The following is a 72,089-nucleotide window of genomic DNA, read 5'->3' on the forward strand; positions in this document are numbered from 1 at the left end:
TGTGGTTCTGCCGATCTAGGTACCCTTGCCCTCCTTTATATACTTCAGGGGATAGGATTACTAGTCAGTTACAAGGTAGGAGTCCTATTAGAATTACAGGGGAAACCTAGTAGGAGTTCGTCTTTTTCCTTCCTTGCGGGTACTGGGAATCTATCCCCGACAAGCCTCGGGGCGCTTCATAGTCGAGTGTAGCAATCCTCAAGTACTTTTAAGATCCTCGCTGAGTAGTTCTAGTGCTCTTCGAGTACTTTGTCTAGCTGAATCTTCAAAGTGCTTCAAAGCTGCCATGAGGCTATGGTGTGCTCAAGCCCTGATAGTCTTCACTTTGTAATCTTCATCTTCGGATTGTGATATGGAGGGCGGCGAAAGTCGCACTCCATATGGAGTAGCCTCCGAGCTTTAGGTTGAATTGAATAATCAGGCTGAGGGTCAATAAAATCTTCAATCTTCTTCTTTCGTCTTGAAAAAATCAATTGTTGGGTGTAACTTATCAGCCCCCGAGCCTTGGAATGATTAAATAATCAATCCGAGGGTCTTTAGTCTTCACGCAAGTCATCATCCGAGTAGTTTTGCGACGTCCAACCCCTGAGCTTTTAAGCCAGGTGAGCTGTAAGAACCATGTCGAGTAGTTATTGGCGCTTAGCCCCGAGCATGGGAGCTAGCAGAGCCACTGGAGGTATTCCGAGTAGTAATTGGTGCTTAGCCCCCGAGTTTGGGAACTGGCTGAGCCATTGGAGGTACGCTGAGTGTCTTGGAGAGTCGTCGCCGAAACTTGACCTGAAAAAAAAGATGCATATATTATGTTGCATATTGTAGAATTTTGGAACTACCAAAATTTATTCAGTGATGAATATAATGTAAATGTTGTGTGTCATATTTTTGTTTCAGCCATATTTTTCCCGTGTAGTTAGCTTATTATGTTTAGGCTCTCAGTCCCTATTTAGCCATTACCACTGTGTGTGAGATCTTTATCTTGTGTTTGCGTACTGGCATTGCTGCTACGGAGTCCTAGCATTTTGGCATGACAAAATATCCAAGGATTTCATGGATTAAGGTGTGTTCTGCTCGAGTAGATTAGTGACTACTAAGAGTAGATATTGAAAATAAGTAGTCGACATTGCGATAAAAACAGAGCGTGGTTGCGCTTAAAGTAGTCGTTGAGACTTGTCTGCCTTTTGGCGAGGAGAGCGCGTGTTGCCACGCATAGGATTTGTGCTTCCTTAGGGTGTAGCCGCTATGAGCCTCCAGCACTCAGTGCACCAAACTTTGTGGCAGAGCCTCCTAGTTTGGTGTACCAAGCCTGTGGCGGAGCTTCCAAAACTCAGTGCACGAAACCTGTGGCGATAGCCTCCGTAATTCAGTGTACCAAGCCCATGGCTATCAGTCAACATGCCCCAAGAATAGTTGGCAAAGTGTAGCTTTTGAGGGTAATTTCCATCAAGAGGCGTACACAAAAAAGTACTCGGCGTGTTGCCCTGCATGCAGAAAATAAGCCAGAAAATTTATATGAAATAATTAAAAAGGTGACTTAGCTTGATTCGTGGATGATTGCTGATGAAGCCGTGGCGGTTGTCGATGAAGCCGCGACGGTTGTTGATGAAGCTGACTAGTTGGAGTTGATTCCGACTAGTTATTGATGGTGCGAGGCCAGCCCTAGACTAGTTTTCTAGTCGAGACGAGTAGTAGTTGAAGTAGTCGTCAGCGAGTCGATGCAGCCGGACGTTGGTGTAGTAGTGCTCACGTACATTTTCTTTGTACGTTAAGCAAAAAATCTTGAAGTTCTTGCGATAGCCCTTGTGTGCGTATAGCAATTGTTAACTATTTGAATTTACGCCGGTTTGGGGCAACAACTTGATGCTCTCTGTTCCATCTCGAAGAGTGTGCTGTTGACTTCCTGCGGATGGCGCAGCAGCTTCTGGAGATGGAGTCATTAATGGTTGGCGCAGGTACTCCTCTCTGCCTCGAACTCGAAGTAGACTCCATCTTGAAATAGATGTCAAGTAGGCCAAAAAAATTGAATCCATCTAGGATTGACAGCATGGATGAGTAGTCTGCTCCATTGTAGATCGACTTTGACTAGATTCGAGCTCTCGCATGTTGTGATTTGAAAAAATTATGTTAGCAACTCTGTCTTCAACTTGATGCTTGAACCGATGAGTTACCAACTCGATAAGTCGGCGTAGTGCACAACGTCGTGCTAATAGATTGATTTTGATGAGGTCCTTCAAGCTCGCCCGATGACCTCGACGATCACCCCTACCTGGCGCACCAGATGTCGGTGTTTTATACCCGGCAACCTACTGAGGGGTATCCCAAGGTAGTAGATTGGTTTGTGGGGGATTGCCGTACCTGGAACTTGATGGTAAAAGTGAGGACACAAGACACGAATTTATACAGGTTCGGGCCGCCAAAGTAGCATAATACCCTACATCCTATTTGGGGTGTTGTATATTGCACCCTGTGCTTGGGTGTTGTTTGGTGTTGAGGATTTGGTCCTCTGTTGTGGTTCTGCCGATATAGGTACCCCTACCCTCCTTTATATACTCTAGGGGTGGTTTACTAGCTGGTTACAAGGTAGGAGTCCTATTAGAATTACAGGGTATGAGTCCTAGTAGGATTACAGGGGAATCCGAGTAGGAGTCCATCTTCTTCCTTCCTTGCAGGACTAGGAATCTATCCCCGACAGATGCTAGAGACTCAAGTTACACGGTTAACTGGGTATTTTACAAGCAATCAAGGGAAGTTGCCAGGACAACCGATGAATCCAGAGTTAGCTAAAAATATTCAAACTTGCTTAGGTAAGGAAACAGAAGATCCAGAACATCCAGCGGGAGCTAGGAAGCCTAGACCAGCTGAAGAAGTAGAGATGACTTCAAAGGAGAAGACACCTACCCTAGCTCCGGAGATTGAAACGGACGAGCTAGAGTTTGAGATGGTTGATCAAGATGACACAAAGATTCTGCTAGAGAACCACACCGTCATCTAGGTAAAACTGACGAACAGTTTGAGAAGTTTGTTGAAGTTGTGCGCAGGTTGAACATCAATATACCACTACTGGACGCTCTACAAGTTCCAATCTACGCTCGCTACTTCAAGGATATCCTGACGAACAAGCGAGACATTCCGCAGTTTACTACCAATCACATCAAGATGACTGAAGAGTGCAGTGCTGCAATCGCTAATGAAGCTCCCGAGAAGAAAAGAGATCCTGGATGTCCAACCATTCCATGTTCAATTGGAGCGCTGATGTTTGAAAGGGCATTATGCGATCTCGGCGCAAGTGTTAACATAATTCCTAAAGCTGGGTTCGAGAAGCTATGCTTGTCGAATCCAGAATTAACTTCTATGTGCCTTGAGTTGGCAGACAACACCGTTCGCTATCCTGAAGGCATTGCTGAAGATGTACCTGTGAAGATTGGGAATCACTTTATCCCTGTTGACTTCATGATACTCGAGATGGGAGGAGCTAAATCCCCACTCATCCTGGGAAGGTCGTTCCTGAAGACCGCATGAGCAAACATAGATGTTGGGAAGGGCAAGATCAAGTTTGACAATAATGGCACTATGAGCGCATTCAAGTTTCGCCCACGCTTTGAGATGTGCAACATGATTTCTAGCAAGTATGTACCACCACATCATCGTGTCAAGCAGGAGGAAAAGAACAAGAAAGCAGAAGAAAAGAAACCAGCAAAAAAAGTTGCTATCGTCTAGAAGAAGGAAGAACGCCAGCCTGTAAAGACCATTGTGCCTGCATCAAAGCCAAAAATAGTGAAGAAGTGGGTGCCAAAGACTGTAGCGCCGACACCGAGCGTTGGTTTGAACTGAAGAATTGAAGAGTCTAGCTATAGACTATAAATGAAGCACTTTGTGGGAGGCGACTCGATCATCGAGTCAAGAATAAGCTACTGGGAGGACAACCCTGGAGCCATTAGAAGAGTCAAATAAGTGAGTCGCAGATTTTGCTATGTCATACCTGGTGAACATTTATTAAGTTGAACCTTCAGTAAGAACAATATTTGGAGTTTTATTCACTCAGTCATTTTCTATTCCTCTCTTTTTCATATCCAATATTTATTTGATTTATCTTGGAAAACTACAACCATATATCCTTATCCTATCATGATAAACACACGAGTAGAGCCCACATTGTTCTTACTTTGTAAATTTTTGACGCATGCCAGGAATCGCGTGATCATTGGATTTTTGTTTGTTTAAACTTGAAAAACTCATCGATTCTCTTAGAATTAGAATTTTTCTGAGCCATATTTATTTATTTCATTCAAAATTGCCCTCTCACTTTTGGCCAAAATTAGAACCTAAATCCATTACCCCACGGTTGAAATCGAAATTGCTTCATATCAATTCATGAGAATGAACGATACCGGTGCAACCAAATTAATGTAGTCAGAAATCCTTTCGACTTACAAATATTTTGGCTGCTTCAAAACTTCTCTAAAATATTTTTGAACTTATTGCTAGCTCTGAGTTAATTTTTAATTTTTGAAATTAGAGGAGGATTAAGCATCTAAATATGATTTGGAGGGTTTATGAGCTTCATTTACACTAATGGTTGATTTTGTGATCACGGGAACAATCATGGAGGCACTCTCACCTACCACACATGCATAAGGAAACAAAGAGTGTGCTACCATACTTGTTTGTTGCAGCTCAAAGGACAAGGCATTGAGTGAAATTGAGAAAACAATGAGGCCATGACACATAGGTGCATGATTTTCAACAAAGTGCCAACACAAAGGAGTGGAGGTGTCGAACATACATCGATGGGTCCACCAGAAGGTTTGGACAATCCTAAATTTGGAGCTGGACACCGAGACACATCTGACATGGAGACTATGACACAGGAGAGCGTAGTCTGCATGGAAAGAAAGGAATTAGTCGAGGACTACAAAAAGTACTCGTAGCAATAAGGGTAGAACTCATCTAGTCAAATCCGACTAGTTTTGTTGTAACCAACCAACCTGTAACCCTACCCTCGGCAATATAAGGTGAGGCAAGGACCCCCTCCAAAGCAATTCAATCCAACCAATACACAGGATGTAGGGTATTATGCTATTCAGCGGCCTGAACCTGTCTAAATCATGTGTCTGCATTTACCTTCAAGTTCCTGATCTCGACGAGCCCCACTAACCAAAACACTACGTCAGGCACCCCCTTCAGTAGGTTGCTGGCTTTAAACAACGACAGTTGGCGTGCCAGGTAGGGGGCCTCACCGAGAATCCATTAGCAAACTTGATGGCACAAGTCATCATCAAGCCAATCGTCACATTCAAAGCAGGCGCGATGTTCGTCTTCGGCCCATGGGTTTGCATCACAGACGGTGCTGGAAATTTCCACCGCCACATTGCATCGACCCCGGAGAAGAAGCAGCAGACCATGAAGCTGCAGAATCGAGCTCTGGAGGATCTCGTTGAGAATTTCGACAAAATTTCAATTTCAAACGTAGTCAGAGGCTGGGAGGACGAGTCCGAGTTCAACTTGACTTTTTCTACCATTCAGATTGACTTTCACGAGCCAGCACAAAAGCCATCGTGCGAGTCAAACTACCACCCAAGTCGATTCCCATTCGGACTCTGCAACACGACCACTAGTTATAAGGTTGCCCGTCCAGATCACAATCCGATACAAATACGATCGAGGACCTCGACAACTACTCGGACCCGGATGAAGAGACTCCTTTATCAGGATCCCAGCAGGACCTGGTAATCACATCAACTCCTCAAGGCAGATTCATCTATTGGCGCAACATGAAGCAACCTGCTCTTGCCAAAGACGATAATCCACGCCTCATTGCCTACCTCGACACTCTTCTGTACCAAGAGGGAGCTCCTCTGTCACCCATCTACGAGGAAGGAGACACCACGGAGGTCATCACTTCAAGTTCGGGAAACTATTCCTTAGAATGAGAACTCTTTGCTCTCATTACTGGACAAAAGGACGAAGAAGAAGAACAACGGGACAGAAACCCACGACATGAGCATCACCCGAATGACGTCTTACCGGATGAACTCACTGCCAACATTGTCGGAGAAGAGACCGAAGCTCAAAGAACTCAATGAGGAGTAAGAAACGCCGCAAGAGCAGAGCACCACCGCCGCCTTGCAGCAGACCTACCAATCCAGAACCTGGATAACGCCTTTGAAGCAGTTCAAACACGTCATCATCGTACTCCCCTAGCTATCATCGCGTCTATTGATCTCATCACCCACGTGATGCCTTAGAACAAGTACACAAGACAATTGGCTCAACTGGCGGAACTCATGTATGAACAACTCGATCAGCGGAATCCGATACAGTTAGTCCAACGCTCCCCATCCCAACATAGTCAACATGGCAATAGCCATAGAGGCCCTCCATCAGAACCAAGCCCACTCAGAGGCACCAGACCAAGCAAAACTGGAGCTGAAGGTAGTCGGGCAGAACCCTCGGGAGTCCGTGGCCACTGTAGGGCTAACCCAGAACCCGAACGCCCAACAGAAGATCTCCGCAACAAGATTAACGCCAGCCTTGACGCCCGTACCATCATCAACGGACGGCGCCACGAGCGTGAGCAAGAAGTCGAACACCTAGGAGATGATACTAACGGGTTTCCCACCTTCTCAAGACGTGTGAGGAGGATAATTCTACCCGAAAAGTACAAACCCCCATGTATCACCAAGTATGATGGCAAGCACGACCCAATCTAATGGCTACGGTGCTACTCGTTGTCAGTACAAGTAGCTGGGGGAAATGACGACACCAAAGTCATCTACTTCCCTATCTACATGGAAGCAACGCTACTCACATGGCTTGAATCATTGGATAAGAACTTCATCAACTCGTGGAAGGACCTCAAGGTAGCGTTCACCAACAATTACACAGGGGCAATGCAGCATCCTGACAACAGGATCGACTTGTCTCAAGTTAAACAACAAGAAAGCGAGACCCTGCGGGGTTACTTACATCGCTTCCTCGACAAGAAGGCCACAATTGTGGATATCACGGAGCACGATGTTATTGACTGTTTCCAAAACGGCCTCCACGACCGCCGAGTGTTCCAGGACTTCGGTAGAAGATGCCCTGCAATGTCAAATCCCTCAAGATCCTGGTATAGACGTGGGCAGATGAAGAAGACTGGGAGATTGAAAGGTTCAAGTCCAATTGCAACAAGGGCCAGCACAACAACAATCATAACAATGGCCAACGCAATGACAAGAACCGCAACGATCACCCAAACAATAACAACTGAAATAACTACTCAGAAGGTTACAACCGCAAACGCAAGCCACACAACACTATCATGGCAATTTTGCAGTCGTCCAAGAAAGGTGGCGGTAGAAATCAAGATAAGCTCTCATTCAATGAGCTCCTAAAGAAACAGTGCCCATGGCATCCATAACACAAGCACTTTGCGATAGACTGTTTCAGTCTACACAGAGTCATGAAGGACCTGCCTGAGCCATCTGGCACCAAAGACAAGGGCAAGGCTAAGGAAGATGAAGACGATGATGATAATGGCAAGTTCCAGAACTCGTCCAACACCATCAACATCATCTTCGGCGGAACCCCGGGTACTGCTACTAAGTGGTCCCAGAAGCTCACTCTTTGAGAGATAATGTTGATTGAACCTACGATGCCAACGTTCCTCAAATGGTCCGAGGTGCCAATTACCTTCTCTAGGAACGACCAATGGACTAGTTTCTCAGACCCACGATGGTATTCCCTCATCTTGGACCTAGTTGTCGCTGGCTCTAGACTTACTAAAGTACTCATCGATGACAGTAGCGATCTCAACGTACTGTTCGCCAGGACACTAAAGAAGATGGGCCTCGACATCACCGATATGCTCACCCCAACGAACTCCCCATTCTATGGATCGTCCCCGGAAACGCGGTTGTACCCCTCGAATAGGTGGTTTTGCCTGTTACCTTTGGGACCAAAGAATACTATCGGGCAGAATACATCCGATTCAAGGTAACAGATTTCAAAATATCGTACCACGCCATCCTTGGAAGACCTGCATTGGCCCAATTCATGGCCATCCTGCACTACTTGTACCTAGTACTCAAGATGCAAGGACCCAGGGGAGTACTTTCCCTACGCGGAGACTTGAAGAGGTCATATGACTGCGATACAGAAGCTGTGGAGCTAGCAACAACTTCCCAAGTACCAAACTCGATGATACAAGTCTTCACCGCATCCAAGAAGCTATCCCCATCAGAACTCGAGATTCTAGAAAAGAAGTCGGGGGCAACCAAGGTCAAGCCGGAAAGTGAAGTAGACATCAAATCCATTGACCATGAGATTGGTGATAGCTTCAAAACAGCCCTGATCAGCACAAGGCTGGATCCCAAATAGGAAAGCACACTCGTCAGCTTCTTCTAGGCCAATCGAGACATCTTCACGTGGAAACCAGCAGAGGGTCGTCAATCAGTTGGATATCCTCAAGACAAATTTGACCAGCCCACAGAGGATCCGCACGAGCTTCGGAATCAATTGTGCTTTGTGGAACCACAGCAAGCTTTGTTGATGGACCTGGCTCAGATGATGCGTCGGCAGCCATGACTTCCAAAACTGTCGCCGCTTCAATTTCCACTTTTGGCTCGGGGGCTACGAGAGTAGCCACGGTGCCAAAGGTAGTCGCCGCCACTTCTTCGGGTGCTTGTCGCTCGGGGGCTGGCACTATAACGTTAGTCAAAGATAATATAACATCTTTCATCAATGCTGCTACGAAAGATAGAGCACTGGACTACTCGTCATCGCGGGCTAATTCTCTAGCTGTGGACTTGCTTGGGCCGAGGCAACGTCCTGTACTGAGAGGCTACCGCCATCGGTCACGGGCCTCAAGCTAGGCCCTCCAAGATCCATATCAGAGGATTTCCTGCATAAGATAAAGCTTCAGAAACACAACAAGGCGATCATGAGCTACAATTAGTACTCAAAGGGGCAGCAAGGCATACCTTGTAGATCTCCTCAACTTCAAAGAGGGTTCTCCTGTAAGGCACAATGGTTTAATGGTAGGAGATGGTCTCTTTGGCACGGCTTGAGTGGTCATAGCATGATCATTGCCAGCCTTAGCCACCGCCTCTGTTGTTCAAGTTGTTCCTGCACCGGCAGGGTCCACCACCAATCCAAATGTGTTGCTATCAATAGCAACAGGAGGCTCTAGATCATCTTCAATATTGATCACCTCCTCGATGACCGGCAACCTGTCTTACGCAGCCAGAGCAACCACCTTTTTAGCATTCATCGCCAGCTCGAGTATCTGCAAACCACCAATGTCATCTTGAGTAAATACTGTGGTGGTATTGGAATCACCTACTGGGAGTGCAGGATCCTCAGGATCTTGTCCTTCCTCATAAGTAATTACAGCGGGAGGAACATCTTCTCTGGTGACAGACTTCTTCACGACCCGTTTCACCGCAATGGTCCGTTTCTTTTTTGGTGGTAGAGAGATTGCGGCTTCAAGCTCATCAGCAGCCGAGCATTTCCTTGCTTCAGAGGAAGACCCAGCCGTAGAAGATGGCTGAACCTTGACTTTATCTGCAGCGTCAGAACTAGTGCCACTGGAAGACTCGACTACCTCCTCCTGGTCATCGCCTATCATGACTTCTTGCATAAACACGTGAGGAGCGGCTTCACAGGATTCTTCGGGTCTGGGAGAAGGAGGAGCAAAGATGTACAAAGCAACATCTTCTTACAAACAAAGACAAGTTAGCAAACCCAATAACTTCAAAATAAGTACTCAGGGGCTATGGCCATGGGTACTTACAGGCTTTGGCGGATTGGCGGTGCTGAATTCCCGCATGATAGTGAGGATCTCGCTCACATTTTTGAATATCCGCTTCAGCCTCACCATAATTTCATCTGTGCTGAGCTCATCAGGAGGAAGTCTGGATGGATCATTAGCTCTAGAATACTTATAACCCGAGTGGCATCCCTGCTACAAGGTCTAGATTCATCGCTTCATAAAGCTAAAAGCTACTCCAACTGTAGTGAGCCCTTCTTGCTTCAGCTTGGCTATTCTATCAAGGAGATCGGGTAGTTGGAGGCAATCCCCATGTGTTGGCTCATCAAACCACCGGTTGTCCCAGGAGGGGTGATGTCCTGTCAGCTCGGGTAGATTCGAATCATGATTGCCAATATAGCACCATTTTTCCTTCCACCCAGCATTGGAGTCTATCAACTCAATAATCTAGATACAGGCTGCTGAGTTTCTCCCATATCTGGATACCGGCTCCTCAGACTACTTGAGTGTGATCCCTCATCGGTTGTGGCTTTACACAGAATTTTTTTTGAAATAACTGGAAGTGGTGCCTGATTCCTAGAAAAGCTTCGCAGAAGTGAACAAAAATGATAGTATGAAGAATTTCATTGGAGTTCAGATGAACCAGCTCCAACTTATAGTAATTCAGAAGACCTCAGAACAAGTCAGAAGTTGGCAATGTAAGACTCGCTCGATGAAGTGAGCAAAAATTACCGTTTCATTGGGGTGTTCCTCCAATGGCCATGGATTGCCGTAGGCAGATCTCCAACTAATGAAGTCTTGATTTTGGAGCAGCTTGGCAGCCACAATCATCTTGATCTCCTCCTCTTTCAAAGATGACCGCTTCCAAGCACAAGCGGGAGATAGTGACGTGGTCTGATCGGTTTTCCCGTACTTAGGCGCCGGCAACTGAAGATCTTTTTCCTTGCCAGATCCTTTCTTCCTGAATGTGGGGAAGGCTCCCCTAGCGAGGCTTGTTGCGGTGCAACCTGACTACCGCCAGCCAAGGTATCTCTCTCTTCTTCCTGTTCGAATACTTCAAAACTCGTAGGATGTACTTTAGCAGCGGGGGGCTCTAGATCACCTTCAACCGTGGTGACATCCCCGGATGCTAGAATTTCAGGCGGGACGGCACTAGTAGTCATCTTCGTCGCTTGAACCACCTGCGCGACTACCTGCAAATACCAAAAGTCTTGATGAGTAATCGTGGCGTCAGTAAACATATATAATTGTACCCGCACCTCAGTTCCTCGAAGGTTATTACCGGTGGGGGTGTCGACTTTTTATACTGGCAACCTATCGAGAAGGTACCCGAGGTAGTCAATTTGTCGGTGGAGGATCGTCGGATCTGGAACTCAAAGGTAAAAGTGAGGGCATGAGACATGGGTTTATATAGGTTTGGGCCGCCAGAGTAGTGTCCCTACGTCCTGTTTGGGATATTGTGTATTGCGCCCTGCGCTTGGGTGTTGAGGTATGAGGAGTTGATCCTCTGGTTTGGTTCCCCGATCTAGGTACCCTCACCCTTCTTTATATACTCCGGGGGCGGGAGTCCTAGTCGGATTACAAGGAGGAGTCCTAGTAGGAGTACACGGTATGAGTCCTAGTCGGATTACAGGGGAATCCTAGTAGGATTCCAACTTCTTCCTTCCTTGCGGGTACTAGAGATCTATCCCAGACAAGCCCCCGAGTGCTTCATAGTTGAATGCAGCAGTCTTTGAGTACTTTTAAGATACTCGCCGAGTAGTCTTGGTGCTCTTCGAGTACTTTATTTGACTGAATCTTCAAAGTTTCTCAAAGCTGCCATGAGGCTATGGTGTGCTCAAAGCCTTGATCATCTTGATATTGTAGTCTTCATATATGGAGGGCGGCGAAAGTCGCATTCCATATGGAGTCGCCCCCGAGCCTTAGGTTGAATCATAGAATCAGGCTAAGGGTCAAAATCTTGAATCTTCTTCTTTCGACTTGAAAAAATCTTGGGTGTAGCTTATCAGCCCCCGAGCCTTGAATTGATTGAAAAAATCAACTCAAGGATCTTGAATCTTCACTCAAATCATCATCTGAATAGTCTTGCGGTGTCCAGCCCCTGAGATTATGTGCCAGGTGAGCAGTAAGAGCCACGTCGAGTAGTTATTGGTGCTTAGCCCCTGAGCTTGGAAGCTAGCAGAGCCACTGGAAGTACGTCCAAGTACTAATTGGCGCTTAGCCCCCGAGTTGGGAACTAGTCTATGCCTTTGGAGGTACGCTTAGCGTCTTGGAGCGTCGTCGTCGAAGTTTGATCTGAAAGAAAAGATGCATACATTCTGACTAGTTGTCGACGGTGGGAGGCCCGCCCTCGACTAGTTTTCTAGTTGAGACGAGTAGTCAAAATAGTCGTTGGTGAGCACCATGATGTAGTCGGAGTCGTCGGTGAGCGTCACAAAGTAGTCGGAGAAGTTGTCTATGAGCGCCGCGATGGAGTAGTCGCCCGTCGAAGTAGCCGAGACGAGTAGTTGAGGTTGTCATCGACAAAGCCGCGACGGTTGTTAGTGAAGCCGACTAGTCGGAGTTGATTCCAACTAGTTGTTGATCGTACGAGGCCTGACCCTGACTAGTTTTCTAGTCGAGATGAGTAGTCGAAGTGGTTGTTGTCGGAGCATCGGCTCTTGCAATCTTGTCAGTGTGGTGATACATGCTGCTGGCACTTGATTATTAGGGGCACTGTATAACCCGATCAAGGAACATGCGGGCTGCGTACGCCTTGTGTGTGCTTGATGTTTATTTCGTTGCCGTGAAATCCTTCCTCCTTGATCCGCGTGGATATTAATTGCCCTTCCCTCTTCCATACGGGACTCAGCACTTTTGTTTGCTTCGGACTTGGCAATCAGCAGGCAATTAAATCGCACTACGCCTGGTCGTCGAGCATGTTGAATCATTCAGAAGACGTAGGTGCAGCCGCGGATGGCACAGGCAATGGTGTGGTAGTCGAAAGGATGGGCATGGAACACTTTGAGGTGGTGCCCGTACGCATCGCCGCCGCGTGACAGGTGCTTGAGCAGTGCGCCCACCGAGCGCGATTTTTTTCTTCTTCTTCGGACGATGACCATCACGGTGAGTTACTGGTGATGGGGCAATTTGTCCGCTTCGATCACCAACTCAGCGACTCTACTTGCTGCCCAAATAGATTGCTCTTGATGAGTAGGTCCTTCAAGCTCGCTCGATGATCTCGACGATCACCCCTACCTGGCACGCCAGATGTCGGCTTTTTATACCGGCAACCTACCGACGGGGTACTCGAGGTAGTTGATTTGTCGGTGGGGGATCGCTGGTCCTGGAACTCGAAGGTAAAAACAAGGGCACGAGGCACGGATCTTCACATAATATGCCCCAGCAGCATTGGAGTCTGAGCTGCTGAGGGACTTAGATTCTTCTTCTTCCTCCTCCTCCTCCTCCGCGGCCCCTAGTACAGCAAGCTGTCGTCCAAAAATACGAGAGGCGCTCTCAATGTCGTCGGAGCCAGGAGAAGGGGGTGAATAGAACACAAGTATATCTTCCTGCATAAAGACAGACAAGTCAGGAAACAACACGGCTTCAAATAAGTACTCGGGGGCTAAGGCCACGGGTACTCACTAGTCTTGGTGGGTTGGCGGCGCAGTACTCCGGGACTACTCGGGAGATCTCACTGGCATTTTTGAACATGCGCCTCAACCTCGCCATTACCCCATCGATGGAGATTTCCTCAGGCATCATCCTTGATGGGTTGTTGAGGCCCGAGTACTCGTAGCCCCAGGTGTGGCGGAGCTGCAGGGGTTGAACTCTCCTCTTCATAAAGCTGAAGGCTACTCCAACTCCTGTTAATCCTTGATTCTTCAATTGGGCGATCTTGCCTTAGAGCTCGGGTACTTTAAGATTGTTTTAGTGCGTCGGCTCATCTATCCATCTGTTGTTCCACTTTGGGCGGTGACCAATCACCTTTGGGAGCTTTGGATCATGGTCTCCAATATAGAATCACTTCTCCTTCCACCCAGAGAGCGACTCCAACAACTCATACTCCAGGTACACGCTACTTGATTTCTCCCGCATCTGAATTCCGTCGCCCCCGACTACTACAGCACATTCCAATCTTGGTTGCGGCTTCACCTGGAATATCTTGCGGAACAGTTGAAAGTGGGACTGAATCCCCAAGAAAGCCTCACACAGGTGCATGAAAATAGCAATGTGGAGAATACCATTGGGATTAAGGTGGACCAGTTCAAGTTTGTAAAAATTCAAAAGACCCCGAAGAAAATCAGAAGATGGGATGGCAAAACCCTACTCGACAAAGTGGATGAAGGTTACCGTCTCGTCGGGGTACTCTTCTAGCGGCTACAGATTACCGCAAGCACACCTCCAGCCTATGGTTGCTTGATCCTATAGCAGCTTCGCCTTCTCCAGCGCTTGGATCTCTACTTCCTTCATGGTTGACCTCTTCCAAGCACAGACAGGAGTTGGCAGCGCGGTCTGGTTCATCTTCCCGAAATTGGGTGGAGGCAGTTGTGGCTCATTCCCTTTCCTAGATTTCTTCTTGGAACTTTCAGCGCCCCTAGAAGCGGATGCTTTTCTTCCCATCTTGGATGTCACGAGCCTCTTCTCGCGCATATGCTCGGGGGCTCACAGGAAGGAGGCGGTGTCAGCACTCTCAGATTGGATTGCAACAGCGCTGGGCAGTAGGGATTTTTCAGCGCAAATAGCAGATGGCAATGGCGGAGTAAACGGGGGTAACTTCCCTCATCTATTTATAACAGAAGTGAAGTAAACGGAGGTAATGGTCCTGATGTTTTTGCCTCTGGCCGTTAATTTCGCATCCGGCCGTCAGTTACCAAAATTACCGCAAGCGATAAGGTTACTGTTGACGAACGATCACAATGACCAATGGTTGACCCTTATACCTTCTGAAACTAGTTGGGTAACGGCTCGGGGGCTGTGTGCCACGTGCCTGTCGGCTACAAAGTTTTTTCTCCGGAGTTTAAGGCGAAGACAATGCAAATGCATATTGACCCTCAGCCTGATTCTTCAATTCAACCTAAGGCTCGAGGGCTACTCCATATGGAGTGTGATTTTCATCGTACTTCCATATATAAATTCAAGGACAGATATTCAAGACAGCGTCAAATGAGGCTTGAGCACATTCTAGCCGTATGGCAATACTCAAGTTACTTGAAGGCTCAACTTCGACAAAGTACTTAGAAGAGCACCAAAAACTAGTTGGATGAAGCCTGTGAAGGTACTTGGGACTGCTGCATTTGACTAAAACGTACTTGGGGGCTTGTCGTACATACATCTATGGACCCGCCAGAAGGCTTGGACAGATCCATATACAAGGCTGTATACTGAGACGTGTCAGATATAGGGACTACGGTACAGGATGGCGTAGTCTACATGGAGGATAGGAACTAGTCGAGGACTCGGAGACTACTCGTAGCAGTTAAAATAGGACTGTCTAGTCGAATCCGACTATTACTCTTGTAAAACAACCGGCCTGTAACCCTTCTCCTCCAATATATAAGGACGGGTAGGGACTCCCTCCAAACAAGTTCAATTAAATACAAGCAAACAACATACAGGACGTAGGATATTACGCGATCCAGCGGCCCGAACCTATCTAAATCACGTGCCTACGTACACCATCGAGTTCCAGATTTCGGTAACACCCACCAACCAAAACTCTACCTTGGGTACTCCCATTGGTAGGTTGTCAGGTTTAAACACCGATATGACATGTTCTTTATGTCTGTGCCCTTAAACTGCCTACCCCGATAGGGGGATCGTGATAGGGTCTGCTTCCGTGTAAGATGCCGGTTTTTGGCAGTGAGATCGAAGGTGTAGATTTAAAGAGACTTTGAATGAGAATCACATTGTCTTGCTTTGCTATCTTGCTTAGAATTACAACATATACATAGTCTAAGTTGCTCTATATTGATTATCTCTTGTTGTACATGCTGATTACATCTCAATTACTCATAAACTCAAACCATACTGACAATACTAGTTGAAATAGTTCTTGCATTATAAGTTCCACATATTGATTAACAATGGAGGAATACTCTGAGGAAGAGTTACAACTAATCCTTGCATTTGCAGTTCACGAATTGGCGTGCTAACTGTTACTAATATTGCGCTCGTCTCATTCCTCATCTGCTACCAAGTTGTCTCATGGTTTCAACATGGGTTGGCCTCAGATTTATGGCCCCCGTCCCGTTGTCCAACTCTAATTACATCATTTTTAGTAACCGATTTAGTACACATTTTTTACCCAACTCAACAAAATGCTCGCGTGCGCACACACATTCGCAAAATCCCACGTATCAATACACCTACGGGAGACTACATCTTGACTCTTGAGATAATGACAAGTCATATCTCACTTTTAATGGGCACGTTGGCCAGCACCAAATGAAGAAATTAGTAGTAATAAAATATGAGTAGCCGTACTAAATCTAGGACTCGAATCTAAGTAGACAGGTTTGGCGCAAAGAATATCTAGGACCACATCATCTTGTATTTGCACCGGTCCTTCAAATCAATCAAGAAAACATAAACCTTTCTTCTCACTGCCTAGTACTACTACAAAGGGGCTGTTTGGATATGAGGTGCTAAACTTTAACAGTGTCACATCGGATGTTCGGATGCTAATTAGGAGGACTAAATATGAGCTAATTATAAAACTAATTGCAGAACCTTGTGCTAATTCGCGAGACGAATCTATTAAGCCTAATTAATCCATCATTAGCAAATGGTTACTGTAGCACCACATTGTCAAATCATGGACTAATTAGGCTTAATAGATTCGTCTCGCGATTTAGTTTAGGGGTTGTGCAATTAATTTTGTAACCAATATTTAATACTCCTAATTAGCATCCAAACATCCGATGTGACAGGTGTTAAACTTTAACAGGGGTTTCCCAAACACCCCCAAAATATATGTAAGAGGTTGCCTTGATGACAATTGACCAGAAGCACTAAAACCATAGTACTCTTCCGACGTCACACCACAAACTGTTTACCACCATTTGCTGCGTAACTGAGGGGGTGTTTGGCATAGAGGGTTAAAGTTTAGCTCCTGTCATATCGGATGTTTGGACACTAATTAAGAGCATTAAATATTGGTTACAAAATTAATTGCACAACCCCTAAACTAAATCGCGAGACGAATCTATTAAGCCTAATTAGTCCATGATTTGACAATGTGGTGCTACAGTAACCCTTCGCTAATGACGGATTAATTAGACTTAATAGATTCATCTCGCGATTTAGCCTAGGGATTCTGCTATTAGTTTTGTAATTAGCTCATATTTAGTCCTTCTAATTAGCATCCGAACATCCGATGTAACATGGCTAAAGTTTAGCCCCTATCTTCCAAACACCCCTGACCGAGTCTAGCCTGCTGATGGTTTCCCTTCAAAAAAAACAAATTTAATTTCTTAACCTTCTGAAGCGTCATACGAATTATTGCAAATTAATGTATATTCAGGTAAACGTTTTCGAGTTCTCTTATGGGCGACGACCACCTCTTGGAGCTCCCTCGGGGTGTTTACAACTTCGAGTTTCTCTCTGGATGTTTACATCTTCGAGTTTCTCTCAGGCTGTATACATCTTCGGGTCACCTCGGCCTGTTTGATCATAAACAACGAGAATTTGCTGTGAGTACTAATTGCAGCCACATCATTTTCGAGTTTTTCCTCGGCAGAATCAGGGCGTCACATTTTCGAGTTTCTCCTTGATGATTGATTTGACATGGCTGTACTAATAATTAAATTTGTTGCGAAGTTGGCAGCAAGGTTGTTTTGCATTTCGAGACATTACGGTGGATGGTTTCCCCACACCGGAATTTACAGCTTTTTTCTCTTTCTGCAGCTTATACTTGCTCTTGAAGCCAGTGCTCTGCAGTCATGCTCAGTTAAAAAAAAGGAAGGAGAAGAAAGAGGTTACACATGCTATATGTACAGTAAAATTTAGGCAAATCGCCGACTCGTCTGCCTGTATGAGGTTAACAGACACTAATCTTTTTTTGCGAAAGAACAGACACTAATCTTATCCATATATAATCATGGCAACCTTCAGCACCCTGATTCTTTTTTCTGAGGAAATCAACAACACAATTCATGCAATACCGACCGCTCAACAACCAACAGCGAAGGAATCATGTAAGGAATGTGCAGGTTTTGCAGCGAGAGAAATTGAGAATATATATGTACTAGGAAGGACGGCGCGCTCCGCCGCGCCCGTAGAAGCAGCACCTCGGCGGCGGAGGAGGCAGGCGCTGCGCGGCCAGGTCGGCCCCGGCCCCGGCCCCGGCGGCGGAGGTGGCAGGCGCACGCACGACGGGAACTACTGCGGCGGCCCTGCGTGATCCCCTGCCAAGCGTGGCTGCTTCGCCGCTGCTCGTGACGGCGACGTAGCAAACGCCGCCGGGGTGTTCTCCCTACGTGCATGCGCTCGTGCTTCACCGGTGTTGCTTCGCCCCGCGTTCGAGGCAGGGCCCGCAAGCCTCCAGGTTTGCCATCATCTCCCCAGCAGGCGCAGCTGCTTGGGCGGCGGAGTTATATGTGGGTTTCCATCTATCATCTACAGATCCCACCAATCTGCCTCCATCTGCCTTTTCTTTTTCTTCTCTTTTTTTTCCACCCGTGCCTATATTTGTTTTGTCCTCCTTTTCTTTTCCGGGGCCGGCCACAATGCGGTTGTGATGCCGAGGCTCCGTTTGGAGTTAAGTACCTCTCCCATCGAGATTAATTAGAAGTATTAAATATAAATTAATTATATAAATGTGTGCTACAGCTTATGCAATTAGTTTTATAATTAATTCTTCTTATAATTGGTATCAAACATCCACGCAACCCGAACTAAAAATTAGTTCACGGATTAAAAAAAAAGTGGCGGGCCAGAATCTGGATTCCGGAGGCTAGCCTACGCAAAACTGTGATGTGGTGCTATCTGAGAGTTCGGGCCACGTGAAGTAAAAAAATCACTGCCGTTCGGTTTCCTTCGCACGACATCAGGAGAAAAATCCCCATCCTCTCTTTCCTCGCCCGTCGTCATCTGCCCTGAGCAGAGCAAAATCCCGCTCGATCTCGCCACCCTCCCAATGATTCGAGCTCCTTCGTGAAGAAATTGCTTGACTGCCAGGTCAATATAGATATAGATATGTATGTATGATGATATGGGAAGATCAACGCTTCCGTCGTTCTAAGTGTCATCGATCGGCAACTTGATCCTCTTGTTCATCCTCCCTGACTCCATTCGACGAATCATCATGAGACGGGGACATCGTGATGTTCGTGTGCGTTTGATTGCTGCTGAATCTAGGGTTTTAATTATTCGCGTGTCCCGGCCTTCTGCAATCCCAAAGGCTAGTAATACAGCTGCTCATCGACAAAACACCCATTTCTGGTAACGCAGCAGCGGACTTTGGGCCAATCAACCATTACAAACCAACCTGATGGAACTAATCCTGCGATGCTACATGCACAGGTCCTACTCCTATATACTCCCTCCGTTCCAAATTGTAAGTCATTCTAAAAATCTTGAAGAGTCAAAGTATCTCAAGTTTGACCAAATTTATATGATAATATAATAACATTTATGATATCTTAACTAAGTATCATTAGATTCTTTATCAATTATATTTTCATAATATATCTATTTGATGTCAGAAATTTTTATATTTTTCTCTATAATTTTGGTTAAACTTGAGATACTTTGACTCTCCAAGATTCTTGGAATGACTTAGAATTTGGAACGGAGGGAGTAATATTTTTCTGAATAATTATGTGTACAAATTAATTCTTTGTTTTCGATTCATAATTTTTTTTTCATCCTTTAAACTTCTATATGGGGCTAACAATTAAAGCTTGTAGGTAACCAAAAATCTCAGTATAGCTAACTACAGAAACTACTGAAGCAGTTCTGGCGAAAGAGACATGAATGGAGGAATTAAGTTGAGCTATCTGCAACCGAGGCAACCCTAGCAGATAAGCATTATCCATCAGACCGTGCAATCATGCATGATGGCTTTGAACAATGATGCATCCGCTGGTGCTTATCTATCTACATGTGCTCCGACCGAACTGTTCCTCGGTATGAGGCGGCGCGCTTGCATAGGAACTTGGCCAAAAACAAAAAGCTTTGACAACGACAACGATCTGTGCTGCCGTAAAGCTTAGCCACTGCGTATGAACATTTCATGGGCCTACGACTGTATCTACACGGCTGCTCCTACACTATAGTAACTTGAAAAGGTTTGGAACTGTAGATAAGTTATCAACAGGCAACTGGGCCAATAATTCACCTAGAAATTTTGGGGAGCCCTTCGATGGTCGTGGCATTTAGCCAGCTGTTCTTCAATGCTAGCTATAGGCTAAACAATTGTTTGGTTTTCATTTCTTCAGGCTTTGGCAACCTCATCGGATCATCAATCACACACCAATCAGGAGCAACTCGCTAAGCGTCAACCGATCACCTACGTTTACTCCATTATATTGAACGCTAGTTTGGTCGGTACCGAATCCGATCTACTAGGATTTTGCTTATTCAAATCATGTTGTCTTATATAAATATAAGTATGGCTTAATTAAGTTGTTGATTCATGTTTTTGTTAAGTTTAGGCTGAAGCTGGGAGGAATATTATGTCGAGATCTGATGAGGAACAACATTTGCGCGCTGCGCACAGACTTAAAATACACCCTAGATTTGCATCTAATTTCATCTGTTTCTGAAAAGATCCAAATTAAACAGTTTCTGACAATATCCAAATTGAACAGGTTCGACATAGTTATTGGATCAGTACTGGAGTAGCTTTTGTGTTTCTTTCATCAAACCAATCAGGAGGAAGGAGCTAAAGTTTAGCCCCCAGCTAAAGTTTAGCCCCTCAAATGGAGTGCTAAATTTTAACATTTTAGGATGTTTAGGTGGGGGGCTAAACTTTAGCACTTTGGTTGACAAAAGACACAATACCCCTCCTCTCTCTTCCTCCTCTCTCCTCCTCTCTCTTCCCTTTCTCTCACTCTTCTCCCCACCTTCCCCAGCCGCGCTGGCCTCCTCGCACGCCGGCGGCCCTGCACCCGCCCTCCCCGCGCCGGCAAAATCGTCAAAGAGCTCGATTGATTCATCACCTTCGAGCGTCACTCCGCACCCTCCCGCCGATCTCCGCCAAGTCGATATGGATCCTGGCGATTTGCGGGGAGAGCGCCGTGGCCTCCTCCGCGCCGAGGGCCCCTGGGTCAGGGCCACCGCCGTGCGGCAACTCCACGTCCAGGAGCTCCACCACGGGTGCGGCTCCACCACGGAGACGGGGCTCAGCTGCTGCTTCTCGTCGTCGGAGTATTCGCAGTCGGAGATGGCGTTGCCGAGCGGAGGAGGCGGGAGGGTGAGGAGTGACGCCCCCGACGAGAAGCTTCTCATCTACAACTACCTGGGGTGCGGCGAGGCAGAGGCGGCAGGGCCGGCGAGGCGAGGCGGAGGAGGCGGGGGCGGCGGGGTCGGGCAGAGGAGGCGGGGCCGGGCGGAGGAGGCTGCCCCATCCCTTCCTGGATGCGCCTCGCCGAACAACGGCAGCGCCAGCTCGAGGAGAGAGAGAGGAGGGGGGGCATCTGGGGAATAATTGGAACTGGAACCACATTTTAGCCCCTTTAGCCCATTTTAGCACCCCTGGAGGGCTAAAGGATTTGGAGGGGCTAAAGTTTAGCACCCCTATTTTAGCCCTCCTGTTTGGGAGCAGGGGCTAAAATGGGGGCTAATGTTTAGCCCCACCCACACCCCTCCAAACACCCCCTTACCATTGATAGCTTGGTTAGAAGTTACTCCCTCCATCTATGTTTATAAGGTATGGTATAACTTAGTACGGTCTTAAAAAAATATTTTGACCATTTATTTATCTTATATAACCATTATATAACCATTGTAGAGTATATTTGATTATGAATCCAACCATATAAAATTTACATTATAAAAATAAAAAAGTAATAGTTGTGAAAAGTCACCATCAGCGTAGAGAGAAGGAAAGCTGGTGAATTTACATGGATAGTGCCAGAAATTGGGCAAGGAAACAGGAAACAGTGTTGGGGTTCATCCAAATCCAGCCCTAGGTGTCACTGTGTCAGGCCATTGAATCATGCACCATATTCAACTCCACCCGAAGTCGATTAGTTCTGATGAAGCAGCTCAATATTTAGATTCCCTTCCAAATTGTGACAGCTGGGCCAATAATTGAATAATTTATGGCAAAACAAGCATCAATGGGTCCCGATCTCTATGCGGTATGCCTGCAATTAGCACTCCATTTCTCTGCACTTCTCCAGTTGCTTTCCAAACTGAAAGTTCGTGTGGGACTTCCCACCAACAGCCGAAATACTATCGACGCATCGATCTCCATGTTAATGCTTGACAGAATGAGGATAATAAGTAGTGAGAACGAAGCTAGCAAGCAGAAAAGAATCTGACCTTTTGAGAGTTCGTCGAGCTAATGATTTCCGGGAAGATCCCTGCTTAGGGAGCATGGTCCCGGCAAACAATCTGCATGCATTTGTGTAATTGCTGGGCATTACTGGCTGTCTGGTCGATTCCTAGTTAATTAATCGTTCCAACCAATCAACTCTGGGCTTCGAGTTTCTGGTACTTCTGAAACAGGTCTCTATAACAGTATGACTTCAGCTGATCAAAGCGTAATGCTAGGATACTGCAAGTCTGCAATATGTTTGTTTTTTTGTAGTTTACTGCAACCCAAGAAGATTCAGATTTCAGAGAGCCGGCCAAAGCTGGGCATTTAAATTGGCATTGTCGAGTTATTCTCAGCATCACGGTTCTTGCGAACTCGACACATCGTCATTAACAATTGAAAGTTGTTAGCCCCTTACGCCTTCCGGTTCATCACTGCATGCACATATCCCTTTCAACCATTACAGGACGGTGGCTTGCATTACAGGCTCTCATAATAAATATACCACATATATACATCAGAATATATATCAGATAGATAAATAGATAGAACATTAAGTGTGTGGGCGCACCCGCGCCAATCCGATTATGATCTGACTGTTCGATGAGTTGTATCGCGCAGGCGCTTATAAATCTTGAAGCCGAAAACAGATTAAGAAACAAAGGAGACGAAGAATTCGGCGTGGAAAATAGTTAGCTGTTCGAGTCTGACGAGCACTAGCGATACTTTTTATAAGCGATATAAGTAGTATTTATTGGTATGATCTGCAAGTCAAACCACGATTGTTTTGCAAGTGTGTTAAAAAGATATTAAGAGGAGAGCGAGAAGAATTAAGTGCAATAGTTGTTGGGGTCCGGTGCAATCAAAGTATACTTGTAGCTACTAGTATCATCTGATCTGCGAGTCAAACCACAATTATAGAGAAAAAAATGGGGCTGTGGCTGCTCGCAATCTGTATCCGCGGCGAGATTCCTCCTACCCCTTTTGGGTATCTCAAAGAGCCAGATAGTCTTGGTAAAATACTGTGGGTACGATAATTCTTCACATGATACAGTTCACCAGGAGGTTACCCAGGTGATAGATTTGTAGACGGAGGAGATCATAAGATCAAGAACTCGAATGGTAATACAAAGACGTAAGGCTTAGATAGGTTCGAGCCTCCGAAAAGTAATACCCTACATCCTGTGTTTCGGTGGATTGTATTGCTGGTATGGGATACGAAGAGTTGAGATGGATGAGTTGTGGTGAGTTATCCTCGGGTGGTGTCCCTGGCCGCCTTATATAGGCTAACGACCTAAAGTTACAAGTCGGATAGGATCTAATCCTAGTCGGTTGTTACATGGAAATCAATCTGAGTCGATTTATAACAAGTATCCCGTGATATCCGGACTGAATTGATTCGCCGAGCCTCCTAGCTTGTGTTCCAAGCGTCTTCATGCCTTGGCCCATACGGCATGGTCGGGCGGGTCCACTTATCAGGGCCGACTAGTATCCTGGTCGGTGGGGACCCATGGGTACCCATATCCCTTAAGCCCCCAAGCGATGTAGAGTCGAACAGAACCTGATGGATGTGCAATGAAGCTTGTAATGAATTCGGCTGAAGGTGCGATGTTATCATAGTGATGGAGAGGCTGCGCAGTGCTTAAAAGAAAAGAAAGAAAAATTGAAGCTTCCATAAGCGCATGATCAAGTGCGCATGCCTATGCGACTGCCGAGCTCCGAGATGCTGGCATCCTGGAGATCGAAGGGAAGTACATGGAGGGGGTCGCAAGACACACACCATATGGAGTAGCCCTTGAGCATTGAAGCAATAAAAGTAATCAGTCCAATGGTCAAGAAAATGATATATTGTTTCCATAGCAAAAAAAATCTAAATATAGCACCCAGCCCCTGAACATGAGGACCGGCAGAGCCGCGGAGGCACGCCAACCTGAGATAGGTGCCCAGCCATCGAGCATGAGGACTGGCAGAGCCACAGAGGTACGCCGACCTGAAATAGGCGCCCAGCGCTCAAGCACAAGGACTAGCGGAGCCACGGAGGCATGCCGACCTGCGATAGTCGCTCAGCCCCCGAGTGCGAGGATTGGTGGAGCCATAGAGGCACACCAACCTGAGATAGGCACCCAGCCCCCGAGCGCGAGGACTGCCGAAGGCACAGAGGCAAGCTGACTTAAAATAGGCGCTCAACCCCCGAGCATGAGAACTGGTGAAGCCACAGAGGCACGCCGACCTAAGATACATGCCTAGCCCCCGAGCGCGAGGACTGGCGGAGCCACAGAGGCACGTCGTGGGATGTAAAAGAAAACACATGGCTTCCGTCTATCGCATGCGCAGTAACAGGGAACCCGCGAATTCCGTTGCTAGGTTTACACCGTCAACCTCTTCAAAAGCTGAAGGGGCGCGGTTCCATTTTCATTTCCTCTCCACTAGCACTCAAACACCGCCACCACCAACACCATCACCGTTGCTCCTGAGAGCCCTAGGTCACACCGCTGCATCCGTAAACCACATCGATCGCTCCTTCGCTCGAAGGTTGTAGTCACCGCCACCACGCCGCCATTCCCCGCCGTATGTGAACCAAGAGGCCCACCAACATTCGATCTGCACCACGAGGATTAGAAACCGAAGAAATGCGGTGGAGCAGGCACCAGATCCATCCACCTATTGGATGAAGTCCGTGATGAGTAAGGAACAAATCCAAGCCCTCGTCGATCGCAGCCTTCTCGGACCCAAGTCCCTCCTGGACTGGAAGGCGACCGTGTGCCCAGAATTCCCCATCAAGGACAAGATCGAAGCCGTCGTCTTTGCGGCATTCTTCGAGTAGGGATTCAGGATCCCGACGGGGGTTTTCTTCCACGGATTGCTAGAGTACTACAAGATTGAGTTAGTGCATCTAAACCCTAACTTCGTACTCGACGTTGCCATGTTTATCCATTTGTGCGAAGCATTTCTCAAAATCCCCCCCCCCCATTTCAATCTATGGAGATATCTGTACCAATTGAAACCGGTAACGGTGAAGGGGAACCTGAGGATAATCGGCGGCTATGGATTTTTGCTGCAGCCAAAGAGGGTCGCCGAGTATTTTGACCTGCATCTCAAAGATTAAAACAAGGGGTGGCACAAGGAGTGGTTCCTTGTTACCAACTAGAAGCCTAAGTTGCTGCCTCGCGTTGGGTATGCACCTGTGACAAGGCCATAATGGTCGAACCAGTTGACCTTCAAGGAGATGGTCCAGGTCAACTAGCTGTTGGAGGAGATTGCCGACCTGAAGAGACATGGGCTCACAGCAGGAGTTGTGAGCATCAACTTCTCCCGAAGGTTAACACAACCGATCAAGGATAGGGTCCATCTGTTGGAGGTATGCCCTAGAGGCAATTATAGAGATGATGATATTCCATTTGTATCCATGATTTATATTGTGTTCCTTGAATATCCATTAAAGGCTACTTAAATTGATTTGCAATTATGTGAATTGTATGTGAAACTCTTTACTTGTATGGTTATTCTAAAAGTTGTCCCTAGTCGGAGTTCATGTGAGGACACACATGAATATTAGACTAGCACATGTATTAGTTCATGACTATGTTTCACAAGTCATGGACATGGAGATGTCAAACTAATAATGTGGGTACATGTAGAGACATGTGCCAAGACGGACCCAACGCGAGAAGTAGTTCTCTCTTTACACAACAAGTACGCTTTGTCCTTAGACTTGAGATTGTCGCATGTACTCAAGATGTGGATCGACTTACTTAGGGGCTATCAAATGCTACACCGTAACAGGGTAGTTAAAAAGGTAACTTTCGGGTTTGTCAAGAAGCATGCTGTGAGGCATGGTTAAATCAAGATGGGATTTGCCCCTCTCTAATTGAGAGTGATATCTCTGGGCCCCTCGAGTGATCGGATCCAAAAATGCATGGCCATGCTATGTAAGGTTAATAGTTAACCTACAAAGGGATTCCGAATCACAAGATTGAGAAAGACTGGTCGACTTGGAGCTAGACCAAATATCGTGAGGCAAAGGGAATAGCATGTACGTGATATTGTGACGGTTCGTCTGATATGATCTTCGTATGCGTATAGGAGTTGGCACATCTTGCTAGAGGCCGCTACCGACTATTGGGCTGAGTAGAAGTACTCGGGCCATGTCTATACGTATCCGAACCTATAGGGTCACACACTTAAGGGGTTGGAAGCCCAATTCAGATGTGATCTGAATTGGATCAGGTTTAGGAGTACTCATGGACCTCGGACCCAGAGGCCCGTCAGGAACCTCTATAAATAGAGGGGTAGGGGCGTCCTAGGGTTTTATCCTTTTAGCTGAACCACAGCTGGCGCGCCTCCCACACCCTCGCCTGTTGCAACTCGCTGACCTAGCAGTCCGGCTTACGACGCTTCCTCCCTGCACGTGTGGATACCTTGGAGGTGTTGCACCTACAGCACTTGGACGAGCCGCCGACGAGCCACAACAAGCCGACGATGAGCCGCGGCACGAGGAGGACCTCGCTGTACGTGGACGAGCTGCTAAGGAGCTGCTCGACGTCGACGTGATCAACTACGTATTCGACTACGCTGATCAACTTTGCTGCCCCGACGCGATTCTATAACTTCCGCACTAGTGCGTCGAGTGGTAATCCCGTGATCCATATACGGCAGTTTTCCTGGTTTACGCGGTAGAAAAATTTTGTTTTGCACTAGCGTAGCCTACCTCGTATCCCAACACCATCCAGTGTACGAATACTCGGGTCCATTGGATCCAACCTGAGAAGTACAGTGGAAGGTTACCCGGGAAGAGGTCGTCGGCTGGGTTTGCGAGTTCTTCGGTGGCGTCATCAAGAACATGCACTGCCCCAAGGCGTACTCCCCTGTGAGGCTAGCCAATCCGGTAAGTTCTTGATTTCATCGTTTGGCTTGTTTGCTTCGCTTTTGTGTTTGTTTCTGCTTGATACTACTTTACTTTTTAGAGCTGAGAGTGTGAGTTTTTCTATCCAGCACCGCTTCCTGGAGGGACCAAGCAGCAGCGGCCCAAGGTTCGCTAGACCACTAAGACCAACCACCCACTTGCCGCCCTGGACTGGGAGTCGAACTCCTCCTTTGATGACTCCGGCGAGGACGTACCGGTCTAGGGCAGTAGCACGCAGGTCGGGGGCACGGCTCTTGTTAGGCGGCAGACGCGCCAGGCCGTCCGCAAGATGGTGGGGTCCAAGGCGCTAGAGGGGGAGAAGCTGGAGATAGAGAAGAAGAAGCGCAAGAAGACAGGTGCCACGAAGCTGAAGGCACCTGCTGTGGCGGTGGCATCCCCTACGGAGACCTCATTCGGGGTGCCAAGCAACGACTCCAAATCGCCCAGCCCGGCCGCCAAGAAGAAGAAGGCCGAGCTCCTTAAGATGACCGCAGCCAATGCGAAGCGGCTCAAGGAATGGCTGAGGATGGAGATCCGCAGGGGAAAGCAGAAGGAGCCGATCATGCCACCGCCAGCACCTCTTCACCCAAAGTTCCGAGCAAAGAAGAGCACATCGTGAGTATGATCATGTTGTCGTATATTGTTGGAAATTTTATTTGTTCATTGCTTTGCTTTCTCTCTATGTCTCGTCATCCGAGCAGGAAGTCGGTGATGGAGGATGACCCGAGACTGCAGGGCGCTAGCGTCAGGACCTATGTAGAAGGTCATACTCCTAATGCGACCATAGGGTCTGTATCGACGATGTCTGTCCAGGCTGGGAGCGAGAGTGGCCTGGACATGGGACATAAGGGGCCCAAGCTAAGGTCTTCACCGTGCTAGGATGTCGCTGAGGATGTTACTATATCTGCGCATGGGGCCATAGATGCAAGTGCCAGGCTGCAGATCGAGGAGGCCTCCAAGGAAGCGTCAACCAACACGGAGGCAGCAGGCTACGACACCGACACTAATGCCCACAAAGATGATTCCGCTACCGTGGACTTCTCCGGGATGTCCCTACCGCAGGATGCTGCAGTCGACAAGAAAGATCTTGCCATCCTGAAGGAATCTGTGGCCAAGGTCGGAGAGGTGTTATACGTAAGTTGGCCGACCAATCTTGCTATTCACTTCCGCCCCTATCTTCCATCCTTGAATTGTTGGAGTAGCTTTTGTACAGAATCTGGCCGAGCGTGCGCACAAGAGGGCGAACACCACCCACCGCGCCGAGGAGTATCGTCTTGAGGCCGAGCGCCTGAAGGCCAAGCTCAAGAAGGCCAAGGAGGATGCCGCGGAGCAGATCTGACAAAAGGATCAAGAGATCGAGGAGCAAAAGAAGATCACCATGGAGGTCCAGGGCAACCTTAGCGCTTTGCTGACTGGTTCGACTTCGTTCCTTATGAAAGATCTATCTTGGGTAGATGAGGCCGATATCTTTTCTTGAGTTCCATTATTTTGCAGATACCCAAAGGAAAGAGGAGAGGCTCAAGAGAGACCTCAAAGAGTGTGAGGAGGCCAATACCCAACTGCAGCAAGACCATGACATCGCCGTGAACCGTGAGTATGCCGTGTCGCAGAAACTGGCCTATGAGGCTGACTTGCACAAGAACATGGATCGGTGCTTGATTGCTATTATGAATAGTCTTCAGCATGATCAAGTGGTCATTGCAGGGTTGGAGGTGGAGATGGAAGACCTGAGGTCGGCCGCAGCTACGTGATGGACATGATCCAGCCTGTGGCCAACCCTGACAAGCCAATGCCGCTACTGGACCGCCTGAAGAATGCTCCAAGTCAGCTGAAGGCCTTGATGAAGGAAACAGCCATGGAGTGCGCCAAGAACATCATGGCGCTTCTGAAGATGCACTTCCCCCGGTTGATCGTGGAGCGCGTTGGAACAAGCACCGCTGAGGATTTTGATGTTGATAACCTCCCGCTAGCCGAGCAATATCAACAAGCAGTGGAGGATGTAGTTAAAGAACTGGACCTGTAAAAAAACTATAAAATGTATCAATATGTGTCATGAGTCAAGTAAACTTGTTGATTAACTTATGTGAAAAGAAAGCCTCCACCCCTCCTTAGGTTTATACGACAGGACATCGTGTAGCTTAGGCCTGTAGCTGCTAAGCGCCTAGCCTTGCTTGGCCAACACTCTGCTAAGAGCGGATCTTAAGCTTGTAGAAGGGACAGACGCAAGGTTGTCTGGGTTTCGTGAGTTAGGACACTGTCCACACGAGTTAATCGTACTTGCCATGAGAGGTGTAGGAGAAGAGGCGAGACCCGGAGGTCGGCGCATAACGGGGGAAGCCCTCGACCGTGAAGGCGAGGGTGTGGTCTGTCGATCAGGTCGGATAGCCCCCGAGCGTGAGTAAGAGCTCGGGTAAGAAAGAAGGTAGTAGATACGCAAAGAACCTCTAAGGTTTTATTTATTTAATGTAAAATGTAAACAAAGTACATAGCTTTTTAGGTCCTAAGGGTAGAACCATCACAGGTGTTGAATGTTCCATGGGTTAGGGACACTTGAGCCATCTGCACACTGCAGCCGGTAGGTGCTAGGTTGGATGACTTCTTTGACGATGAAGAGCCCCTCCTATAGGGCCGACAACTTGTGCATGTCCTTTGTGGACTGGATCCGGTGGAGCACTCGGTCGCCGACATTGAATGAGTGTTCCAGGACGTTCCTATGGTGGTAGCATCAAATCTGGTGCTCGTGTCGCGCATGCTGGATGAGGGCCGCCACACGATGTTCTTCTAGGCTATCGATGTCAACCTGCCGACTCTTTTCTGCTTCCCCTTCCTCGTAGTATTGAATCTGTGGGGCACCAAAGGCTACATCTATTGGCAGTACAGCCTTTGAACCGTAGACAAGGAAGAATGAGGTGTAGCCAATGGCCCAACTCTTTTGGGTGCGGAGGCCCCAAATGACGTGGGGTAACTCGCGGAGCCATTTGGTGGCATACTTGGATGCATTGTCAAAGATACGAGACTTGAGGGATTGGAGAACCATCCCATTCACACGTTCGACCTGGACATTGCATCGTGGGTGAGCTACTAAAGAGTAGTATACGTAGATGAGGTTGTCCTAGCAAAAATCCCAGAACTCGGATCCTGTGAATTGTTTGCCCAGGTCGGTGATGATCCTATTGGGGACCCCAAAGCGGTGTGTGAGCTCTTCGACGAATTGAGCAGCTTTCCATGCTTTTGGGTCGGTTGTAAGTAGCCTGATAAATCTAGGTGAAGGCTCTGGCGAGCTGACCCCAAGTGTCGATGCAGCCTCATGGGAGGTTCTCCAGCCATAGGAGAGGTGCGCTTCCCATCACCAACGGGAAGTAGGCAGCCATCATGTAGTAGGTGCCGTTCGCAGCCTTGACCACGGTGCAGTACGTTTTCAGCCAGATCGTTGGGTCGGAGCGACCATCGTACTTCTCGTTGATGGCTAGCTTGACTAGTGGGTGGCTAGTGGACAGCCCTGAGGCGGGAGGGTGAACACGGTGAACCCGTCGATGTCCATGTCCTCATCTGCCATGAGGCGGTATTGTACCGGCGGGGCACTGGGGCATGCGCTGTTGTCATGCTGGGGTGGATTGTGGGCGTCACCAGGGGTGCCATAGCGACGATCGTAATCGTTGCGGCGGCGTAGCTCCTCCTCCCGGTGGTTGCGGGACTCCTGCTCCACGTTGTGGTTTGGCTGGTTGCCGACCCCCATAGCGCCAAAGTCGTGACCATACTGGGCACACCGTCGGAGCTCTGTCTCGTCCTGCTCCCGGTGATGGTTGTTGAGCTCACCACGGAGGTCGCGGCGGTCGCGGAGGTCGCGATTAGGTTGCCGACCAGGCTAGCCGCGTCGTTCGCCGTCTCCTCGTCCGTCACGGTGGCGGTTGTCATGGTGGTGGTTATCTGGTCGGCGGTCGTCGTCGTCAGGATGGTAGTCATCACTCCAGGACTGGTCCACCTCCTCCTCTTGAATGGGTTCCAACCGACCTCCCCTTCGGCTGTCGTGATCGGCTCGACTACGATCGGATCTACTCTAAGTAGATCGACTTTGGGAGTATCAGGTAGATGTAGATCTAGAGTATGATGATCGGCTCCTTGAGCGTGCTGGGGCTTTGGCCTTTTCTTCGATCTGGGCGTTGGTGACACAGAGTCGCACCTGGATCCGCTGCAGTTGCTCTAAATCCGGAAGATTTTCCAAATCAGCAAAAATAGCCCCCCAGGTTGGCCTAAGGTGTGGCGAAGACGTCATGACCAACCTGTTCAAGGTCGTCTTGCAGATTACGAGCACGTTAGGGACGCCTGCGTTGACCTTCAGTGCCCCCTTGGTTGTCGTTGTTGCCGCCGTTAGGTGCCGATGGGACGGACGGTGCATTGGCTGCTGCGGGGGCGGTAGGCGGCTGATGGACTGGCTCAGCTCGGTCCTGTTGGCAGCGCCTGCCGCGGTCTTGATTCCTCTCATTGCGCACTTCCTCCTCAGAGGAAGTTTTGCCATCACGAAGTGGTTCATTAGCGGAGACAGTGAAGACTTCCTGATCTAGTGACGTGGAGCTTCCGTCGTCGCTCTCATCGTAAGGGTTTGGGGTTAGGGCGAAGTGAGGGATCTGGAATTCGCTGCAGTCTAAAAACTAGGTGGGTTCAGGTGGGTCGTCAGATTGGATCTGGAAAAAGTGCCTGAGTTTTTCGGAAAACACGACAACCGAGTTCTTGATGCCAAAGGGGGCATGGGGAGAGCCCTGCGTCGACCTTCTGGGGCGTAGTGCCACCTCAAAGAGGTTTATGCACTCAGCAATGGTGTTGCTGATGTGATCTAGCCCCGCGATTAGATTGGAGGGCATGGATGGGCGGGTTGCCACTAGGATGTGTGGGATCCTCTCCACGAGAGAGAGAGAGAGAGAGAGAGAGAGAGAGAGAGAGATCACCAACCCTGGGCAAGCGGCGTGATGATCTTCAGGTGAAAACCTTGCTCCATCAAAGCTGATTTGGCGGATGCCGAGCTAGCGGCGGACGCCGAGTCGGTGAAGGAGGCGGTGGAGTCAGAGTCCACCGGCATGCTCCCAAAGCGGAGTTTGATTGGATTGGCGAGGAAGTCCTTCATGCTCTCGGGAAAGATGACGTCAGGGCGGGATGCCATCGAGCTCGTGGGGGAGGATCTGACGATCACCCCTACCTGGCATGCCAACTGCCAGATTTAGTGACCGGCAGTCTACCAGGAGGTTACCTAGGTGGTAGATTTGTAGGTGGGGGAGATCGCAAGACCAAGAACTCGAATGGTATCACAGAGACGCGAGGTTTATACAGGTTCGGGCCTCCGGAGAGTAATACCCTATGCCCTGTGTTTTGGTGGATTGTATTGCTGGTATGGGATGCGAAGAGTTGAGATGGGATGAGTTGCGGTGAGTTACCCTCGGGGGGGTGTCCCTGGCCACCTTATATAAGCTGATGACCTAGGATTACAAGTCGGATAGGATCTAATCCTAGTCGGTTGTTACATGGAAAGCAATCTGAGTCGATTTACAACAAGTATCCCGTGATATCTAGGCTGAATTGATTCGCCCAGCCCCCTGACTTGTGTTCCACGCATCTTCCTGCCTTGGCTCGCACGGCATAGTCGGGCGAGCCCACTTGTTAGGGTCGACCAGTATCCTGGTCGGTGGGTCCGACCCATGGGTACCCTTAACCCTCCATAAGCGATTGATCAGGTGGTGTAGTACGTGCTTGGTGCCATTTCTTAATGATTGTTTATGCTGCATAATGCAAGTGAGAGAGAAGCTAACCACTAACCAGAGACATAGTTAAGTGTCATCACCACACATGTCGATGGGAGGCGAGCAAACAGCTAGAGAAGGAGTGGGCATGTGGCACAGCGGATGGCCGTGATGAGCTTGACAAAAGGAGGAAGGATCACGCATGCTTGACGGCATGGTGAGTTGATAGCAAAATAAGGTAGCCGACGAGACGACTTGACGAGGCGAGACTGGACTTTCTTTGGTGTAGTGTATATATCTTTCTCGGAATCCTACGCATCACCGGCGCTCGTGGCTGGCTCGTCAGACTGCATTGGCTACCGGGTCAGACACTTGTGAAGATAGCGTTGTCGAGCAGCTACGAACGAATAGCTGGCCAAGTGTCAACGTGATGATGAGGCAACGAGATGTCGCGTCCGGACTCGCTCCATCGATCGCCTCTCTGCAAAGGCCAAGCGCCAATCGAACACGGATTATACTATGAACCCATCGGGTGTAGAAACGCGAATTCTTTGTGCATTTGTAGAAACGTGAATTCGTTGTGCATTTTTAGAAACACGAATTCGTTGTGCATTTCCATCTCTACCTTTTAGAATTGACTTGCAAATAATAAACTTTAGCCACTGGTAGACGTGAGTTTTTATTCGGGGACAGATCTTACGTTGGTGCAAGTGCATAGCTGACGCCCTAATGCCTGACGGAGATGTGTGTGATGGGTGAATTATACAAGTACGTGGTCGGTTCTTATATTTGCCCGGCTGTGCCACTTAGATCCCTGTACTCTCAAAATGCATATCTAGCTTCCTAAATTTAGGATCGGGTGTCATTTAGATCCCTGTACTCTCAAAATGCAGATCTTCCTCCCTAAACTTTTGGGTGTCATATAGATCCCTAAATACTTTAAATGCAGTGTCATCCCATTAATAAAACATGATAAGATCAAATTTTATGCTTTCAAGCAAGCCACTATTTTCATCGGCGCATTTACTGACTCATTTTTTTCCCCTTCGGCTTCTTACACTATTCGTCCAATAAAGTTTTTATTCGGGGACAGGTCGGAGTCACTACATGCATAGCTGACGCCCTGACGCCTAACGGAGATGTGTGTGATGGGTGAACTATACAAGAGTAAAGTACGTGATCGGTTCTTATATTTGTCCGGCTGTGTCACTTAGATTCCTATACTCTCAAAATGCATATCTAGCTTCCTAAACTTAGGATTAGGTGTCATTTAGATCCCTATAGATCCGCTCCCTAAACTTTCAGGTGTCATATAGGTCCCTAAACTCTTTAAATGTGGCGCATTTACTGACTTGTTTTATTGCTGCTTCGGCTTCTCACGATATTCATCCAATAATTTATCTTATAAACCTCTGGTATTAGTTTAGTACGTGCAAGTATGAGTTATTCAGTGAAAGGACCTCTAGCCTAGTGGTTAGAGCACCTAAGTAGTACCCAGTTAGCCCGGGTTCGACTCCCCGTGGGAGCGAATTAAACGGGTCTGGAATAAAAAATAAAAAAAATAGGTAGGGGCTTCCCTGCTGACTTCGGTCAAAAAAAGTATAAGTTATTCAAACTTGAACAATCTTCCAAGAATAATAGAGCACGCATGTCATACGCACCTAGCAAGTTAAGATATTGCCTCCAAAGTAAAAGATCATCAATCTTTCTGGACTTAATTAGCACATTGATAGTCTCCACACACTTTGAGCTCAAATTCACTTTATTTTACTATAATTAAACTATATCTACGTAAAAATAGGTTTTTATCAATTTAATTGAGATGACGATGCTTTTAGAGAGTATATGGACCTAGATGACACCCGAAACTAAGTTTAGAAGGCTATATCTGCACTCTGAGAGTACAAGAACCTAAATGACACCCGAGTCCAAATTTAGGGAGCCAGGTATGCATTTTGAGTGTACGGGACCTAAGTGACACAACAGAGCAAGTTTAAGGACCGACCATGCATTTTACTCTTTTAAATATTTATCTAGACATAGTGTATATCTAGATGAATAATAAATACTATGAATCTAAAAATGCCTATACATTGGAATGGAGGGAGTATTTAAGGTTTTTGAGGGTGTGTGAAAAGAGAAATTAATTAAATACCTGGGGGTTGAATTTAGTGGTTACTCGGAAATCCTTGTGGACGCTAGAGTAACTGAGTAAGCTAGCTGGAGATAGGATAGAGCTCGTAGAGGTGATGGATGTACAAGCTGATCAAATTGTATCAGATCGATGGCCTCGGAACTTGGAGGTCCTACTCTTTGTTAGAGGGTGTTTGGATCTTTAATCCCAACTAAAATTCATATCATATCGAATATTTAGAGGCTAATTAGGAGGATTAAATATGAGCTAATTATAAAACTAATTACACAGATGGAGGCTAATTCCCAAGATGAATCTATTAAGCCTAATTAATCCATCATTAGCACATGTTTACTGTAGCACCACATTGTCAAATCATGGACTAATTAGGCTTAATAGATTCGTTTCGCAAATTAGCCTCCATCTGTACAATTGATTTTGTAATTAGTCTATGTTTAATACTCCTAATTAGTACCTAAACATCGAATCAGAAATTTTAGGAGGTTCTAAAGAAACAAACGGGGCCTTAAGCTAGTTGGGCGGCCTATTGTGCAATCCACGTTACTACTTGGAGTTGTTGGTGTTCGATTGGACAGGACAATATGATACCTTGCGCGTGGCAACTCACAAGTCACAAGTGGCATGGCTTGTTACGAGCTATAGCCCCTATTCAAATATTTCAGTTGACATCCATCCGCAAGTAGAACCTAAAAATTCTGGAAATGGAGGGTGATGTAAAACAAAACAGAACGAATGTGGACGTGAGAATTAGAGCGCGCGCGCACCCACAGGCCACAGCGGGAACTTAAATTCGATTATGGCTGGCCCAGAAGTCCAATGTAGATTGGAGCCCGTGAGACATGGAGATTGGAGCCCACTAGGCCCAGCGCCAACTAAAGCTGCAGCCCACATATGGCCCACAATCAGGAAGTATAGTACGACTTTGGTCACTTGCTGGAAGCCTGAAAGATTTTGAGGTTAGCAGAGAATGAGTAAACTCAAATCACAATGCCCACTCCAACCGTGAGCCTTTCAATGCCAAGTTTTTTAGCCCTTAACCGAAGGATTAATTGCGTGCTTCCTACATGATGCTTAGGATAAGATGATTAATTTACTTTCGAACTAACTATATTATCTTAAACGTCAGAATGGATGCAGTAGTTCATAGATGCGACGTGTCTAAAGTATACTAGAAGGCAATCTTGGCAGCATCACTATTGGGATCAGAAATCCCGAACAGATAAATGGTCAAAAGTCCTCTCCCCCAAGCTATAAAGCTCTAATTATAGGGGAAGGAGATGGTTGTTTATGTATATTTATTAGTGTGGTTAAATATTACAAATAGATCCCTAAACTTTACAACGGATGTCTAAATTGAGCCCCTATACCTCTAATTAGACCTCCTCCACCAGCATAAGTGCCTAGACCTTGCCCGCAAGGGCGCATCCCCAACAATCACCAAAGATATGGACATCCACCAGCATAAGAACATGAGCACCAAACATGTAAGTGCGTCTGTGGAATGCGAAGAAGAAATATGGTATCATTGACAATTCTTTTAACAGTAATGTTAGCAAGATTTCTCACAAGCATCCCAGTGTACACAAAAGTTTGGGTTTTGCTTGAATGTCTTTGGGTTCTGCTTGAATGTCTTTGGGTTCAATATGACAATTGACAAGTAGAGCATGTTAATTAGCTCAAACCTTTGCACAACAGAGACGAGAGAAGCCACTCGCTTATGTACTAATGTGATGTCAACACCTACTGAACAACATGCCCTAATCTCTATATACTTGAGCTAGCGTAAAGAGTGGATGATTGCAGCTTTGGGCTACTAGACAAGTTACCAAATATGTCATTGCAGCCATCCCATTTCCTCTGCTCCCTTGCCTCCCAGTAACCTCCAACATAGCGGAATGTTCCATCTTCGCTGTCCCTTTGGAACCATCTTGGTTTCCAGCCACTCTCCTGCATCTTCCTTGCCTGCAGACGAGGATATATACATATAATGATCTCAGTTAGGGCAGAAAAGCACTGAATGCGAGATCTGATAGTGCAAGCAGTACAAAAAGATTCGCACGTGGAGTTGATCCAGTGATCAAGATGTAGCATTCATGAAGAATGTACGACAATGCAAAAGAAAATGAAAGAAAGAATCAAGGGTACAAGTACAACCATCCGTTGCCTTGTCTCAAGACGCAATTTTTCACCATTGGCCTTCTCGTGCTCCCCATTCTCCAGGTGTCGCTGATCCGGTCTGAGCCTCGAATCTGTTGGTGGAAGCTTCTCCTTAACAAGAGAAGGGAAAAAGTGATTTAGGCATTTAGGTTCAGAGCTAACAGGACTCAAATGATGGGTTATATGTATGTTCCATGTCTACCTTGAGCTCCGGTGTCAGCTCATTTAATGTTATTGCAAATGAGGACAGATTGTACCGAGTAGGATTCGCTGAAGGCTCATTTTTCTTCCACAGCAAAGTGGCGCCAGCACTATGATGTGAACCATGGGATTTCACCTTAGAGGCATCATCACTGATGACACAATGCACGCTTTCATCCCACTTTCCGGTCAAGGTTGCAACCTTGGTTCCATCAGCATCCTTGACAACTCCTTGAACCTTGCATAGAGCTAGATATATTAGTATGAACCAAATCAGTCTGATGGGTGATTGCTCTTATTCTTTCTTTACCTGGCGAGGATTTCGATCAAGGAAAGACTGCTCTTTAAACGTCAGCTTGCATGAATATTGTCTATTTCCACTTATGTTCATTGTCCCATGGTGATGGCAATAGAGTCGACCAAGGATAAGGTTATTAATTGTTGTTGTAACCTGACAATGAAAATAAAAACATTTAAGCATAATTGACAACAAACATTAACTATTTCTTTCAGATCTCAGAGTATACACGTGCACAGAGGCAGTTGTTTTCCAGTAATAGAAGAATCGACATCCAGAAAGTGTTGAAAATAAACTGGGATGTGTTCATAAAACCAGTAGTGAGGATAGACTGGAGGAACAAAGTTCGATAGTTCCCAATCGTGAAGAGGGATAGTATTGAGTATTTGCCACTGATGAGGAATTCATACCTTGCTCCACTGGAAAGTTTCTCCATCATCAAACTCTAATGTTAACACACCATCAGGATCCACTTGAATGGATTGTCCCCAGAATTTGCTCTTAAGATTGCTATCTCCCCAAAATTTCCAACCTTTCCCCTCACAGTGGCATGCCATGACCATAGGGTGATGACTGACCTGGTCCAAGAATGCAGGCACATTCAATCAAGTGTGTTCTTATACATAACAGAAATGTCAATAGTACTCGTGTTATGTCCCTGTACGCAATGTTGTCCGTCATTCCTCTGTCAGGATACTTCTATGTTCACTGTGGTTTGTTAAGTGACCAAGCAACAAATTGAGCATAAGCTGAATTTATATGTTGGGTGCCAAACTAACCTTCTCAGAGAAGAAACGGATCCCCTTTTCAGGGTAATCAGCTTCATAGGTTTCCCCTAGCAATGGATTGAAAGGTTTGCAGGGGCGAGAATCTGTGGAAGCATATCCGGAGACCGCAAAAGCAGCAACATAAAGAATTCTCATCAGACCATTCCCCTGAATGAAGAAGCACAATTATGATATTACTATCAAATGGATTTAGTATAAATACATACTAAAAAACACCACTAGTCTGAGAACTGAATGATAGCACAGTTTGTAGAGTCTCCTGTCAAGGAGGCCACCAACCTAGGCTAGAACCCTAGAACCCGTGAAATGTACTCCCTCTATTCCAAATTGTAGGTTGTTTTAGCTGTCTAGTGCATAATAATATCTATGGACCTAGAAAATTCAAAACGACCTACAATTTGGAACGGAGAGAGTAGGTACCTCCCTGGGAGCTGGTTTCATAGAGTTTCCTGGACATTTAGGGTTTGGTGGTCCCTTCTTTAAGACAAAGCTAGGGGGATATCATCTCAACGTAATGCAGTCTTTTTAGAAACACTACTAGTCGGCATTCATGAAACTGATGCTCAACGAATTGAAGAACTCTAGCAGCCCCTACTTTAACTCCAATATCAGATGCTATGTTTTAAGGTCTGAAAGTGGAAATTTCCCGATTTAAAATCTCCATCCGATGCCCATGTTTTCAGAAGAATCTTTATCTAATGCCTATCATTTTGGCCATTGCCTCTTTGTTGGCCTATTCCCTACTATTGGGCTATTCCCCTAACAGTCATGTTTTTTCCTCAAGCACACAGGAGCCATGCGTATCATTGTATTAAAGAAGCAGCCAAAAGGTAAATGTTTCAGCAGGTTTTAGTTCAATTTAGGTGTTTGGGTCAGATTTTCATTCAAGAGAAAAGAAAGTGTTTAAGTCAAGCAGGAAGGTAGAGAAACATACATACCCTTAAACCACATTCATATGCACGATCCAACAAATAAGAGTACTCTAACTCCTCAAAGCACTTTTGAAGAGAAGATAAAGGCTCATTAAAGTAAACAGGAAGGCAGACTCTTGTGAGATCCTTTCCAACATTGTCTTTGATCATTGACCAAAGGCTAACACCTTTCTCCTTTTCTACTGGTTCAGGCAACTTTGTGCGCCTTTTTGAATATGACAGCAGATACTCATTGGCATTGTCGGCAGTTAGTGATTCAACAGATTTATGATCTTCATTTCCATTGTTTAAGCCTTTCCTTGTCAGGTCAGGACTCGTAGCAAAGTCACTGAAACTTTGTCTTGTGTCGTAGAAATGAAATTCATCTCCATCTGATAGTTCACTAATCTCTTGTTTGCCAGCATCATCAGAAGATTCTGTGTTGCTGTATTCTGATGAGAAAACAGAAGTAGGGATAGTAAGCATATTTCAGAAAATGCAAAAGAAAGGAACATATTTCAGAAAATGCAAAAGAAAGGAAAATGGATGCAGTATGCATCCAAGCCATAATAATGCACAGGAATGGGCTATTTCTTGGTACTTCAACCATTTGGTATTCAGGGTAATTCAAGTAAAAAAACATAACGTGCACTGCTCATCATGAGATACAAATGAGTACCAACAGTTCAAATGTGCATTAACCATCTATCATGCTTTTGAATATTGACACTTTATGGATATTCATAGCCCGGGAGTAGGTAATATTGCATCTAAGCTACATCTTTACACAGTGCATGACAAAAAACTATTAGTGATACTCAAATTTCGTTTCACATGGTCAAATGAAGCTACTTAAGAAGCCATGTACTGAAACATCACTAAAAAAAAGTGGTCTAGAAACAGCGGTGCAAGAAAATTGTGCAGTGAACTGCTTCACAGCTACATGGTGCAATGGATATAAGCATCACAAATAAAAAGGCTTATCATGACAAGGAAAAACGATTACACCACAATTACCAAGGTAAACTTTTTATTTGTACCAGTCTCAATTTTTCAAAGACAAAAAAGGAGCAACAAGAGGAACGTCAAGTACCACTACATTTTCCAGAGCTGGAGCAGTCATGCTTGAACAACTCCAACTGTGGCTTCTCAGTGACAGTCGTGTCTACTGAATTAACAACCTGCATGAACAGCAGAAGGTTTCTGGTCAATTGAAAGCATCCCAACAATTTAGTCTTCAACTTCAGACCACAGTCCAAATAACCTTTTCACTGAACATGTGGCTGTACATTTGGCTCGTAAACTAGAATTGTTATGGCCTATCTTCTTAAATACAAGAAATGTCGATCAAACTAAGGTTAATAAGGTTGTAATCTGCTGAATATAATTCTCCATAAAGTATAGGCACGTCCAGTGCCCTATTGGAGGAACAAACAAAATCACGTGGAATACAATTCTAAAGGAATATCAACACTAGTTTTTTATGCTGTGGAATAACCAATAAGATGTTGTAACATGAATGGTAACTCTATAAGTTGCTTATTTTACCTAATGAATTCCAAGAAAATATTACCTCAACTTCCCGTGGAAGACTGCCAATAAAGCTTAAATACTCTTCACAACGCTGTTTCATCTGTGTTTGGTACTGCGAAAATTCTGAATGAACAATCTGCTCGCAGTCTTTAATAATTGCCTCGCCAACACCTTCAGTATGCAGGCGATTTCTGAGCTTTTCTGTGGAAAATGATGTATCATTCTGGTCACCTGATAAATCCCCATTCAAAGAATATTCACTTCTTGCAGTGACAAGCGCTTCAATCCAAGTCGCCCGATCCTTAGCACAACCAGTCCTCAGTTGAAGTGTTTTGGTCGGAGTAATTATATAGAACCGTTTATCATCTGATTTACTTTCACTAAATGACGAAATCTGCAAACAATTAAGGAGAATGACTAGATCAGCAGCTGCATACAATTCAGATGCAGCATAGTCACTGAAGCCTCGAACTGTATGATAAATGAAGTAGCCTAGCATTAATGATGCAATTAAATTGTTATGTGCGTGAATTACTGGCTGACGCTGTGATATGCATTCTTCTACCTACAGATTTACAAGCCCATTGTACATGACAGAATATGAGGCGACCTAACTTGAGGGATCGACCTAACAAGAATGGCCTTAGTTTTACACTTGCAGTCTTGCAGTTCACTTCAAATAATATCTGAAAATTCCAACGATCATTGCCATGCCAGTTCATCACTGCTTCATCCAGCTAAAGAACCAGATAGCCAAAAAGACAAACAGATTTAAAGCCCATTGACTAGAGCAGAAGCCAGCAGGCGAGGGACCGTTCAGGAGACGGCGAAAAAGATGAGCCCTAAAAAGCTCCCCGTCCCTTTTAATGGCTACAGACGGAGTGAGACCGAGTGTCCGTACCACCTCATATTTCCACCAACCCACGGACGCCCAATACGTACTACACCACAAACGGAGGCGCCAAGACATCAGGCTGTTTGAAAAAGATCCAGCTGGGAGCCCAGTTGCCCCCACACGTAAGCATCTCGCCGACCCCTCCTCCGAGCAGTGATCACGGAGAACGGGAACGGGACAAGGACGCCACTGTTGCAAGTCGATGGAAAGACTGTTGTTTCACACTGAGCAGTGATAGTGTGGTACTACGCGACGAGCAGAGGCTGTAAAAGCCCGCGGCGCCAATCAAAACAAGGTGTCGCTTTATCCGACAGGCAGTAGCCATTGCTTGTAACTTTCTATCATTCCTTTACTACTACGACTCTACGATCGCGATGAGTGTGTGCTTGCAAGTGATCCCCGCCGCAGATCGTGACGATTGTACGGCGCCGAGGCGACATGGCCCGTGCTGGGAGCGCGACTTTACAGCTGGAGACTGGAGCTGCGCCTGTGCTCGTCTGTTGGACTGTTCCGATCGGATGTGACACGGAAACCGAGGGAGGCATTGCAGCGCACCAGGTCGCCTGATTAGTCATTCAATTTCTACTAGTACAGTTTTTCCAACTCCTGTTCATTTCGAGTATACTTAGGATTTGCGTGATGAGATGCCTAGTGCTACACTATTCAACGAATGATTTTGCTCAATGTCTCGAAGTTTAGGGAGATAAATGAAGACTCTGTAATGCGCAGTTGCTCTAAAAAAATGACGACGAGATCATGGGGAATGGGAAGGGGCAAAAATGGAGGAATCGGAGAACGACGCCAAACGAGAGCGAGAGGGAGCGAGCAAAGCTCGACGAGGCGTCACCTTGAGATGCACGAATCCGATGGGCCGCTCCCCGGCGCCCCCGGCTCCGCGCGCCACCCCGATCAGCCTGACGCCGCCGGCGGCCTCGGACGCGGGGTGCGGCTCCGCCGCGACGCGCCGCCGGATCTTCGAGTAGGCCAGCACGCCGCCGCGGATCGCGAACCACCGCGGGCGCCAGCCCTTGCCGATGTTGGTCCACTTGTACAGCACCCCCGCAACCGCCGGCGCCTCCGCCCCGGCCTCCGCCGGCTCCGGCGGCGGGGAGCGGTCGCCGGGCGCGAGCTCCCCGCCCGAGCCGGGCCACTCTCCGGCGAGGCAGCAGAGCGGGTGCATCTCCCACGCCCGCATCGCCGCTCGCCTCCGCCGCCTGCCCGATCTCCGCCCCCGCGCCCTCTCACGCGGCCCCCATTGGGCTGCGGATTACTCTATTCGGCCGCTCGATTCACGCGGCCGGCGGATTCGGTCCGCCCTGGGTTGGGTGGCGAGTGGAGCGAGGAGACGAGACGTGGACTCACGGTGGAGGACTCTGATGCGGCGGGGCGGGGCCTTTATGCTCGCAGCCTTGCGCCCAACGCCTCCCGCAAACAGTTCCAACTTCCAAGCGGCTCACGCGAGGGCGACGGCGTCTTCGCGAGCAAGGCAGCGCCGGCGCGCGTCCTGCGCTGCGCTGCGCCCCTGCTGCCAGTGACAGGCCTCTGCCAGTCTGCCTGCCCTGGCCGCGGCTCGTGCGAGGCCGGCGCGGTGGCCCCGCCTGTCGGTGGATGGATGCGTGCTGTGCCGGGGTGGTTCGGCCTGGTTGCGGTTGGCTGGCTGGTTTGGGCCCCGCGTGGCAGTGGCCCTTTACGATCCGTCCGTGCTCGTCGTGCGTGCCGTGCGCGTTTGGGCTGGGTCAGGCTGGTTGGTCCGGCCAGTAGTGGAACGGGCGTGTCGCTGGGCTGCTGCCTGCTGGTGGGTGAGTAATTTCGGTGCAGTGCAGCTGGGCACGGCCTCTGACTGGCTGTAGGCACGCTGGCGAGCGGGGCCTACCTGACAGGTGGCTCTCGCCAGTTAAAAAGAAAACAGTTGGCTCTGTGTCCACTGTTTCAAAGCTCTACTAGAGAGAAATGGGGCGAAAAAAAAGGGTGCCCCGACAGGATATGCCTTGTGAAGAGAATACGTGCAGCTCGCATGCATCGAAACGGACGGTACTACATAGAGATTAGAGAGAGGGAGAGAGAGAGCAGGGGCGGAGCTAGCTCAGGCTGGCGCCGGTGTCAGCACCACTGCAGGCCGGTGTCAGTACCTCATTGGAACAGTGTAGAACAGTAATTTCTCACTGATTTTCTAGAAAATCGTCGGTGTCAACTGACACCGACAAACATGCCTAGCTCCGCCCCTGAGAGAGAGCCAGAGGGAAAAGAAGCATCCCTGGTCCATGGTCCTCCGGCTACAACTATGCTAGTAGGAGGAGGGAACAGCTCGGAACAGAGCATCGGCGTGACCACGACCGCACGTCGCAGCCACCAACGCGAATCTAGCGGGCTAATGCTAAACTAAACCCACCAGACCTGCTCTTTCCCTCTCTATCAGCACGCGTCCACCCACCCCAAACGCTGGGCCAAACAGACGTCTCCATCTCACGGCCACGCACGCATCGCGCGGCCGCGGCTGCGGCCGCGCGCCACGATACCGTCCGTCCAATGGAAAAACGTGCGCGCAAGCCCGCCAGCGCCCGGCCCGGCCGCCGTCGCCGCGGCGGTGGACTCGCTTGCTGGCTGGAGAATCTAGCGAGAGCTCCCCACGACGTACGCTTGGTGGTTGCTGCCTCGCTTTAAGCGGGCAGCGGCATCCCGATTTCCCAATCCTCCCATCGGTCTCCCATGTGACCTGTGTTCCTTCCGTCGTCTTGGTCGTCGTCGTCGTGGCTTTGCCGCGTCGGTAAAAGTTTCGTTGGTGGGAAGCTCCCTGACCGGATCGCTGGGTTATCACGCAACGAAGGTCCCGTTTGGTTACCAACACTAAAGTTCAGTCCTATCACATTAAATATTTAGATACTAATTAGAAATATTAAATATAGAGTAATTACAAAACTAATTACACACCAACGAAACTACTAATTCGCGAGACGAATCTATTAAGCTTAATTAGTCCATGATTCGACAATGTGATGCTACAATAAACATGTGCTATCATGAATTAATTACGCTTAATAGATTCGTCTCACAAATTAACCTCCACCTATATAATTAGTTTTATAATTAACTCATGTTTAATCTTTCTTCCATAATTTCGATGCTCGAGCATACAAACACTCCCGAATACAATCGTGCAAGTAGTCCGTCAGACTAGATCGTAGGTTTCGGCGAAAAAGTAGACGGCCATAGGCTCTCCTGCGCACATTGATGCCCGACAAGCTCGTCAGGCCGCATCACTCTTTCCTTTGGTTTTTTCAACGTTTTCAGCTCGCTCGACCGACGACGCACGCACACCCAAGGCTATCCTTCGTGTGGGCTGGTGTGCCACGGGGAGAATCACATTTGAAGATCCATTTCTGCAGCATATTCACTTTAGCTTATTCAGCCGACTTATCAGCCACCGAACAGTATTTTTCTCTTACAACAAATCAGCCGTTTCAGCTTTTCAACCGGCTTATAAGTCCAGCCAAACAGGCCCCTGGACTTTGCGATCAAGAGTTGAACTCTTTTTATTTTTATATTTTTTATTTTCGTATTTTGTAAAAATATATAGTCGGATGAAAAAAATTGCAAAACTAGGCTATTGTCGCCGGTCCAGCCGGCGGTAAGGGGCGGTTGGGCCGGCGGAAGGGCATTACCGCCGGCCCAGCCGGCGGTAACCGGCCCATCCCAATAAGGGGTACACCTCTCCTCACCACACTTTTAAAAAATTATAACTAATTCATATCAATTCGGATGGAGATAAACTTTATATAAAACTTATAGATATCGATGAGATCTACAACTTTGTAGTTAAATTTTTTTTCATTTGATATTATATTGGTGCTCAAATAATCGACATAAGTTTTAGATCTAAAATTCAATTTTTAGATCTAAAATTCAATTTTTAGATCTAAAACTTGTATCAATTATTTCAACAATTAAATGGCTCCAAATGAAAATAGTTTGAACTACAAAGTTGTAAATCTCGTCGAGGGATACAATTTTCATATAAAGCTTATTTCTATCTGAGCTCGTATGAATTAGTTATCATTTTTTGAAAGTGTGCTGCCCAATTTCAGATCTAAAAATTGAATTTTAGATCTGAAACTTGTGTCGATTATTTGAGCACCAATATGACATCAAATGAAAAAAGTTTAACTACAAAGTTGTAGATCTCGACGACGAGATCTACAAGTTTTATATAAAGTTTATCTCCATCCGAGTTGATATAAAATGATTTTTTGAAAATATGGTACGGAGAGGTGTACCCCTCGTTGGTTGTTGGGCTGGGCGGGTTACCGCGGCCGTAATGGCCTTCCGCCGGCCCAACCGCCTGTGGCGGATCCACTTCGAATTAGCTTGATTAAACATGATTAAGTCACCTAATATGCGACACTCATGCCTTAGCCAAGTTAACTCGAAATGCCGTCGGATTCCATCCGATTTAACCACTTGAACAGGACCGAGTTAGCAAACTCACCCGAAGGTGAGCGGTTTCAGAGAATACAACAAGCCCACTGATTTAAACAATTTGACCATTTAGTTCAGCAATAAAACAAAATCAGAGTTTTTACATTGGTCAAAAGGAAACAACAGAAGGTAAAACGAGCGGAAGCTAAACGTAAGGGTCGGACGTCCTTGGTGAGGCCTGCCAAGACGTCAGTGATCCCTCTCTTCGCCGTCCGAGGAGGGATCCCACTCAACCGTCCAACCCGGAGGGAGTTGGGGCGGCCAAGTGCCAACAGAGGAAGGCTCGGGAGCAGCAACTTCACCTGAAAAGAAAAAGCCACAACAAGGCTGAGCTACTAAGCTCAACAAGACTTAACCGACAGGAGGAAGCTACTCCACCACTTCTAGACATGCAAGGCTCTTTGGCTGAGGGGTTTGTTTGCCAAAAGCACTATGTAGATCCTTACTTTCAAAGTTTTAGCTCAGATTCTAGGTTCATTAACCGGTCTAAGTTAGCACTTACTCTAGGCAAACATAGAACCAACCAAAAGGTATATATATCATCATCAAGACCATGTCATCATCATATTCCTTTATTACTCAGGGTAGCATAGCGATCAAGCACTCTCAAACTGTGAGAGGCAGACGAATCGATTCGAGTTCTTTAACAATGCATGGTGAACCTAACCTCACGACATCCGCGCACCACCGAGGGTCGCTTCCTGTGTCGGCCTTCCCCATCAATCCCCTAACCCGTGTCGGGCCCATTTCCTTTGGTGCAAGGTTCCACAGACCCGACCTCTGCCGTTCTGTGACCACGCTTGCCACCACGTGCAGCAGCAGGGAAAACTCCGTTCCAAGGACAATGGGGCGACCGCTCACGTCTAGGTTCAATCCGGTACTAGGCTTCCTCATCCCATAATAAGTATGAGGTTACTACTTTCAAACACTTGATCACGAACACCACCACTGTCGGGCCTTAGCAAGTTTCATTGACAGACGGGGCGATCCACCGACAACCAAAGAGTTAACCAAACCCTGCCCCGTCCATCGTCCTTATAGTTGTGGCAGAAGGAGAACAATCAACTCCTACAACTCGCGAGTGACAGGAAATCACTCGACTTTTACCGCTTCCTATTTAAGCAAAGCATCTACTCGGTCCAACAGCTAGTGTTCAGATCAAGGGATCTAATTCATGCATCTACGGTTCCAAACAACTCTTATACATGAATGCACAAACAAGACGAAGAAGGCATGCGCAAGTTTGGCGAAAACTGGGTTTATGCTCCGGGGCTTGCCTTCAAGCGAGAAGGAAGGAAGCTGCTCTTCTGCTTGGGTGGCTTCGTCTTCTGGAAGCGGGAGCTCTGCCGCTACTTCGTCCTCTGGCGCCGGGTGCAACTCGTAGAAGCCGTCGGCGAGACGCAGATCTACACGAATGCAATGCAAGAGTTAGCATTTAGACGGTTATTTCAACAGCAACACTTGCAAGTTTTAGCCCAGAAACTTTGTAGCATAGCTACGGAAAAAGATGGGGAAGTTCACTTGAGTTGGAGAAGAACAAGGCAAAAGGGTCGGATGGGAAGAAAGTTATGATCAGACCCTTAACTAGAGGATTAGATATGCTGGGGGTCCTCATACTTAACGTAGAGAAGTCCCCAAATCTTTACACATATACCCTCGGATCTAGGAAAAGGATACAGCCGAGCCCTCGGGCGAGGCGGAAAAGGGTCGGCGAAACAGACAGGGTCGGGCGAGGCGGAAAAGGGGTCGGGCGGATAGAATGGGTCGGCAGCTTACCTTCGTCTTGCAGGTGAAGCTTGGGGTCGGAAAAGAGCAGACTTGGACGGAAGGACTAAGGCTTTGGACAGCGGCGAGGTCCGGCGGTGCTCCGGCGGCGGCGGGGCTTCTTGTGGACTACAAGCAAGCTTTTGCGCAGCGCGGAGGAGCAAGCTGCTGGGTGGATTGGAAGGGCGGGCGTGGAGCGGAGAGGAGAGTTCCTCAGGGACTTAGGCTGTAGCGCTTGAGCACGAACAGAGAGCAAGGCGGGAGGGCAGCGATGGCGAAGGGGAACTCCGGCGGAGCTCCGGCATTTCCTTTTATAGCCGTGTGGAAGAGAGAGAGCTGGGGCAGCACGAGGACCGGGAAGAAACGATGGAGTACGCTGCCGAGGCGGCGATTGAGCAACGAGGGCGGTGGAGCAGGACTTCGGGGATGACACCGGTGGTCATTGGGCACCGATGACAGGGCGGCGCAGGCGCGGTTTTGCTGGTGGTTGAGATTTGGCGGAGGCGGGCGTCGTCGTGCGGTGGAGCTGATGGATGTGACCAGGGGAACGGCGCTAGAAGCGAGGGTGCACAGGTGAGAAGACAGGCGGGCTATGGTCGCGCGGGCGAGCGCGAAGCAACAGACTGTCGGGGCACAGATCTGGCAAGGTGGGAAAGGAGCTGTCGCGGCCGGGGTCTGGATTGGCGACGGAGGAATCGTCGCGTAGCGCAGACCGGGGCGGCGCGACTGTGGGGGAGCGGCGGAAAAGACGGGAGGCCTCGGCCTTGCAGCCGGGGGTCCGCGCGAGGTGATGATGGGTGCGGGCAGCGAGGCGCTGCAGAAAGGGTTGCAGAGGGCTTCCGCTGCGATTGGGGAAGGGGGCGCGAGAACCCATCCAGTCGCGGCCGGCAATGGGGCGGAGCGGCGGGTGTCGGAGAAGACGAGCCACGCGGCGGAGAAGCTCTGAAGCGGGCATGCTCCTCGAGTGCGTCTGTGGCGGATCCACTTCGGATTAGCTTGATTAAACAGGGTTAGGTCGCCTAACATGCGACACCCATGCCTTAGCCAAGTTAACACGAAGTGCCGTCAGATTTCATCCGATTTAACCACTTGAACAGGACCGAGTTAGCAAACTCACACGAAGATGAGTGGTTCCAGAGAATACAACAAGTCCACCGAGTTAAACAGCTTAACCATTTAGTTCGACCATAAAACAAACATCAGAGTTTTACAAGGTTTAGAAGAAAAACAACAAAAGGTAAAACAGCAAGCGGAAACTAAACGTCGGGGGTCAGACGTCCCTGGTGAGGCCAGCCAGGACGTCAGTGATCCCTCTCCTCGCCGTCCGAGGAGGGATCCCACTCAACCGTCCAACTCGGAGGGAGTTGGGGCGGCCAAGTGCTAACAGAAGAAGACTCGGGAGCAGCAACCTCACCTGAAAGGAAAAGCCACAACAAGGCTGAGCTACTAAGCTCAACAAGACTTAACCGACAGGAGTAAAGCTACTCCACCTTTCTAGACATGCAAGGCTCTTTGGCTGAGGGTTTTTTTTGCCAAAAGCACTATGTAGATTCCTATTTTCAAGTTTAGGTCAGGTTCTAAGTTCATTATCCGGTCTAGGTTAGCAACTTACTCTAAGCAAACATAGAACCAAACAGAGGGTATATAACATCATCGAGACCAAGTTATCATCAGATTCCATCATTACTCAGGGTGACATAGCGATCAAGTAGTCTCAAACTGTGAGAGGCAGACGAATCGATTCGAGTTCTTTAACCATGCATGGTGAACCTAACCTCACGACATCTGCGCACCACGAAGGTCGCTTCCTGTGTCAGCCTTCCCCATCAATCCCCTAACCCGTGTCGGGCCCATTTCCTTTGGTGCAAGGCTCCACAGACCCGGCCTCTGCCGTTCTGTGACCACGCTTGCCACCACGTGCGACAGCTAGCAGGGGAAACTCCGTTCCAAGGACAATGGGGCGACCGCTCACGTCTAGGTTCAATCCGGTACTCGGCTTCCTCATCCCATAATAAGTATGAGGTTAGTACTTTCAAACACTTGATCACGAACACCGCCACTGTCGGGCCTTAACAAGTTTTATAGACAGACGGGGCAATCAACCGTCCACCAAAAAGTTAACCAAAACCCTGCCCCGTCCATCGTCCTTATAGTTGTGACAGGAGGAAAACAACCAACTCCTACAACTCGCGAGTGACAGGAAATCACTCGACTTTTACCGCTTCCTATGTAAGCAAAGCAGCTACTCGGTCCAACAGCTAGTATTCAGATCAAGGGATCTAAGTTATACATCTATGGTTGCAAACAACTCCTATACGTAAATGCAGAAGCATGATGCAGGAGGCATGCACAAGTTTGGAAAACATAGGGGTTTCATGCATCCGGGGCTTGCCTTCAAGCGAGAAGGAAGGAAACTGCTCGACTTCTGGGGCAGCTTCGGCTTCTGGGGGCAGGAGCTCAGCTACACCGTCGTCTTCTGGCGCCGGGTGCAGCTCGTAGTAGCCGTCGGTGAGACGCAGCTCTACACGAAATGCAATGCAAGAGTTAGCATTTAGATGGTTATTTTAATAGCAACACTTGCAAGTCTGAGCCCAGAAACTTGCGACAAGTTACAGGAGGGTGGTGAGGTTCAAAGGAATTGGTGGAGATCAAGAGGTAAGGGTCGGAGGAGGGGAACTTATGATCTGACCCTTAATCTAGAGGATTTGGTGTGCTAGGGGTCCTCAGACTCAACGCTGAAAGGTCCCCAAGTTTTACACATACACCCTCGGTTCGAAGAAAAAGATACAGCCGAGTCCTCGGGCGAGGCGGAGAAGGGTCAGCGGAACGGACAGGGTCGGGCGAGACGGAACCGGAGTCGAGCGGATAAAAGGGGTCGGGCGAAGCGAACAAGGGTCGACAGAACTGATGGGGTCGGGCGAGACGGAAAAGGGTTCGGACGAATAGAAGGATCGGACGAGGCGGACAAGGGGTCGGCAGCTTACCTTCATCTTACAAGGAAATCTTGGGGTCGGAAAGGAGCAGGTTCGGGCGGAGGAACTGGAACACTAAGACTTGCAGCGGAGATGTCCGGCGGCGGCGATGCTTCTTGTGGATCACAAGTAAGCTCTTACGCAGCACGGAGGAGCAAGCGGCTGGGTGGATTGGGGGAGAGCGGTGTGGAGCGGAGAGGACAGTTTCTCAGGGACTTAGGCTGTAGCGCTTTGAGCACGAAGTAGAGGAGCAAGGGAGATGGCAGCTAGGGCAAGGGAAAACTCCAGCGGGGCTTGCGTATTCCCTTTTATAGCGGCGCGGGAGTGAGAAGGGAGCGGCGCGAAGGCCGGGGAAGAAGCAATGGAGTGCTCTGCCCGGACGGCGATTGAGCGACGAGGGCGGTGGAGCAGGACTCCGGGGATGACGCCGGCGGTCATTGGGTACTGGCGTCAGGGCGGCGCAGGCGCGGGTTTGCCAGTGGTTGAGATTTGGCGGAGGCGGGCGTCATCGTGCGGTGGAGCTGATGGATGTGACCGGGAAAACGGCGCTAGGATCGAGGGCGCACAGGTGAGAAGACAGGCGGCTACGGGCGCGCGGGCGAGTGCGGAGCAACAGATTGTTGGGGCGGCTTCTGACAGGGCGGGAAAAGGAGCTGTCGCTGCCGCGGTCTGGGTTGGTGGAGGAGGAATCTTCGTGTAGCGAAGACCGGGCGGCGCGACTGTGGCGAGGTGACGGAAAAGACGGGCGACATCGGGCTCTGCGGCCGGGATCTGGCGATGTGATGATGGGCGCGGGCGGCGAGGTGCTGCAGAAAGGGTTGCAGAGGGGCTTCCACTGCAATTGAGGAGGAGGGCGCGAGAATCCATTCGGTCGCGGGCCGAAGACGAGGCGGAGCGGCGGGCGTCGGAGGAGTTAAGCCACGCGGCGGGGGAACTCTGAAGTGAGCATGCAACTCGAGTGCGCCTGTCGCGGAAGATCTGGGGGAAAAGATCTCGTGGGTCCATCGGTCAGATTGAAGGGAGGTGTTGGGGTCGGCGGGGTCGGAACTGGAGGCCAGCGGAGAGGGGTCGGGTTTCAGGGGTCGGGACCGGACTAGAGGTTGAGTACTTAAACTCGATAAAGCTGAGACGTGATTAGGGACTTAGATTAAGATAAACTCGAGAGATTTTTGTCCGAGGCCGTCACAGCCTACCCCACTTAAAAAGAATCTCGTCCCGAGCTTCAGGTGTAAGAGTAAGGTGCACAGTCCTTACCTCCTTGATGAGATAGAAAACCTGGGAAGTGCTTGTTCAAATACTCTTCTGTTTCCCATGTTGCTTCATCTTCTGTGTGGTTGTTCCATAAGATCTTGTACATTTTTATCACTTGGCGTCGGGTACGCCTCTCCTTATGGTCAAGAACTCTGGCCGGGTACTCGGCATAGGTCAAGTCGGGCTCGATTTGAAGCTGCTCCTGCTCTAGGATCTCGGCTGGGACTTGGACACATTTCTTCAGTTGAGATACATGGAAAACATCATGTATGGCCGAGAGCTGTTCTGGGAGTTGGATCCGATAGGCAACTGGTCCACAAATTTCCATAATCTCATATGGGCCAATGTAACGGGGAGCCAATTTCCCTTTCACTCCAAACCGTTGCACTCTTTTGGTCGGGGAGACCCGAAGATACACATGATCACCAATGTCAAACTGCAGGGGTCTTCTTCTCCTGTCGGAGTAACTCTTCTGTCGAGATTGGGCAGCCTTGAAATTTGCTTGAATTACCTTCACTTGCTCCTCGGCTTCTACCACTAAGTCAGGACCATAGGTCTGTCTTTCGCCATCTTGTGACCAATTCAGCGGCGTTCGACATCTCCGACCATACAATGCTTCAAACGGTGCCATCTTCAAACTAGCTTGGTAGCTATTGTTATATGAGAACTCTGCCAATGGCAAACATTTGTCCCAATTTTTGTCATAATGGATGACACAAGCTCTCAACATGTCCTCAAGGATCTGATTAACTCTTTCGGTCTGACCATCGGTTTGAGGATGATAGGTAGAGCTACGGATGAGCTTGGTGTCCAGGGATGCTTGTAGCTGTTCCCAGAAGCGTGCTACAAACTGAATTACTCGATCAGAGATGATCGTCCTAAGCACACCGTGTAGGGAAATAATGCGGTCAAGATACAACTCCGCATACTTCTTGGCCGTGTAAGTGGTGTGGACAGGAAGGAAGTGGACAGACTTGGTCAGGCGGTCCACTATAACCCAGATGGAGTCATGTCGCTGTGATGTAAGGGGCAGTCCAACTATGAAGTCCATGCTATTGTCTTCCCATTTCGAAGAGGGAATAGGTAGGGGCTGCAGGGTACCTGCTACCTTTAGATGGCTGGCCTTGACGCGTTGGCAGGTGTCACATTCTGAAACATACCGAGCAATTTTCGGCTTCATTCCACTCCATCAGAAGGTTTGACGGAGATCATGGTACATCTTATTGCTGCCTAGGTGGATTGAGAACTTGGAGAGGTGAGCTTCATCTAGGATCTGCTTCCTCAAGTTGGGGTCGGCTGGTACAACCAGTCGGTTTCCATAATACACTTTCCCAGTCTCATCCTGTTGAAACTGCTTATACCCTTCATCCTTAAAGGGAATCTTCCTTGTGATCCGCCTTACTTCCTCATCCCCTAACTGGGCTGACCCAATTTGGTCTTCTAGAACAGACTCAAGAGATATGTGGCCAAGGGTTCCATGGGAAACAATTTCCAAATGGAGTTTTCCCATCTCATGACACAAAGTCTCGGTGAAGGTTGTTGCCGACAAGCAGTTGCAAAAGGTCTTGCGGCTAAGAGCATCGGCCACCACATTGGCCTTGCCGGGGTGATAGTGCACTTCCAAATCATAGTCCTTTATCAACTCCAACCATCTTCTTTGGCGCATGTTGAGGTCGGCTTGGGTGAAGATATACTTGACGCTCTTGTGGTCGGTGTAGATGTTGCAGTGAGTGCCCATCAGATAGTGTCTCCATATTTTTAAGGTATGGATCACTGCTGCCAACTCAAGATTATGGGTCGGGTAGTTCAGCTCATGAGGTCGTAACGCCCGTGAGGCATAGGCAATGACTCGGTTGTCTTGCATAAGAACACACCCAAGTCCAGTGCCAGAGGCGTCACAGTACACGTTAAAGGACCTAGAGGGGTCGGGTTGAGCCAAAACTGGGACTGTGGTCAGCAAGTGCTTCATGTTCTTGAAGGCTTCCTCACACTTGTCGTTCCACACAAATTTGACTTCCTTCTTTAGCAGCTCAGTCATCGGCTTAACTATCTTGGAGAAATCCGATATGAAACACCGATAGTAGCCTGCTAGTCCAAGAAAACTTCGGACCTGCTGCACTGAGGCAGGAGGCTTCCAGTCCATGACTTCCTGTACCTTGCTACGGTCGACGGCTATGCCATTCCGGGAGATAATATGTCCCAAGAACTTGACACTATCTAACCAGAATTCACACCTGAAGAACTTGGCATAGAGCTATTGATCTCTCAACCGTTGGAGAACTATATGGAGATGATCGGCATGTTCTTCTTCGTTCTTTGAGTACACTAGGATATTATCAATGAACACCACCACAAACTTGTCCAACTCGGGCATGAACACCGAATTCATGAGATACATGAAATAGGCGGGTGCATTGGTGAGTCCAAAAGAAATGACTAGGTACTCGTAGAGTCCATATCTTGTAGAGAAGGCAGTCTTGGGAATGTCGCATGGTCGGATCTTGATTTGGTGATAACCGGAACGAAGGTCGATCTTGAAGAACACTCTTACTCCAGCTAACTGATCAAACAAGATATCAATGCGGGGAAGTGGGTACTTGTTCTTGATAGTCACCGCATTGAGGGGTCGGTAGTCCACATACATGCGTAGACTCCCGTCCTTCTTCTTCACAAACAGGGCTGGGCAACCCCAAGGTGAGGTGCTGGGTCGGATGAAACCTTTTTCCAACAGATCACGCAACTGGGCCTTCAACTCGGCCAACTCAGCAGGTGGCATCCGATAGGATCTCTTGGATATCGGAGCGGTGCCGGGGATCAACTCTATGGAGAACTCTACATCTCTATCGGGTGGCATGCCGGGCAAGTCCTCTAGGAACACATCCGGGTACTCACAGACAACAGGGAGGCTTTCTAGCCGGGCTTCCGATAGAGGGTACGCACAAGGAAGTGCGGACTCAGGGTGTTTCAAGGGTAGGGTAGAACTACCATGAAAGGGGGAGTTGATGTGGAGGGTTCGGGCAGCTGTATCTAGAACCAATTGGTGTCTGGTCATCCAATCCATCCCAAGGATGATGTCTATCCCTTCCAGGTCAAGGATGATAAGATTTTCCTTGAAAAGGGTCTGACCTAGCTGGATAGGTACAAGGGTAACGATCTGGTCTGAGGCTATCCTCCTTCCAGGACTGGAGATTACATATGATTCTTTAGTGTGACCGACACTTAGCTCACATCTTTCTCTAGTCTTACTCCCAATGAAGCTATGGGAGGCTCCCGAATCAAACAAGACAACAACAGTTTGACTTAAGACAAAGAAAGTACCCGTCATCACTTGCGCACCTTCGGGGAGCTCTGTCAAACTGGTGTAGTTGAGACGTCCTTGGCGAACTTGCACCTTGGGCCTTCTCCCTCGGCTCGCCATGGAGTTCTGGCCAGGCTGCTGATTTCTGCTCCTGGGGCAGTCTTTAGCAAAGTGCCCTTCATTACCGCAAGTGAAGCAGCGGTTACCAGTTGCAGGGCACGGCGGTGGCGGTAGGGTCGGCCGGGGCGCCTGTGGTTGGAAACTAGGAAAACGAGGTGCTGCCACCGGCGGGGGTCGGGCAACCCATCTTCCCGACTGCTGGGGTCGGCTGGGCGCCTGTGGAGGAACCATCCTGAACCTTCGAGCAGGCGGGCTCGGAAATGCCACGGAGGTCTTTCTCTTCTGGTCGGCTTTGAGAGCCTGCATGCAATCCTCTTGCGAGATGGCCAAGTTGACCAGCTCATTCTAGGTGTCCACCTTAATGGGGTTTCACCTCTCTCTGAGCTCCAGACTTAGTCCTCGGCGGAACCTGTCCCGCTTCTTCTCATCTGTGTCCGCATGATAGCCGGCATAACGGCACAGATCATTGAAAGCTTGGGCGTAGTGTAGGACATCTCGGTTTCCCTGGGTAAGAGCCGGGAACTCATTGAGCTTGCGCTTCAGGAGACCTTCCGGAATGTGATGCCCTCTGAACGCGGTCTTAAACTCGTCCCAGCTGACAACATGGTCGGCTGGCAACATAGCATGGTAGTGATCCCACCAGAGTCGGGCGGAACCACGCAGCTGCTGAGCCGCAAACTGGGCTTTGTTGCGGTCGGGGCACTGGGCGGTGAGAAGCTCGAACTTGGATTCGATGGTGCGAACCCAGGCGTCTGCGTCGAGCGGATCTTGCGTCTTCTAGAACAAAGGGGGCTGCGTCCCCAAGAAGTCTTTATAGCGAGCAACATGAGGCTGCTGCTGAGCCCTTCCCCCATGGGGTTGCTGCTGTTGTCCTTGTACTAGATGCCTCAGCAGCTCGGTTTGAGCCGCTAAGATCGCCTCTAGTGGAGATGGAGGCGGGGGCGGGGAAAGATCTTGTCTTTGCTCGCTACTGCTGGGCACAGAGCCGGATCTGGTGCGATGCGCCATCTGCAAGAGTCAACGTTCCATTAATCCCATAACCTCAGAAGTACTCCAACAGATGGGAACGCACATGTCAAATCCTTAAATGCGACTCTGGCCACAATGCAACACAACACAGCTTTATAAAGGAGACACACACTTCCTCTTGCCATCTTAGTTAGCAGCTATCTTAGCTCTGCACACGACTTCGGGTGAACCATAACCGGATTCCAGGAGTTCCATTATATCTGACTTTAGGCCAAGGGGTCGGGCTAGGCGAAACAGCACAAGAAAAGGGTTGGCAAAACGAACCGCACAAAAAGGGGTCAGGCGAGGCGGAGAACTGCCTCGAGGGGTCGGGCGCATCCGACCTCGCGACCCGGGGTCGGCCAACTTTGGATAGACCCACAGAAAACGGGCATGTTTTCACAGCACAAACTCACACAGTCCGGCATCCCAAACGTGTTGCAAAAAGGGTCAAAGGCCAAGCTAGATCTGATTTCAACTGAGATCATTACATGGTTGTCCCCAAAACACAGGGAATACTCAACTCAAGGCTAACCTATTACAGGACTATCCAAAATTCAGGCTGCCGAGGAGTACAACAAAAGAATTTGTTCCCTACAACTCTCCATCTACGAGAGAACACTGTGGGTTGGAGAAGGGGCATCGCCATCCTCAATGTCCATGCTGGATGCTCCCACGACCTCCTTAGGGTCTTCTTGCTCTTCCAACTACATCTGGAGGGCATGCATGTCGTCGAGTTCGGCGTGATGCTCGTCCAGATGGGCATTAGCCACTGCTAGTTCCATCTCTACTTCCATCTTCTCTTCGGACAGCTCGATCATGCCTTCCACTAGGTCGGTTACTTCTCCCTCAAGCTCAGAGATTCTGTCGTGCATGTCGTGGATTTGAATGCCTCTTTGGATGAGTTGATATGTCTGGCCCACAATGTCTCTTTTGGCGGCGTTGAGGTGTTCCTGAGTATCCACGGCGATCCGAGCAAAGACAGCCATGGCTCGGCCTTGAAGCTCGATCAGCCGGTATAGGGCTGACATGCATCTGATGTTGGTGGAGATGGTGACCATCGAGTGGGAGGTGGCCAACACCTCGATGTTGTTGACGCGGTCAAGCCACACCGGGTCTAGCCGATCCCTGGCAGGGAACAGGCCGATAGGGTCCAGGGTGATCTCCAGCGGGTGCATCTGACAGAACTGAGTGAGGAGTTGTAGAGCAGCTGACTCCCACATATCTTCCAGGGCGTGTCCGTAAGCTGAGATTCCAAGCTGGGGCCACTCGGGCCGCACAGGAGGGGGAGGCACCACTGCATGCACGTTGCACCTCTGGATGCCATGCTGCAGGTACATCCGTCCCACATACAAGGGTGGAGACTGATACCCGAACCACCTCAAGGTGTCCCACAGAATAGCGGGAAAACCCTCGAAGTGCAAGCACGTCGAATGGGAGATGCCATTGGAGCCATACAGAACGTGTCCGGGGGCGGCCATCTGGAACCAAGAACCAAAACAACATGAGATAGAACTCTTAGAAGAAAGGGTCGGACAGGAAAAGCACTCGGATTTGACCGAACACAAGCTGGAAGAAGCTAGAAGTTCTTAGAACCGAAGAAGAGCTTTTCCAAGGCAAGGTTGCTTTAGGGAGGGGTTTCACATATTTTTGTTCATGTCGCATGCACGGCCTATCTCGTTCTCACCCAAAACAACTGCCAAAACTTGGTCTTACGCAGTCAGTGCCGATGGCTAGGCAACAATTACATCTCTCCCTATAGTAGCTAGTCGGTTCTAGTAACGTCTCCTAAGCGAACGCGGTTAGTGTACCTGCAGAAAATACAACCACGTGAAACTTTCGTGCCAGCACCCACGAAAGCGTCCCCAAACATTACCGTTCACTATAGAAACGGCACCCATGCGTTCAAGGCTGCATGGACAGCACAACAACCGTGGAAATAGGTCCCCTTTGAATGGAACCGTATAATCCTTCGCATACTCGTGATGCGGAATCAGCGCACGTATAATAGACGTGGGCGAACAACCGTGATGATAGGCTCGTTGGAATCGAGCCATACCACCCTTCGTATGAATTAACATACGGAACCTGCGCACGTATGATAAACGTGGGTGAAACAACCGCGATGATAGGGTCCCTTGAATAGAACTCCCTATCAACCCTCGCATACTCGTGATGCGGACTCGGCACACGTATGATACACGTGGTGAAGTGCTGGAGGTTAGCAAGATAACCAAATAAGTAATAGCCACCTAAAAACAACCCCAAAATCCCCTAGGGCCTCTCGTACTAGGGTCATCCTTAACGATCGTACGAGATTTTTCAAAAGGTTTCCTTGCAACTTTTATTTAAAAAGAACTGTTTAGGGCCTATTGTGTTCTCTGTCTTGCTAAACTCGGCTCTGATACCAGCTGTGGCGGATCCACTTCGAATTAGCTTGATTAAACATGATTAAGTCGCCTAATATGCGACACTCATGCCTTAGCCAAGTTAACTCGAAATGCCATCGGATTCCATCCGATTTAACCACTTGAACAGGACCGAGTTAGCAAACTCACCCGAAGGTGAGCGGTTTCAGAGAATACAATAAGCCCACTGATTTAAACAATTTGACCATTTAGTTCAGCAATAAAACAAAATCAGAGTTTTTACATTGGTCAAAAGGAAACAACAGAAGGTAAAACGAGCGGAAGCTAAACGTAGGGGTCGGACGTCCTTGGTCAGGCCTGCCAAGACGTCAGTGATCCCTCTCCTCGCCGTCCGAGAAGGGATCCCACTCAACCGTCCAACCCGGAGGGAGTTGGGGCGGCCAAGTGCCAACAGAGGAAGGCTCGGGAGCAGCAACTTCACCTGAAAAGAAAAAGCCACAACAAGGCTGAGCTACTAAGCTCAACAAGACTTAACCGACAGGAGGAAGCTACTCCACCACTTCTAGACATGCAAGGCTCTTTGGCTGAGGGGTTTGTTTGCCAAAAGCACTATGTAGATCCTTACTTTCAAAGTTTTAGCTCAGATTCTAGGTTCATTAACCGGTCTAAGTTAGCACTTACTCTAGGCAAACATAGAACCAACCAAAAGGTATATATCATCATCAAGACCATGTCATCATCAGATTCCTTTATTACTCAGGGTAGCATAGCGATCAAGCACTCTCAAACTGTGAGAGGCAGACGAATTGATTCGAGTTCTTTAACAATGCATGGTGAACCTAACCTCACGACATCCGCGCACCACCGAGGGTCGCTTCCTGTGTCGGCCTTCCCCATCAATCCCCTAACCCGTGTCGGGCCCATTTCCTTTGGTGCAAGGTTCCACAGACCCGGCCTCTGCCGTTCTGTGACCACGCTTGCCACCATGTGCAGCAGCAGGGAAACTCCGTTCCAAGGACAATGGGGCGACCGCTCACGTCTAGGTTCCATCTGGTACTAGGCTTCCTCATCCCATAATAAGTATGAGGTTAGTACTTTCAAACACTTGATCACGAACACCACCCTGTCGGGCCTTAGCAAGTTTCATAGACAGACGGGGCGATCCACCACAACCAAAGAGTTAACCAAACCCTGCCCCGTCCATCGTCCTTATAGTTGTGGCAGAAGGAGAACAATCAACACCTACAACTCGCGAGTGACAGGAAATCACTCGACTTTTATCGCTTCCTATTTAAGCAAAGCATCAACTCGGTCCAACAGCTAGTGTTCAGATCAAGGGATCTAATTCATGCATCTACGGTTCCAAACAACTCCTATACGTGAATGCACAAACAAGACGAAGAAGGCATGCACAAGTTTGGCGAAAACTGGGTTTATGCTCCGAGGCTTGCCTTCAAGCGAGAAGGACGGAAGCTGCTCTTCTGCTTGGGTGGCTTCGGCTTCTGGAAGCGGGAGCTCTGCCGCAACTTCGTCCTCTGGCGCCGGGTGCAACTCGTAGAAGCCGTCGGCGAGACGCAGCTCTACACGAATGCAATGCAAGAGTTAGCATTTAGACGGTTATTTCAACAGCAACACTTGCAAGTTTTAGCCCAGAAACTTTGTAGCATAGCTACGGAAAAAGGTGGGGAAGTTCACTTGAGTTGGAGAAGAACAAGGCAAAAGGGTCGGATGGGAAGAAAGTTATGATCAGACCCTTAAACTAGAGGATTAGATGTGCTGGGGGTCCTCAGACTTAACGTAGAGAAGTCCCCAAATCTTTACACATATACCCTCGGATCTAGGAAAAGGATACAGCCGAGCCCTCGGGCGAGGCGGAAAAGGGTCGGCGAAACAGACAGGGTCGGGCGAGGTGGAAAAGGGGTCGGGCGGACAGAAGGGGTCGGCAGCTTACCTTCATCTTGCAGGTGAAGCTTGGGGTCGGAAAAGAGCAGACTTGGACGGAAGGACTAAGGCTTTGGACAGCGGCGAAGTCCGGCGGTGCTCCGGCGGCAGCGGGGCTTCTTGTGGACTACAAGCAAGCTTTTGCGCAGCGCGAAGGAGCAAGCTGCTGGGTGGATTGGAAGGGCGGGCGTGGAGCGGAGAGGAGAGTTCCTCAGGGACTTAGGCTGTAGCGCTTGAGCACGAACAGAGAGCAAGGCGGGAGGGCAGCGATGGCGAAGGGGAACTCCGGCGGAGCTCCGGCATTTCCTTTTATAGCCGTGCGGAAGAGAGAGAGAGAGCTGGGGCAGCACGAGGACCGGGAAGAAACGATGGAGTACGCTGCCGGGGCGGCGATTGAGCAACGAGGGCGGTGGAGCAGGACTTCGGGGATGACACCGGTGGTCATTGGGCACCGATGACAGGGCGGCGCAGGCGCGGTTTTGCCGGTGGTTGAGATTTGGCAGAGGCGGGCGTCGTCGTGCGGTGGAGCTGATGGATGTGACCAGGGGAACGGCGCTAGAAGCGAGGGCGCACAGGTAAGAAGACAGGCGGGCTGTGGTCGAGCTGGCGAGCGCGAAGCAACAGACTGTCGGGGCACAGATCTGGCAAGACGGGAAAGGAGCTGTCGCGGCCGGGGTCTGGATTGGTGTCGGAGGAATCGTCGCGTAGCGCAGACCGGGGCGGCGCGACTGTGGGGGAGCGGCGCAAAAGACGGGAGGCCTCAGCCTTGCAGCCGGGGGTCCGGCGAGGTGATTATGGGCGCGGGCGGCGAGGCGCTGCAGAAAGGGTTGCAGAGGGCTTCCGCTGCGATTGGGGAAGGGGGTGCGAGAACCCATCCGGTCGCGGTCGGCGACGGGGCGAAGCGGCGGGTGTCGGAGAAGACGAGCCACGCGGCGGAGAAGCTCTGAAGCGGGCATGCTACTCGAGTGCGTCTGTCTTGGAAGATCTGGGTGAAAGATTTTGTGGGTTCACCGGTCAGTCTCGGTGGGTCCATTGCTCAGATTGAGAGAGACTGTTGTGGGAGACTCAGAAGAATCCGGCGGGTGAGTTGGGGTCGGCGGTGTCGGAACTGGGGGAACCAGCTGAGAGGGGTCGGGTCTCAGGGGTCGGGACCGGACTGGAGGTTGAGTATTTAAACTCGGTAAAACTAAGACAGGGGATCAGGGACTTAGATTAAGGTTAACTCGAGAGATCTGGGGCCGGTCGTCACACCGCCCCTTACCGCCGTCTGGGCCAGCGGAAGGGTCTTACCGCTGGCTGCCTAGTTTTGCAATTTTTCCATTCGACTATATATTTTTGCAAAATATTAAAATAAAAAATATAAAAATAAAAAAAGTTCTCAAGAGTTGGGCCTCGTAGAATTTGCGATGCATGATGCCTAGCATTTCCTGGGCCGGCGTGGCATGTGCAAACCTGCGATGTGCGGAATTTGGCCTGCTGGGCTTTGAGGACAGCGGTGTAGTGAAGCCCACGACCCTTTCCCTGCAGCTCGCACGAAAGCAAAAGCCAGGCCTGGGCCATCATCCCTCAGAACTCCGGCCATCCCGTCGCCGCCGGTAAGAAAGCTGGAACTAGCGAGCAGAGCGCATGTCCGCCATGCGCGATTAACGGCTTAAGCGAAAGCGCGCGACGGCTCTCGCCGAGCAGCGTCGGCGCGTCGCTACGAATCGGTCTTCCTAATGCACGGTCGTCAGTACGGCCCACGGCGATCTCGTACTGAATAATCCTGCCTGCGTACGTCACGTACGCCTCGTCCATAAAACGCATACGTTTATCTCGGTCGTACTAGTATTATTAAGCGGGGATTAACAACAACGTGCTAGCATGCTTTCTTCTTTTTGGCCGATGCGGCAGGCACCTTTAGGAGCACTGGACCAACGAAAACACTCTCAAAAAGTTCGTTACCACGGACTCCAAGGCAGGCAGCGCAGTGCAACGGCCCACCAGGTCCATTCGTACGCGTGCCGGCGCGAAGAGCTCCCCTGTCCCCCTTTGTTCTCGCCCCCGACGGCCGCCGTCGCCCTGACCTCCTCGGAAATCGCTGCGCCTGCATGCGCCGCCCGAGCCAAATCCGTATCCATCCCTGTTCATTGTTCCATACTTCGGCCTTGTTTAGTTCCCAATTTGGGAGTGCTAAAGTTGGGAGTTTGCCATAAATGCGCAACTGTAGCATTTCGTTTGTATTTGTGAATTATTATCCAAACATTGACTAATTAGGCTCAAAAGATTCGTCTCGCAAAGTACAACAAAACTGTGCAATTAGTTTTTAATTTCATCTACATTTAGTACTCCATGCATGTATCGCAAGTTTGATGTGATGGAGAATCTTCTTTTTGCATAGTGTCAAAGTTGGGATTTTGGGAGAAACTAAACATGACCTTCCATTGCTCCGGACCTGATACAGGCAGTGATTCTGGTGCGTCTCCATTCTCCAATGAGACGCTGCGTGGCACGAAATACCACGCCCATCTTTACCTGCAGTGGCAATGGCATGGCACAACCACCACTGCACCAGTGTACCACTACTGCGTGCTAGACTGCTAGTCCACTGCAGACTGCTCGCTATTCTTTCCTCTTCCGAACCCTCACGCTGTCACGCGTTCTCCCTCACCTCATCGTCTCTTGTTCGTCGCGGCACTGCTTTTGTTGCCATCTCCCCATCAATCTCCCCCCACAAGGCCACAAGCTTTATTTCACCGCCCTTTGAATATTCCCATCCCATCTGCCGCCCTCTAGCCTTTGTTCGCTCCCTCCGGCCAAAAATGCAAAAGTTGGTGCCTTTCCCGTTGGCCTTTTCCGACCTGGCCACCCCCGCTGCCATTGTACGGCTGCACCAGCAGTAGCACTACCCGTAGTAGTGGCGACCGATGGAGCTGCTTGCCCGCAGCTTTTCCTTCCTCGTTTCACTTTCACCGCCCCATCTATCTAATCTACTCTACCGTAGAAGCAAGCAAAGCAAGGAAAGACCTCACCTTCTCCCGTTCACCGGCGACTGATGGGTGCGTCTCGTCTTCCATCTACGTACATGAGTCGACATCGATGCATGGATGCCAGCCATTAAACCTCTGCAAACGATAACGTTCCGCTCCGAACAACTTCGTGTTTGTTATTACTCCCTCCATCATAAATTATAATAGATCGTGTTAGATTTTCTAAGCTAGATATATATAATATGTCTAAATGTATAACAAAATTTATGAACCTTAAAATATCAAAATGACCTGTAATTTTATAATTTGGGACAGAATGAGTACTTGCTTTGTCTACATTTCGTGTTTGCCTGAAGCTGAAAGTAAAGCAGCTTCCTTCCTTCTTGATCACAGCAGGAGCACCAGCACCCAACTACCAAAAAAGACTTGGAAGCACAGTGACAGTAGCCATTCAATACTCTAGTACTCTACGCATGCGAGGTGATCGAACAGTATATATGCTACTGCAGCCGGTTTAATCTCTTGGGTGCCAAGCGAAAGCAAAGGCGCCGCCCCGCACCATGTAGCCTGTGATCGCGAAGAGTGTCGCGTGGAGCTAGCTAAGCTAACGATGGCTGGCTATGGCTGGCATCGGCCTGTGACTATACGGAGTTGGTTGTTGGGTGCAACTGCAGGGTGCTCAGCTAACACTTCATGCACGTATAGTATATATATATATATATACAGTATGTTATCTCTTCTGCCAACCAACACGGTGACGCCAAGTTAATCTCACTTCCCATCTTGGTAACTCGGGGTTAGGTGGCCGGTGCACTGCTCTGCCTAGCTCGCGCATCAGCCAATTGCTATACCGGGCAACAAGACGCACAAGCACTACAGAAGGCTGCATCACAAGTTATTAGCCTGTGATTGCAAACAAAAATGAAGTCCATTTTAATCAGCAACCACTAATAATCTATCTGCATGCGCTGACTGGACAGCACATTCCCTAATACGTCTCGACCCCGAAGTAATTAATCGCGTTAGGTGCGTGCTCCTAGCTCGCCGCGAGTTGGAGCGTCCCTTTCAGCCGGAGCTCGGTCGATCAGGCATTGGCGTCGATGGCGGAAAGCATCAGCGTCAGCAGCAACCAGCAACGACAGAGACATTGATGAGACAGAGAGCCGGTGGTTTGAAATGCATGCCGCGTTGGACGCAGCTTGACCTCGATCGATGCCGCAATCATTCGTCGAGATCTTTGGGGGAGGGAATGAAGAAGCGTGCATGGATTCGGGAATGATCGGTTGGCTCCCTCGGCACGCACGCAGACGCAGCCTCGGCGATCGGAGGCCATCATAGCCCCCGGTCAGATTTGATTTCACGTCTCTCGGAGGCTCTGGCAGAGTAGGAGCTCCGGTGGCTGATTGAGATGCGCCCCGGGAAGGAATGATGGCTCGCCGGCCGGCAGGCCGTGGAAAGCATTGAGAAGCCCGGCGCGTTTCGACCGGCCGGTTCCTCAAAGGCCGTGAAAGCAGCATGCGTTGCCATCGGCCATCGTTAATCGATTTGTTGATCAACCAACCATGCTTCCATGCATGCTTGGCTTCTCCCCGCACGTTTCTCAGCAGGCTCATGGTCAACTTACCCTATCATGCTCGATCGCCGGGAAACGTAAGCACGATCACGCGACGAAATCTGCTCGGTTTTTTTTAAAGCAGACGGGACGATTGCTCATACAAAGTGAGTTTAGCTCAACGGTTAGCGTGGGTGCACTCTACCCATCCATGTTCGAGTCATCTAGCTCGAATTTAGATATGTATTTCTTCTTCTTAATTCAATGAAAAATTGTCTAGCTCCTAAGTTGATCTAATTTTTTTGGACGATCGCTCAGCTAATCCGATCCCTGGGCGTATTTGCGTGTGTCGGCTCCAATGCGGTTGTGGTACGGTGTAGCCGTGTAGCGTGCTGCTGCAAGTACCTGCGTTGGGCTGTCGTCGATCGGTTCAGAGATTCCGGCCTCTTGTCTCTTGTGCAAGGGAAGTCTGCCACGCGCAACAAATTCTTTTTCCCTGATCCAACACGTTACACATGCATGCAAGCTACATTTTGTCAAATGCCAACTGCTCAACTGGACGAGAACCAATATTTTTTTTTTCCACTGGGATCGGATCAGGGTGCTGGAGAAGTTGGCCAATAGAAAAACCGAGCTGGAGAGGAATCCGATCTGCGTGAACTGATACCATACTGATCGCGTATGGGATTAACAAAATACAGTGAGGTTATACTAGTAAGTAAGCCAGCAATCTGGTCGGATGCTGTCGTCCGGACCTACTGAGCGCGAATGTTCCGAGAACTAAACGACGGTTTTCGCGGGATTATTTTGGAGCCGGTCAGCGTCGTCCACACGTGCCAACCGTCGAATCATTCTTCTTGCGCGGCGTCGCCGCTGCTGTAGCTGCTGCTGACATTCTGCTGCGAGCAATGCCTAAAATGTGCCTGTTTCTCTCATCGGGCTGTTGTTCGTGGAATCACTCCATATGAAGAAATGCACAGGAATAATTGATGACAGGGACTATGTTTAATTTCCTTCCTTGTAAGTTAGCATTAGAAATACGCACAAATTTGAGCTGAGGCTTGAGCATTAGTACTTGATCCTACAAAGTCCTACCGGATTTTAGGCAGTGTGGATGGACTGTACTCCATTTACTAAGCCGGCGTACTCGGTTACCTTCACCAGCACAAAAAGCTGATGTGCTCAATGTATGCAAGGAAAAAAGGTGGACAGTAATAAGCTGCCATTTTGAATACAATAACTGATGCAGAGCGGTTACACAAGCTTCATAAATTTCTGGTAGTTCTTGCACTCCGGTCCGCTTCAGTTTGAATTCAAAGTTTCTTTCCTTGCCTCTGGATCCGGGATCCCTCTCGATCATTTTCAATCAGGTGCAAGAGCACGAAAATAGGGTCCACTAGCAACCGAAAGATATCCTGAAAATCCCAAAAGAAGCGTCTCTTTTGTAGTAGACAGCACCTAGAAATCAGACAAGCAAACAAATTGACCGACGCGTGCCACACAAAACCGCACGAAACTGTACCCAGCCACGATTGCAGGAAAAAGAAGGTGCCCACTGAATTCACGTCTGAACCACCACCACGGCACCACAGCTCCAACAAAGAAAGGGTAAAAAAGGAGAAAAAGAAAGCTAAAAAAGAGACAAAAATCAGCAGCAAAAGTGGTGGGGGACGGAGTTCTTGGAGGCAGCAGACGGGGCAGCAGGGATCCAAATCCAAATGATCATTCCCACCCCTGATCTGAACATGTCCACTCAAAATGGGCCCGATCGCCCATTCCCCATTCCCCCACAAATCATGAGTCCAAATGGAACCAAAATTCGTAAGGATTAACCAAATCAGACCCAAATTCCAAATCCAGCACGAACCTGCGATGTAAAACTAAAGCCACTCCTGCCACATCTGATCACAGTCACTGACATGCCGGACCAACAAGGCTGTCCCCACCTGTCACTGGAGGACATTACAAGCGAGGTAGACTAGCAAGCGGGCGCGAGAAGTGCAGTGTAATAATGTCAGTGACACGGCGCCCCACAGGCAGGGGGGTGTGCATAAATCTGCAGCCATAATAACACCCGGAGACGAGCCAGCCGTCTACGGCCACCACCACCAGTCCACCACCACCCACCCCAAGCCAACCACAGGAGCTGGGCTCGGCTGGAGCTCCCGCGGCGACGGACAATGGCGACGGCGTGGGTGCGCTCACTCAGCTGCAGGTCCTCCTACGCCGTCACCGACGCCGCCGTCGCGCCGACCCCGGCCAAGAAGCCGCCGCCGCCGCTTCCGTTCTCTTGCGCCACTACGGCGGCCGCGGACGTGATGGACGCCGTGGCGTACGCGCAGCAGGCCAGGAGGAAGAAGATGGGGAGGGAGAGGGACAGGCGGAGGGAAGCGCGGGAGCCACGTCCACGGCCCAAGAAGAAGCCGAAGCCGATGGCGATGGCGAAGGAGGCGGCCGGGGCGTTGTTCATGCCGTCGCCGGCTCCGGGGCCGCCCGTGAGCTCGGCGTTCCTGACGATGGCGGAGCTGCCGGAGGGCCACTCGTCGCGGCGGGTGGTCGAGCTCATCTTCTCGTCCGGGTGGGGCGGCGCGTCGGGGGCGCCGGAGCCGTCGGTGGAGGCGCTGTTCCGCGTCCACAGCGCATCGCGCGCGGTGGCGCGGTTCGAGGAGGCGCGGGCCGCAGCGCGCGCGCACGGCGCCGCGGCGCGGTGCGGCGCCGACGGCAACGAGATGATGCGGTTCCAGTGCCGCTCCTCGCCCGCCGACGCGCCCGGCGGGGTGTTCGGCGCGGGCGTCGCCACCTGCCGCCTCGGCGCGTCCGCCTCCGCCGTGCGCACGTTCGCCTGCAGCGGCGCCGCGCACGCCAGCGTTGCCGGGGCCTGCGGTGGCGGCACCGCCACCGGCCGCAGGGCGATGCTGGTGTGCCGCGTCATCGCCGGTCGCGTCCGCCCCGCCAACGACCCGTCCCCGCGCCACGCCCACGCCTCCGGCGCCGCCGCCTACGACTCCATCGACATGGGCAACGGCGAGCTCGTTGTCCTCGACAGCCGCGCCGTGCTCCCCTGCTTCCTCATCATCTACAAGGTGTAGCCGCCGACTCCCGGACTAGAGCACTAACCAACCAACCACCGTGACCGTTAACCCTCTCGTTGATCACCATGCTAATCGCTAGGCTCCTCTCTCTCATCGTTTTGGGCCTCCTCTTTGCTCTGCTTTTCCGGAGTGCCAGGGTGTGGTAGCAACAGGAAATGGTGCCCCCTGTAAAAATCAGTACAAAAACCACTGCTTTTTTGGGTTTGAATCTCGAAATGGTATAGAAACATTTTGCTTTCGGCTGTCCATTCAAACAGAAGCAGCTCCTCTCCTCTCCTCAGTCTTCTGCATCGCTCTGCTCTGCATGCAATGTACCATCGCCTTGTTTGCCCCTGCTCTACTGCAAAGTGCAGAGGACACAGGGAGCCCAAAGCACACCCAGATCACCACCTCTCGAATCATGTCCGTGCGCGTCTCGCCCCGTGCACGGTTCGGATCGCCCGGACCGGCTGGCTCCCCGTGACAGCGGGGGGAGGCTCACGGCTCCTCACTCCCTTTTTTTTTCCAGCTCAGAGATTTGTCGCCGTAGGTTTAAAGTGTTTTTGGCGCCGCGCCCGTGTTCTCTTCTTCCTCTCGCCGTCGCCACTCGCTTGTTCCATTCGCCATTTCGCCGGTCCATGGCCGTGGCCGGGGGAGCCTGCGGTCATAATTTAGCGGGCGCGAAGATGTTATCCTCCGTGACACGCGATTTGGCAGGTTTGGAGTAAACGGCCGTTGGCAACATCTTGAGAAAGGCTGCCGGAGACAGAGCTCTTGCTGCCGGTGCCGGGGGGCTCGTGTTGGATGTTACCAGCTTCTTGCTTTGCTTGGACCCTTGTCATGGTGCTGTCCTGCGAGTCCCATGCCTTGCTTGCTACTTGCTCGCTGCCGATCTCTCTTTCTCTTGTCCTGCACTGTCCTCGCTGCCTTTTTCCTTTTCCTTTCTTCAGAGTGAGAGGGAAAGAAATCACAGGACACTGCTCTCCCTCTCATCACTTCATGTTCTTCATGGGTTTCACTTTTGCAATGCTAGCTAGCTGCTGCTGCTTGGTGTTTCCGATGGCGTTCTCATTGAATACGGGCGAGATGTTTTCGTTTCGTTTGGTGGCAACTGCAAGGCGTCCGGGGGATGTTAATGGGAAGTAAATGCGAGGTAGAACCCGGTGACATTTTCAGGTTAAGCAGCAGCGATGGACAACTCCTGCTTGCTTGGGTCCGAAGGAGGCTCTTCTCCAGGGACAGCGGGTGCTGCAGTGCAACTTTCCTGTTCAGTTTGAATGTCCGATGTCCATCTGGATCACCCTTTTGGGAGATGTGACAATCGTTAATCAAAGCTGCAATAACCCAAGGTTCAGTACATTCGATCAAATTTGGCCACTCCTCGGTTTAATTTCCGTCCATGTGTCGACACGCCAAATTTGTTGTTTCATTCATGTGCTTCGTTTGGGTTTGGGACACAACCTTTATGACTTGTATCCCCATGTGCGCTGATCATACACTTGCACAGAATCTGTTGTTCTGCATCTCAGCGCTTGCTGGATTATTCGAAAGGTTAATGTTCCATGGCGTTAGCACTTAGCATGGGCACACTACACACATTCAGCTCTGGGACTTCAACGTGGTCTTTTTGCACGCACGCACGCATGGTACGAGATGCTTATCCGGAAAGGCAAAAGGATCCGACATGCCGATCAGAAGTTGACAGCTCTGAACAGTGGTGTACAAATTTGAGACCATCCGTTTCCTATGCTGGAAACAGTTTTTCTATTCCGTTTTTTCCCCCAATGAGAAACCTGCATCAGGGTAGCTGCGAGCTGCCTGTATGACTTGTCCTCGTCATCACTCTATCATGTTGGCCCCTCAGCTAACTGGCCGCGTAACTATTAACTACTTGTGTTACCCCCGCAACCTGTGTTTTAAAACAACTGCGTAGATCTGGCTGGCAGGGCATACATTTGGCTGGCTGACAGACGGGCCCCACCGGGATGCCGCCGTGAGATTTTCGCTCCCTGCCTCTTGGTCTTGGATCTTGTATTGTGTCTTGTGTGTGCACGGCTGGTCCGCTGCTCAGGGAGCCCGGGCTATTGGCATGTTACCATGTCTCTTCCGAAGGCACCTGAGCTGACAGCGGGGGCGAGCGCGGTGGCTGTGCGATGGTCCAATGGACCACCGCCTCCGTAAGCACGGATCGTTGGGTAGGTATCGCAATCGTTGTTTAGCACTAGCGCCCCAGTGACAAACGTGACATTTCTCCCGTGTTGTTTCCCTCAGGTTCCTGTGAGCAATTGAGCATGGATGCTAAAGACTGACGGGAATCACCGCGCCGCTTTTTCACTCGATTGCCTGATCTACCAGACTACCACCGAGAATCCCGGGCTCATCGAAACCTCGGCCTGTTTAGTCCCCAAAACTTCCAACTTTGACACTATGCAAAAAAAAAAATTTCCCATCACATCAAACTTGCGGTAAATGTAGACGAAATCAAAAACTAATTGCACAGTTTTGTTGTACTTTGCGAGACGAATCTTTTGAGCCTAATTAATCAATATTTGGATAATAATTCACAGATACAAACGAAACGCTACAGTGTGCTATAGTGCTGCAACAGTAATTTTGCACCTTCAAACTTTAAGCAACTAAGGCCATGTTTAGTTACTCTCAACTCCCAACTTTAACACTATGCAAAAAGAAGATTCCCCATCACATCAAACTTACGGTACATGCATGGAGTACTAAATGTAGATGAAATTAAAAACTAATTGCACAGTTTTGTTGTACTTTGCGAGACGAATCTTTTGAGCCTAATTAGTCAATATTTGGATAACAATTCATAAATACAAACGAAACGCTATAGTGTGCTACAGTGCTGGAACAAGAATTTTGCATCTCCAAAATTGATCAACTAAACAAGGCCTAAACTAAACGAAGGCCCTCGTTTGTTCTCGCCACGACCAGACTTTGCTCTGAATTCTGCAGCGGCATTTCCCGAGAGCCACCGGCTTCTCCTTGGGAACAGCGAGTGCTCTCTGACGACAGGAGATTCACGAACAGTCGCAAAAATCTTTACTACTCACTGAATGAATGAACGAACGATCAAGTAGATTTCCTTCGATTTAACAGTAGCAGTATGATTTCCTTCGATTTAACAGTAGCAGTATGATATCCGAGCCAAGCATCAAGCAAGTGAGCGAAAGACACTCATTTACTGCGTCTATCTGCTTGTCCTGAGGCGGCCACCCCGGCCGGGGAACACCGCAACATGTGATGCACACCGCCGTGCCTGCACCCTCTCGCCTCAGCCGTCGTCATCATGCTCCAGGTGATGCCAACCGCTCGTAACTAACTGAATACGGAGTGATAACTGATAATCAACCGTCAACCGTCAGTGCTAAGTGCTAACTAACCAGTAACCACCACTATAGATTTGACCTCCCTCCAGGCTCCAGGCCAGGAGATGGAGACGTAGGTCTGTTTAGATCCACCATCTGAAGTTTAGTTGGCTAAATTTAGCAACTAATGA

General features: G+C 49.1%; 2 protein-coding genes across 2 annotated transcripts; one reads left to right on the forward strand and one right to left on the reverse strand.

Moving 5' to 3' along the window:
• Positions 1–36,497: 36,497 nt before the first annotated feature.
• Positions 36,498–43,256, reverse strand: LOC101765801 (oxysterol-binding protein-related protein 1B). Its single transcript, XM_004983647.3, has 10 exons — positions 42,629–43,256; positions 40,927–41,280; positions 40,447–40,534; positions 39,381–39,805; positions 38,434–38,589; positions 38,065–38,232; positions 37,667–37,807; positions 37,358–37,594; positions 37,153–37,266; positions 36,498–36,960 (listed from the first exon to the last, which is right to left on the reverse strand). The coding sequence occupies exons 1-10, from the start codon at positions 42,974–42,976 to the stop codon at positions 36,763–36,765; spliced, it is 2,229 nt and encodes a 742-aa protein (XP_004983704.1). The 5' UTR covers positions 42,977–43,256; the 3' UTR covers positions 36,498–36,762.
• Positions 43,257–67,678: 24,422 nt separating this feature from the next.
• LOC101767184 lies at positions 67,679–68,587 on the forward strand. The gene has a single exon (XM_004983650.2). It carries the CDS (start codon positions 67,679–67,681, stop codon positions 68,585–68,587), a length of 909 nt encoding a protein of 302 aa, XP_004983707.1.
• The last annotated feature ends 3,502 nt before the right edge of the window (positions 68,588–72,089 follow it).

Source organism: Setaria italica, chromosome IX (assembly GCF_000263155.2).
Source record: "Setaria italica strain Yugu1 chromosome IX, Setaria_italica_v2.0, whole genome shotgun sequence".
Classification (NCBI taxonomy): domain Eukaryota; kingdom Viridiplantae; phylum Streptophyta; class Magnoliopsida; order Poales; family Poaceae; genus Setaria; species Setaria italica.

Excerpts from the sequence above, each read along its gene's own strand:
- LOC101765801 (XM_004983647.3), bottom strand. The coding sequence starts at position 42,976 with ATGCGGGCGTGGGAGATGCACCCGCTCTGCTGCCTCGCCGGAGAGTGG. Across the intron at positions 38,590-39,380 it reads CATATGAATGTGGTTTAAGG|GGGAATGGTCTGATGAGAAT; the intron begins GTATGTATGTTT and ends TTCTTCATTCAG. Across the intron at positions 38,233-38,433 it reads TCCGTTTCTTCTCTGAGAAG|GTCAGTCATCACCCTATGGT; the intron begins GTTAGTTTGGCA and ends TTCTTGGACCAG.
- LOC101767184 (XM_004983650.2), top strand. The coding sequence starts at position 67,679 with ATGGCGACGGCGTGGGTGCGCTCACTCAGCTGCAGGTCCTCCTACGCC.